Source organism: Rhipicephalus microplus, chromosome 2, assembly GCF_043290135.1.
Source record: "Rhipicephalus microplus isolate Deutch F79 chromosome 2, USDA_Rmic, whole genome shotgun sequence".
NCBI lineage: Eukaryota > Metazoa > Arthropoda > Arachnida > Ixodida > Ixodidae > Rhipicephalus > Rhipicephalus microplus.
Genome location: NC_134701.1, coordinates 237,164,499 through 237,236,587, shown reverse-complemented (window position 1 = coordinate 237,236,587; position 72,089 = coordinate 237,164,499). Strand labels below are relative to the sequence as shown.

Genomic DNA, 72,089 nt, shown 5'->3' with positions numbered 1-72,089 from the left:
TGAAGTTCCCGGCAAGAGTTGCCTACAGTTCTTAGATTTGAGCATATCTTTTGGTGGAAGTCACGTATGTTGGATGTACGCCCTCCGTTGTGTCAGACCTATCATCGACTTGCGTTCGGGTATTTCTAAAATATTAAAGAACGGTGTTGTGATGGCCTGTCTGGGAGCGTCACTCAAGAAGTTGTGCCCACACCGCCTGCAAGAGAGTTTTTCACGGCAGGTTGAGATGATTCGGCAGTCTAAGTTCCCAGAACGCCAATTAGCGTTCCTAAGCAAAGGTTCTTGCAAAGGTTGAAGTTGGAAACGTGGGGTATAAGCCGAATAAAACGGACTGAAGGGGCTCCGTCTGTAAGCATTCCGTAAGTTCACGGGGTTTCCCATAAGCTGAAGAAAATTGGGGACAGGTTCGGATGTAGTGTGGTTTTTTTTCTGCCGCAGACAAGCTTGGCCGGATTTGTGCAGCTGTAGGTAAGAAGTTATCTAGACAGGGCGAGCGGGTGTACGGTGCGACATCAAGCACCTTGAAAAATTGGTCGAGTGTGCCAAAAAGGTAGTTTATGATACACCACCATCTTGGAGAAAATGCTATGTCAGGCAGACGGGACAGTGTGTAAGCAATAGATTGTTAGACGATAAGGTGTCCTTGAGGGAGCACCTTGTTCAAATCTTTCGTTACACTTCAGGGAGGTGCGGCTGCGTACCCTTGCTATCAGATACCAGGGTGCTCGCAAGAATGAAAGGAAAAATTGCACGAGAAATAGAGCAAGCATATTTTATTATAGATTAGGTGACACATGCGTGGCAAAGCGCTCAATCACGGTACATACCACTTAAATAGAATGCTTGAGTGCTTGCCACTAAAAGGATTTATTTTCTGTAAATATGACTTGTGACATTGCTGACCAGTATATATATATATATATATATATATATATATATATATATATATATATATATATATATATATATATATATATATATATATATATATATATATATATATATATATATATATATATATATATATATATATATATATAAGCTTGAAGTTTACGCTTGTCCTTCTCTCGTGTTTATTTTTCGCGCCATAAGCTACGTTAGGAACGAACCAACTTGCCCAGCAAGTCACTCTGCTATCAGCCATATTGCAGGGTGCAAGGGCCTTCCGTTCAACTGGCCTCTGTATACACCTGTCGCAGATAACTTGAAACGTGGGAGGGGAAGGGGGGGGGAGCTTCTTTTTCGTTTAGCTGTTACGAACGTCGCTGAACGTCGCAACTGCCAGCCGCCATTCACGGTTGCATGCTTACAACCGCCATCTTTAGACTGGTTCAACGTACGAGCTTTCCGACCTGACGGTTCTATTGCTTATGCAGCAACTATAGCACTAAAGAAGTTCATGTTAAGGCCACTCATCCTTATCATGTTGGTATGGAGCTGTGTTCGTCGACTCGGATCACACAGTGCTGTTCAGCTGGATCACACTGCTGTACGTAAGCACACTCTTCAATGTTTTCAATTGCTTTCGCTATCATTTGTTAAAATAATTACGTTCTCACGCTGCGTTATGTGAGTGCTGATGGAAGACTCACGAGTCAGGTCAGATGCAGTTTTTTGTTCGGGGCGAAACTCCTTATGGCGTGGTTTGTGTGTTCCCGTTGTGGGTAACGCCCCTCGTTAATTCTTGAACCGGCCATAGAGAGTGGTACATGTTCTATATGCTAAAAATGCAAATTGCACGACACTAGAAGGCGTTACTTGTAGAAAAGAAGGATTGACGTCACACGTACGAAAGCAGAGAAAGACGATCACGCGACTACACTCACGTGTTCTTCGGTGGTGCCGTACGCCAGGCGGCGCTCTATAGTACAATAAAAGCGCTGTTTTGGCGTGCGACGGAGCATGGAGAAGGCTGCTGAGCGGCGTGCGCGCAGGGCGGCGGCGGCTCGCGTTCGAAGGAGGGACCCCGACGTGCGGGCGCGCGAGGCAGAAGCGCGCCGCGAGGACACTGCTGTACAGCAACGGGAGGCCGAAGCGGCGTGCGGACCTAGCTTCGCCCCACTCTTCATCATACACTCCGTGAATATGCTGTCATTTTTTTGCGTATGCCGGAAAGATAGCTGAATTCTGCGTCGCTCAGCGCAATTGACGGCATGCTGACACACTTTTCGTTTTCCCTTCGGATGTGAACGGCTTCAATCACTTCTCTTGCTAACTGATTTTTTATGATGCGACAGTATCATTGTGTCGTTGAAGAAGGGTACCTTTTGAGGTGCATCGGCTCCTCAGGACAATTAGTGAATAAAGTTCGTTGACTGACTGACTGACTAACGCAGCCGCATTCGTGACAATGAGCGGCGAGGGAGTACGATTCTGACTCTGATAATGAGCGTTCGTGTTCTCGAAGGCGAACGTTGATGCATCTTCCGCTTTGGCCACAATAAGGTAAGCCGCTGAAGGTAATCCGTGCGCCGTAATAAAAAAAAGTAAAGTGCTCAAGGTTTAATGCAGTGCGAGAAAAACAACAATTCATTGCTGATATGGAACCAGCGGCAAGATTGCGACCCTCTACCCCTTCAAGGTGATCACGAGAGAGCCGGTAATCGGCTTTAAAGGGGAAGGGTTGCAATCTTGTCGTTATATATCAGCAACGAATGGTTGTTTCGCTCACCGCGAGATGACGCGAAAAGAGACTATGGTTGCTCCCGCTCCCGCTTGAACGCGCTTCCACAAGCCGCCGGAGCACGCAGGCCACGCGTCGCTGTGTTCCCTTTCATGAAAATTGACACTGTACATCAGCGAGACGGCCTCCCTTGTGGCCATGTGTAAGGCCATGTCTCGGAAGCTGGACAGGTTGATCGTACTCCGCATGGTTGTGAAGCAGCATCAAGACCATGCGTGGTACATGCTTGTCACGATCACTGGGGTCGACGTACAATGTTCCTTCGAATGCGTGTGCTTTACAGAAACTTAGCTGAGCATTTATTACACTACACTTTTAATGACTAATGATTGCACAGGAAACGATGCCATGTACTCGTTCAGCGATTGTTCATTCTGCTGCGATGCTCCGCAGCGCTTGCTCGCATTCCCAATACCATTCCGCCAATCAACCTCATTATTACACTAAGGAATCATTTATGCCTAAGAAAATTACTAGTATTTTTGGTGGGTGGCCGTATTCAGTTCATACCATTAATTTGTCTTCAAGCATGCAGTTTCCATAAAATCGAACACGGAAGGGTACTACAAGCTCCCACGGTTGTCGGACAAGGACGTCAAAAACGTCTTACAGGTAAGTGGCAGTGTAACTTCAATTCTGAAAGATTATTCCCCTAAATAACCTTCGTGTAACTTAAGTGCGAAGTTACCCAGAAAGCTTATTTTCACTTGCGATCAAAATAGCAATTGATTAACAATGTCTTGTATTTACTGCAGCTACTCTGGGGCTGTCTTTATCGGATTTTGTTTGGTGCCACGTCCCACACTCTTTTGTGCTCCCGCACATATAAGATTTTGCTGCAAGAACCGCAGAAGTGTTTATCAGATCATAACTACGCAGCGGAACAGTCACTCATTGCGAATGCTTATCGTGAAAAATCGAAGTTCATAAGCTATAGCTAGTGTGTCGTGAGGGTTTCCTACGAAGACTTTAACCGAACTTTTTCCAATGAGGCATTGATGTCCATGTAATATATAGAATGACAGTCACATTTGAAAAGCTCTTACATAAGATGTTTGTGATGAAATTTCTTTCTTTTTTTTGCAGGGTGCTGATGGTTTTCTGTTCGTTGTGAGCTCTGACTGCGGTCGCATCCTGTTTATGTCGGAGTCGGTGCAACAGACGCTCAACTTCACTAAGGTGAGGGAGAAAGTACCGCAACATTTTATCACATGCATCTCGGTCTCGGCATAAAATACGTGGCTGATCCCTCTATTTAGGAATCATTATAACACAAACATATCTAAACATATCTGAAGCATATATAAACATTCTGGAAGAAATCTACAGGGGATCAACTGCTACCATAGTGCTTCATAAAGAAAGCAACAGAATACCAATCAAGAAGGGTGTAAGGCAGGGGGACACAATCTCCCCAATGCTATTTACCGCGTGCTTACAGGAGGTTTTCAGAAGCCTAGAATGGGAACAGTTAGGAATAAGAGTCAATGGAGAATACCTTAGTAACCTGCGCTTCGCCGATGACAATGCATTGCTGAGTAACTCGGGGGACGAATTGCAACTCATGATTATGGAGTTAGACAAGGAGAGCAGAAAGGTGGGTCTTAAAATTAATCTGCAGAAAACGAAAGTAATGTACAACAACCTCGGCAAGGAGCAGCGCTTCGAGATAGGTAATAATGCACTTGAAGTTGTAAAAGACTATGTTTACTTAGGGCAGGTAATAACCGCGCAGCCCAACCACGAGATTGAAGTAACTAGAAGAATAAGAATGGGGTGGAGCACATTCGGCAAGCACTCTCAAGTTATGAAAGGTAGATTGCCACTATCCCTCAAGAGGAAGGTATATAACAGCTGTATCTTGCCGGTACTTAGCTACGGAGCAGAAACCTGGAGACTTACAAAGAGGGTTCAGCTTAAATTGAGGACGACGCAGCGAGCAATGGAAAAAAAAATGGTAGGTGTAACCTTAAGAGACAAGAGAGCAAAGTGGATTAGGGAACAAACGGGGGTTAAGGATATCATAGCTGAAATCAAGAAGAAGAAATGGACATGGGCAGGGCATGTAGCGCGTAGACAGGATAACCGCCGGTCATTAAGGGTAACTGACTGGATTCCCAGAGAAGGGAAGCGGGTTAGGGGAAGACAGAAGGTTAGGTGGGCAGATGAGATTAATAAGTTTGCGGGTATAAATTGGCAGCAGCAAGCACAGGACCGGGTTAACTGGCGGAACATGGGAGAGGCCCTTGTCCTGCAGTGGACGTAGTCAGACTAATGATGATGATGATGATGATGATGATAACACAAACGAGAAACGCGTCCTCGCCGAGATAGTTGAGCATTCATTGCGCCTTGTTTCATCACGAGGGCGAGAGAATGAGGGCTGCAGTAACAAATTGAAACATTGCGCGAAGAAAGACAAGCTGCCCAAAATATGCAGCGCGAACCTCAAGCAGAACGCACGCATGAATTGAGAATATGCAGGATGAATTCGGACAAACAACTGTCAAAGTTTTTTCTTGGTGTATGAGCAGCACGCTTCTTTTGTAAACGCGGCCGCGGTAGCGATCGAATTGGCGTTGGTTCTCTCTTCAACTATGCTGTAACTTCAAAGCAAACGTACGGGCCCCGCCGCGGCGGTCTAGTGGCTAAGGTACTCGGCTGCTGTCTCGCAGGCCGCGGGATGGAATCCCGGCGGCGACGGATCCATTTCTGATGGACGCGGAAATGCTGTAGGCTTGTGTGCTCAGATTTCGGTGCGCGTTGAAGAACCCCAGGTGGCCGAAATTTCGGGAGCCCTCTACTACGGCGCCTCTCATAATCATATGGTGATTTTGGGACGTTAAACCCCACATATTTTGGACGTTAAACCCCACGAGTGGGCACGGTGGAGCGGCAACGATGCGGTCGCTCAGAAATCCGATTTTGCTTTTTGTGCAGTTAGTCGCCTGGTTTGGAACATTACCACCGCGTGCGAATCCAGCGCGTGCCAACTACTCTTCACCGGTGTTGCTGGCGGCCCCGATCTGGATGAACACGCCCCTGCGTCATCTGCCACTATCTGACGGTGGCATCCTTTCCATCGTCACCTGGTCCACAACACTGCGGGCGACTGCAGCGACGCAAGAGCATATAAAGACCACGGAATTCTCCTGTTCCTTCAGTGGGCACGGTGGAGCGGCAACGATGCGGTCGCTCAGAAATCCGATTTTGCTTTTTGTGCAGTTAGTCGCCTGGTTTGGAACATTACCACCGCGTGCGAATCCAGCGCGTGCCAACTACTCTTCACCGGTGTTGCTGGCGGCCCCGATCTGGATGAACACGCCCCTGCGTCATCTGCCACTATCTGACGGTGGCATCCTTTCCATCGTCACCTGGTCCACAACACTGCGGGCGACTGCAGCGACGCAAGAGCATATAAAGACCACGGAATTCTCCTGTTCCTTCAGTGGGCACGGTGGAGCGGCAACGATGCGGTCGCTCAGAAATCCGATTTTGCTTTTTGTGCAGGTCAGTAAACCTCCTTCTCTCTACTGTAAGCGAACCAGTAACGTCTGTCTGCTGCTCCTACCGTGCCCAAGTGTCATATTTGAATGTGTGTGCGAATGCGTGCATGTCACAAAGCTTCTACTATGTTGTGGAGACGTTGAACTAAACCCTGGCCCTGCAAATACTAACAAAGAAATACTAGACGCGATCGCTAAGCTATCTGAAAAAGGTGATCACCGTCACGATGAGCTAATGGAAGCTCTTGCCGACCTAAAGACTAAACAGGAGGCATTAGCGCAAACTGTTGCTGATTTAACGGAAAGGTTGTCGGCGGTGGAAGCTTTCGTCGAGTCATGCGACGGTTCTGCAGTAGTCAGTGATGTGCCACGTCTAATCGCTGAAACTGTCAAGGTGCAAGGCCAGACACTCAGTGCCCGACTGGACGATCTTGAAGACAGGTCCAGACGAGAGAACGTATTGTTTTTTGGTATATCGGACAGCCCTAATGAGACGTGGGCTCAGTCTGAAGGCCATGTTCGTGATCTACTCTCCCGACACCTTGACATGCACATTTCTGACTCCGAAGTTTCCCGAGCACATAGGTTAGGAAGTTACGCCGCTAAAAAAGCTCGGCCAATTATCGTCAAATTTTCGTCATTTAAGGTTAGAGATGCTATCCTGATGCAGAGACAAAAATTCAAAGGAACTGGTGTATCAGCTAGCGAAGATTTTTGCAAAAGCACGCGAAACTCAAGGAAGAAATTAATGGAATTTGCTAAGGCAGCCGGGCAACCGTATTTGCTACGCGTTAACAAACTGGTCATGAACAAGAAAACTTACGTTTACTGCGCAGAAAGCGACAGCGTTCGCGAAATCAATTCACCCCAAGCTAAGGACAAAGAACCCTCTCTACCTGCACGTGCTGACACTTCTAGCACCTCATAGCTACGCCCGTCTCGTTGCTGCGCAGGAAACGCTTCTTTTTTCTTTTCTAATGTGCGCAGCGTCCTGAATAAACGCGTCGAACTGTCTTCTGCTATTGATTCCTGTCCGCTGATATTGTTGGTCTGACAGAGACTTGGCTTTCTACAAAAGTAAGAAATGAAGAAATATTGGATTGTGAGAAGCACTACAAATTTTACCGATGCGACCGCGATTACCGGTCTGGTGGGGGTGTTCTGCTGGCGGTTGCCGATAATCTTGCCTCTCATATTATTCCTGTTATGTCTTCACTTGAACTTGTTTGTGTTCGCGTGCTCATTGATTCTCGCGAAATAATATTTTGTATTTGCTATCGATCACCAACTGCATCATCATCCTTTTGCAATGACTTGCATGATGTTGTCAATCAGCTGTTCGTCAGATACCCGAGATCACCTTTGTTCATTCTTGGCGATTTCAACTTTCCCGACATCATGTGGGAAAGAGACCCGGTTACCTTAAAGCACAACTCAGGTGAAAGTAGGGAATTTTTGAATTTTTGTCACGACTTCAACTTTACCCAGCTTGTTGACTTTCCTACTCGCGTTACTCCCACTTCCGCTAGCGTATTAGATCTAGTACTTACCAGTACACCTGACCTAGCTTCACCCTTCACTCATCTACCGGGAATTAGCGACCATTGCATAATCCACTTCACAATAAAAGCACGGGTTTCCATCAAGAAAAGAACAAAAATTATCCAAGACTATAGCAAAGCGGACTTTCATGGAATGAATACAGAGTTACAATCTTTTGTTGACCTATTCTTTGCTGGTTTTGAGCAGCGATCTGTTGAACAGAACTGGCTAGACTATAAGAACAAACTGCTAGCCCTAATTGACCGATTTGTACCTAAGAGAAAAGTTTCATCGAATCCTCGTTCTCCGTGGTTCAATAACACGTTGAAACGCATGCGCAATAAAAAGAAGCGGCTATTCAGACGCGCCAAATCAACAGCCAGAACAGACCATTGGTCTTTTTATCAGACATTTAACAGAGAATTCTGTACTGCGCTTTCGAAAGCCAAAAAAGTATTTTTCGATGAAACTCTTCCTTCGCTGCTGCGCTCTAATCCACGTAAGTTTTGGAGCATCATTAGCGGAACTACAACGCGACATATCCAATTAATACAGTCTGATGTCCCAGTCGCTCTTAGCGAGTGCTGCAACGTTCTGAGTAATGTATTTGCTGCACACTTTCAGAACAGCATCCCAACTATATTTCCACAGTTAACAAGCACCGATTTCTTGCCAATGGACCCTATTATCATTGATGCAGTTGGTGTCGAAAAACTTGTTGGAAACTTGACAGTGTCATCATCAGCTGGTCCAGATTGCATTTCGTCAAAAATGTTGAAGTGTACTCAAGTCTATTCTTCTTTAATATTGTCAAAACTTTTTGAACAGTCATTACAGACGTCCACACTGCCATCTGACTGGAAGACTGGGAAGGTGGTCCCTGTGCATAAATCTGGTGATGTACATTCCCCCAATAACTACCGTCCCATATCGTTAACATCCATTCCAGTGAAAATCTTAGAGCATGTCATTTACTCGCACCTCATTGAATTCCTTGAATCTAATTCCTTCTTTAGCATTTATCAGCATGGCTTCCGTAAGACAGTTTCATGCGAAACACAGTTGCTGTGTTTTACTAACGACTTGTTTATTAACGCAGATCTTGAATTTGATACTGACTGCATATACTTAGATTTCGCTAAAGCATTTGACTCCGTTTCACACGCACTAATCATTTTCAAACTTACTCAGCTTAACATCGACCCCAATGTACTTACATGGATTAAAGAATTCCTCTCTAACCGCAGCCAGTACGTGACAGCTAATAATTTTTGTTCACCTAATTCCGCAGTATCATCTGGTGTACCGCAAGGGTCCGTTTTAGGGCCACTCCTTTTCTTAATTTACATTAATGATCTTCCTTCTTGTGTTTCTTCTTCTACTGTCCGACTCTTTGCAGACGACTGCGTCCTCTACCAGAAAATAACCAGTCATGTCGATCACCTTAACCTTCAACGCGACCTAGATAGCATATTCGCATGGTGTAACACATGGTTCATGACACTTAACATATCTAAATGCAAGAGCATGCAAGTTTCACGTCGCACTACCACCCACTGTCCGCGTACTTATTCCCTCAATAACATTCCATTACCATCTGTTGACAATTACAAATACCTTGGTGTTCACATATCTTCTAATCTTTCCTGGAATAAACACACAGAATATATGATTAACAACGCTAACCGCATGCTTGGTTATCTGCGCCGTAACTTTTCCTCTGCGCCATCGTCACTCAAGTTAACACTGTATAAAACATTGGTCAGACCAAAATTAGAGTACGCATGCGCCATATGGGACCCAACTCATGCCATTCTCATTCAATCTCTCGAAACCACTCAGAATCGCGCAGCACGTTTCATTTTATCGAATTATTCACGTCATTCCAGTGTCACATCCATGAAGAGCACCCTAAACTTGCCTGATCTTTCATTGCGCCGCACATTGTCTCGCCTTAACCTTTTTCACAAAATCTATCATTATAACAGCCATTTGAAGGACGCCCTGTTTCATCCACCTCGCTTCATATCACCAAGGATGGATCATCGCTTTAAGGTGGGCCTACCATCCTGTCGCACCAGACTATATAATGATTCATTCGTGCCAAGGACAAGCGCCGCCTGGAACCACCTTCCCGCCTCCATCGCCTGTATAACGGACCAAAAAGACTTCAAGCTCGCCATACATGATGCCCTGTAGAATTTTTCTTTTTTTCCTGTTTTCTGTTTTTTTTAACTTTTTAACTGCACTTACGATTGTTCAAACCACTCCTTTCTGTAGTGCCTTCGGGCCTTGAAAGTACCTTTAATAAATAAATAAATAAATAAATAAATATCAATCATCAAGCAAACTTAAGGCAAAAACATAAGATGTACAAAGAACCCAAATCTCGAGATAAGCGTGCGCGCGAGTGAGCCATCCCGCTAAAGAACATCTAACGCACTTTGGCCACGCCGACCACGCTATGTGGAGGCGCTGGGGAGCCTTCATGGACGCGCCTTGGAGCCGGCGCGCACATGCACAGCGACGCACGGGTTGGCATGGCTCGACGACCTTTGGAGCGCGCCCGCTCAACGTGTACCCGTCGTGCCGTATCGCTGCTGATTACTAAAACGTGCTGAAGTTTGCAAGCTCTGAGCACTGCCAGTGGTACATGATACATATAAATGGTTCTCTGGTAACATGTTGGAGAAGGGTCGCTCTATGGTTGAATGGTTAGCGTCGCGCACTGTGGAGTGCAAGGTCGCTGGTTCGGCACGCCGTATACTTTTCCATCTCGTTTTTTTAATGCGAAACATTTCTTAGCAAACATCAGCAACTCTGAGCGTATCTATCTATCTATCTATCTATCTATCTATCTATCTATCTATCTATCTATCTATCTATCTATCTATCTATCTATCTATCTATCTATCTATCTATCTATCTATCTATCTATCTATCTATCTATCTATCTATCTATCTATCTATCTATCTATCTATCTATCTATCTATCTATCTATCTATCTATATATCTATCTATCTATCTATCTATCTATGATTGATATGTGGGGTTTAACGTCCCAAAACCACCATATGATTATGAGAGACGCCGTAGTGGAGGGCTCCGGAAATTTCGACCACCTGGGGTTCTTTAACGTGCACCCAAATCTGAGCACACGGGCCTACAACATTTCCGCCTCCATCGGAAATGCAGCCGCCGCAGCCGGGATTCGAACCCGCGACCTGCGGGTCAGCAGCCGAGTACGTTAGCCACTAGACCACCACGGCGGGGCTATCTATCTATCTATCTATCTATCTATCTATCTATCTATCTATCTATCTATCTATCTATCTATCTATCTATCTATCTATCTATCTATCTATCTATCTATCTATCTATCTATCTATCTATCTATCTATCTATCTATCTATCTATCTATCTATCTATCTATCTATCTATCTATCTATCTATCTATCTATCTATCTATCTATCTATCTATCTATCTATCTATCTATCTATCTATCTATCTATCTATCTATCTATCTATCTATCTATCTATCTATCTATCTATCTATCTATGTAGCCGCCTACGTCTTTTAGCTCTCCTGGCCGTTTCGATAATGGTATCAATACCAAACTTGGTATGGCATAGCATGACTGTATGAAGAACATATTTAACTGAACTGAACATATCTTATGTGAATCATGTCGTATCAACTCGCCCAAGCAACCACGTTAGATATTTAACTAGTCATACCATGAGAATCAAGACATGTGTGTCGTGATTTGCATTTCGTGGTCCTGCAGCTCTAGCGGTGGTTTCGTTCGCATGGCATGCAGCAAAACTGGCATGGTATTGCATGATTGCACGGCGAACACAAGTGACAGATCCTAACATAAAAATCATGACATGCGTGTCATCTAACAACATGACTATATGCCACGCTCATGTTGTGCTCGCGGCCGTTTCGCTAGCGTCACATATGCCAAATTTGGTATTACGTGACGCGAACGGATGATGAAGGTATGTGACTGGTGGAAACATGATAAACATGAGATACGTGTCATGTGAGAACATGACTACATGCCACAGTCAAGACGCCAATACATTTCAACGTGACGTGGTGCACGTGCTCGCCGGCGTTCATTTCGTCGCGTAACGCCTGCGTTGCCACGCCAGGCGCCGGTGCTGCCCTATATTCGCAGGCGCGCGCCGCGCTGCCTTGCTTTGACGCATGCGCATTTCAGCGCGTCCGGCGTCCCCCCTTCACGAAAGGAGGGAGACGCAGTGTTGTCTGGGTAATGCATCGGCACGAAATGCAGCATGTTGCGTTTCGCGCCGGTTGCCATCGGGCCGCGCCGACGGACGCTCGTTGCGCCTGGCGTGAGACTATAGAGAGCTCCCGTTTTGCTAACGTAGCGTCGCTGTGCCCAGCCTGCGCGCGCGTCATCGCTACATTAGAGTATACTGGGCCCTTCTTGACGCAGTCGCGGCCGTTTTGCAAGCTCCACATATACCAAATTGGGTGGTACGTGACTTTAATTGATGAAGAAATATACGACTGGTGCAAACTTGATAATCCTGACATGAGTTTCATGTAAGAACATGGCAACATACCACGCTCATAGCGTGGTCGGGGCCGTTCCGCTAGCTCCACATATACAAAATTTGGTATCACGTGACGTGAATAATGACAAAGGTAAACGACAGATTTAAGCATGATACGGAAGTCATGTGTGACATCATTTACCTGCAACTCGTAACGTTGTGCTGATTTTAAAGCGACATATCAACTTTTCTCATGCGTACTTCGCATATCATCGATTCCCACTGTATGGGGGATCTGCCAATTTTTTTTCGTTGCAATGTGCAGGTAAATACTTCACAACGTTATATGCGTAATGGAAATACGTCACGGAGTCGTGGTGGACCTCGGCATAAAGCAATTTCATGTTTAAAAAATGTAAATAGTGCGGCAGTTCACTTATCTCGTTTTCCCTCAAAATGTAGTAGAAAACTACCCACAAGAACTGCATCGACAAGTGTTTTTGAGCGCAAAAGGTTCAAAAAATGATGTTTGATTATACTACTTCTGCTAGAGCAGGTCTTCTCTGGTGTGCTTCAAATCGACTCTATAGCATGAAAGCTATGGGTTCAGCGGCACGCCTTCGGTCATTATATAACATGTTAAGCTCAGGCACTTTGTATGTGTACTCAAAATGCATATGCTACACCAATTTTTTTATTATTGAGTTTGGTGGACCCTATCTATTTTGCAAAGTTATAATTATTTATGCAGACAATTGGGGGACACATCACACTGTCATCGACCTAGTGTTCATCAAATTTGATTTGGGTAACGTGTCTGAACATTTAGAAAACAATAACGCTAGACAAATTTTGCGATATTAAAACGCCACAGTGATAACACGTCATGTTTTGGAGTTTCCATGTCGGCTTAAATGCGTAGGAAAGTAATGGTGCCAAGTGTGATGGGCCATTCTTCTTCAAAGTTCTTCAAGCGAACGAGGTAGTGTGCACGCCGTCACGTCAAGGAAGTTTCTTTCGTCTGCCTCCAAACTCATTGGAAAGCCTTCAAGAACCCACGAACCAAGGAACTCGAGTGGCTCGTTGCCACCAAGACGCTCATTGGGTAAGCACCCATTACATAAAAAAATAACATCTCGCCTACGATTTCAAGTGCGTACGGTGTACTGCTGCAGACACGTTTTGTTAGGGCAAATAGTGGCTTCCGATGCGAATTAGCTCCTCTTCTGCGGCTTAGGCAGTAACTATATTGCCGAGATGATGAGAGATTGATAACATCTTTTGGATCCCTCTTTACCAACCTATTACGCTGATGAAAATAAATGAACTGTGACATTCTCATTGCACGCACCTAGACTGAATACTAAACGCGTGGCTGATACGCCACGCGCTCATAGCAGCACCTTGGCTGGCCAGCACTTTTGAACCATTCGAAGTGCCCTCGTCAGCTACAAGTTCTATTAGTGACACTTTGTAGCAAAGTCAGTTATGGTCTAGTATATTATAGTATAATATAGTGTAGTACAGTTAAACAAGGGTTATGGCAAATGTTGTAGGCCCGTGTGCTCAGATTTGGGTGCACGTTAAAGAACCCCAGGTGGTCTAAATTTCCGGAGCCCTCCACTACGGCGTCTCTCATAATCATATGGTGGTTTTGGGACGTTAACCCAAATCTGAGTACACGGGCCTACAACATTTCCGCCTCCATCGGAAATGCAGCCGCCGCAGCCGGGAATCGAACCCGCGTCCTGCGGGTCAGCAGCCGAGTACCTTAGCCACTAGACCACCGCGGCGGGGCAAGTTATAATAAATTGAAACTTGCTTCATTTTAGGGGCGAAACTCCTTATAGCGGCACCTGTTCGTCCCCCGTAGTACGTAACAAGTATAACATTTTGATCTCCGAGGTGGTGCCGGTGAGAGACTTCTGTGCGTTGTTGAACAATAAAAAATAGTGCTTAATGTACATGTCAATGGCTGCTAACGGGGAATCAGAGACAGGAGCATTCGGCTTTTAGTTAACGCGCAGGCTGCGATCACCATTAGCAGCCATTGGCATGTACATTGAGCACTATCTGACAAGAAAGGGTTGCTACGTTATACTCGCTGGGTGTAACCTCCTTAGTTTTAGAACGGTTTAGCGAGCGTTGAGCCGCAGTGCCATGAAGACAATGAACATGTATATACCATGAATGAACTCGAGGTGGTTAAAAATGGGAAGTAGATACGAAGCGCAAGCCGTAAGAAAGTAAAAGCCGAATTCTCCGCCTCTCATTTCCAATTAGCAGCCATTGGCATGTACATTGAGCACTATCTGACGGGAAAAGGTTGCTACGTTATACTCGCTGGGCGCAACCTCCTTGGTTTTAGAAAGGTTTAGCGAGCGTTCGGCCGCAGTGCCATGAATACAGTGAACTAGTATATATCATGAACTCGAGGTGGTTAAAGGTGGGCAGTGGACCCGAAGCGCAAGCCGTAAGAAAGTGGGCGTGTGCCACCTCTCGTTTAGTCTTTGGAATGTCCGCTGGATGGCGGTGCTTCTATATGGGGAATATATGATGAAAAGATGCGAGATGGTGGTACTTGGAGTGTTGAGTAGATGGACGAACGGACACAAAGACAGATGCATGGATGGACGCATGGATGGACGCCTGAACGGACGCAGGGGCGGCTGCATGGACGAACGCAGGGACGGACGCACGAACAGACGCACGCACGGACGGGCTGATGGACGCATGGACGGTCACACTGACGGACGCATGGACGGACGAATTCTTCGCCCCACTCTCCATCATTCACTCCGTGGATATGCTGCCATTTTTTTGTACGCACACTTTATTGCAAACGGTTTTTGTGACTGGGCGGAAGAAATGAAACCTTAGCAAATTTAATCACCAGGGTATGCATTGCTCTGCCATTGCGTTCCAGATTACCATCAAGATGTAATGAAGCATTCTTCGCAACATTTCAAAACATACATTGTTGGTTTGCCCTTGAAAGTACGCAATATTTATTTATGGAAATTACAACACAGTATCAAGAGAGAGAGAGAGTAAAACTTTATTGAAGGGGAAAGGGAGAGGGGCGTTTTAGAGCCTTTATGGTTGGGGCCCTACGTCCAGGGCTCCACTGGCCTTAGCCGCCCGCCGGACTTGATCCAGTAGTGCGAGCTGCACTCCTGGGTCCGAGCTAGCGAGGTGTGCCTCCCACTGCTCCATACTAGGTGTTAAAGGTTCGCCGAGAAAATTGGTTATGTCACTTGGTTTACGATCGCACCCCCACGATATGTGGTAGAGAGTCGGTCTTCCGCCGCACCACGGACATACAGCCGGGTAAAGAGTTGGATGTATCGCGTGTAACTTCAGTAGGTGCGGAAATACATCCGTTTGAATTTTTCTAAGGTCAGTGGCCTCTTCCCCATTAAGGGATCTGTGAGGTGTTCCACATTTTTGACGCGTGAAGCGCTGGTGAGCTAGAATCTCCCTAGGTAAAATTGGCATGGTCAATGAAAGAGATGGATTCTCCGCTCGGTTACAAAACGCACGAGCTAGAGCGTCCGCCCTTTCATTGCCTTCGAGACCTGCGTGTCCCGGGCACCAGATCAAGCGATGGTGGTGAGTGAGTTTGGATCCTAGCAACCTCAGCCCCATTGCTGGAAGGCGGCCCCTTAAAAAGAGCCGGCAGGCTTCCTGGGAGTCGGATAAAATAACTGATGGCTCCCCTCTACGCTCCTGAAACCTTAAGGCTAAGGCTATGGCCATCGTCTCCGCCTTTGTAGCCGAGGTCGTGCGTACGGAGGCACTCGTTAGCAGCGTCATGTTGTTGTCGACAACAGTAATTATGTGTCTCTGCCAATCGAAACTGGCCGCATCGACGTACGCGACATTTGAAGCTGAGCCGAATTGCTTTCGAAGCCAGTTTACCCTCGCAGTACGTCGCTCAGCGTGAAAGTCGTGATGCATATTTTTGGGCACCGGTGCGATTGAGATTCGCCTGCGGACCTCTTGGGCTACGTCGACCAGCTCCTCATCAATGTGCTGTGGGTGGGGCGAAATTCCTATTCTAGTGAGTATCGCCCTGCCTGCTGAAGTTTCACTTAGACGATTCCTCTGAGACATGAGGACTGCGGCACTGAGCTCAGCATAAGTGTTATGTATACCGAGAGCTAGGAGCCGCTCGGTCGGTGTGCTGGTGGGTAGACCAAGTGCTGCCTTAAAAGCGCTTCTAATGAGCACATCCACCTGGCTCTCCTCACTTCTGTCGAGTGAGTGGTACGGTAGGCCATACGTCACTCTGCTCAAAACTAAGGCCTGGACAAGCCGGAGAGTATCCTTTTCTTTCATGCCTTTTTTATGATAAGTGATGCGACGGATCATTCTAGCTATCTGTTTAACCGTAGTCTTTAAGGTGGTTATCGTGTGACTGGCTTTGCCATTGCTTTGGACCCAGAAGCCAAGTATACGGGCCTGAGTAACCTCGGCTATGGCATGGCCGTCTACCTGTAAGTTTATGGCACCGTTACTTTTGTAATACTTACTGTGTATTCTTATGAGTTCAGATTTTTCAGGCGCACAGCTCAGCCCACTATTTCTTGCGAACTCTGCCACAGCTGTCGCAGCAGCCTGGAGGGTCTGCTCTTTCAGCGCCAGTGAACCCTTCGTAGCCCAGAGTGTGATGTCGTCCGCATACAATGTATATCCAAGGTGCGGGATTGCTTCGAGCTCGTGAGCAAGTCTGCGCATAGCTATGTTAAAGAGCAAGGGGGAGATGACTGCCCCTTGCGGTGTGCCTTTATTTGGCATCGAGAACGGCACCGACCTCGTGTCGCCTATCCCAATAGTTGCCGTCCGCCCAGAGAGGAAGGATTTAATGTAGTTAAATGTACGCTTTCCGCAGCCGATTGTGTTGAGTTCAGAGAGAATGGCCTCGTGCGAAACATTATCAAAGGCCCCTTTGAGGTCGAGGGCCAAGACCAAATGTTCGCCTCCCCTGGGTACGCAACTCATGACCTCTTCTTTTAAAAGGAGGAAGGCATCCTGGGTTGAGAGTCCGGAGCGAAAACCAATCATGGTAGCGGGAAACAGATTTTCTTTTTCAATGTAATTTTGAAGCCGTGTCTGTACTACTCGCTCGTAGAGCTTGCCCATGCACGAAGTAAGCGAAATGGGCCGCAGGGCTCCGAGCGATGGTGCTTTACCGGGCTTTGGTATAGTTATTATTTTGGCTTCCTTCCACTCCGGAGGAACGTGACCTTGGGACCAGCAGTGGTCGTTAAGAAATTGCGTTATCTGCTCAAGAACCTCAGTGCTGAGGTTTCTTATCATAGCGTTTGTTATACCATCCGACCCCGGCGCAGAGTTCCGATTGGCTGCCTGGGCTGCCGCGAAAACCTCTTCTTTCGTGATTGCGGCGTCTAATGTGGCATTCTCGCTGCCGATGTACTCTAATGTACATGGCGGAACCACATCAGTACCGATATAACGGTCTTTAAGCGCCTGGATCAACTCTCCGTCGGTGCCGGGGTAGCTGTGTACTATTCTTTGAAGAATGCGGTTCATGGAGGACTTAGATTTGTCCGGCTCCAGCATGGACCTCAGTATCGCCCACGTCTGGCTAGTCCCTAGTGTACCGCGGAGAGAACCGCAAAACTGCACCCAACCATCGGTGGCAAGTTTCGTTGCGTATTCATTCGCTTCCTCCGACAGAGCAGCGATTCGCCTGTAGAGGCAGCGGTTGAGGCGTTGTTTTTTCCATCTCTTGATCAGGCGTCGCCTACTATCCCACATGTGCAATAGGTGCCGGTCTATCGCAGGCGCCTCAACTGTGCGCGCTATTTTCTTAGAGGTGGCATCATGCGTTTCTCGAATGAAAGCAACCCACCCACTGACATCACAGGGCGTTTGCTCCGGCAGAGGGCGCTTTCGAAAGGTCACCCAGTCTGTCATCACAACGTCACCAGCGACACGACGAACTTTTGGTGATGCTATAGAGGTGCTAAGAATATAATGGTCACTACCAAGGTTTTCATCGAGGTTTGACCACGTGGCATTTTTAATGTTGAAGGTGAAGGTCAAATCAGGGTACGTGTCCCTGCTAATGCTATTACCAAGCCTGGTGGGTGCTGTTGGCAGAGTGATAAGGGTAAAACCTAATTTAGACGTGGTGTTCTCTAATAACACTCCCTTGGGTGAATCCCGGACGTAGCCCCAAGCGGTGCTCGGAGCATTAAAGTCGCCCACCACCACTAATTGATCTCTGGTGCCAACGGCTCGAACTGCCTCGTTTAGGAGTGGGCCGAAGTCGTCATTCCGGTTTTTGGGAGGACTGTATATGTTTAAAATTTTCGTTCGTACTTTTCCTCGTTTTTGTGGGAAGACATCGATAATTTGGTGATTAATGTCAGTCTGATCGTAATGGTCTAGCGCAACTGTCATGAAGTTACTCACCAGCGCTGCAACGCGGGAGTATTTTGGATCGTATAATGTGTAATATCCCTGCAATTTGACGGGACGGTTCCCAACTTCTTGCAGGCATATTACATCAGGTGGGATTAGTGCCGAATGGATGTAATTCTGCAATGCCGCCGCTCGTTTGTGGAACGTGCGACAATTCCACTGCCAGATTTCTAGGTGGTCGGAGTTTTGCGTGGAATTAGTTCGCGCCATGGTGACTACTGCCTTTATTGGGGGGTGTCTGCTTTCTCCGTGATTCGGCGGTCCTTCGGTAGTGGACTGCTCGCGGAGGTAACACTGACCCGCTTGTTGATGGCACGCTGAATGCCTACAACTGAGTCATTAACGTATCGTCTTTGTTGTTCCGTTTCTGCTGCAAACTCTTTCCTGTACTCCGAAAACATTTGATGCATTTGCTGCATCATCTGCTCTCGGAGTTCAGACGCTGCTCGTTGCTGTTGTGATTGGAGTTCTCGCATTAAGTTTCGCAAGCTCTGCAACTGTTCCCCCATCTGTAACTGGCTAACGTGGGCCTCCTCGCTAAACCTCTGAGGTATGTCTACTTTCGCCGTTCCTCCCTCCAAAGAGTGGGCTACGGTTGCCCTGGAGATAGCATGAGTGGCGTTGTTGTTCGCCTCTAAGGCGTTAAGCCTGGCTTCAAGTTTGGTTTCTAAAGATGATATGATTTTGTGGAACTCCCGGCGTTCCTCCTTAATCTGGCATCGAAGTTTCTCGTTTTCTAAAGCAAGCTGCTTATTCTCGGCAACCATTTTCTGATATTCGGGATTCTCAATTAAGGGAGCAGATGGAGACACAATCCTCGTCCAGCTCACCGTGTTTGCTGGCTGGCAGGCGGCTGCCTCCGTCCCCTCTTTGGGCGGCGTCAAGATTTGTACCAGCGCTTTCTTCTTCTGCTGCTGATGCTGCTGCTGTTGCTGCTGCTGCTGTTGCTGTTGCTGTTGCTGCTGTTGCTGCTGCTGCTGCTGTTGTTGTTGCTGCTGCTGTTGCTGCTGTTGGTGCTGCTGCTGATGCGGCTGTTTGTTGAGTCGTTTTCTGGACGCAGACTGGGCTCGACCCTTTGAGGAAGCCCGTGACTTGGATCTTGAACGTGAGCGTGATTCCACTGACGAGTCCCGCTCGGAGCTGAACCAGCGTGGATGGTGCCTCCGTTTTGGCTGATCCACTCGGGACCTCCTAGGCGGAACGTGTTTAAGCTTCTTCTTGCACATTTTGTCACCTGTCATATGGTCCTCACCACATATCACGCACTTAGGGGTACACGCGTGTCCTTGTGCGGGTTCACGTGTTCCACACGTGGAGCATACATTGGCGTCGGGCGTTGGGCACACGTCAGTTCGATGCCCTGTGGAGTGGCATACCTTGCAAGCCTGCCTCGTAGGCTTGTGGGGATAACAGATGGCTTCCGCTCCCATGAAATAGACGCACCTAGGCAGTGTGCTGCCCGTGAAGGTAATGATGGCGGTCTTCGTAGATCCGAGCATGCGTGCCCGCTCAATCTTGACCCCCTGTGTTCTCACACGGAGATTCGCCATGAGTTCTGCTTGAGAAGTCCCCGACGGAATACCATGGACTATGCCTCGTAGGACGTCCTCAGGATCCGCCACATACGAGTTGAATGAGTGCACTCGTCCCCTGATATTCAGATGCGTGATCTCTCGCAGCTCTTTGGCTACATGCTCGTGGGGCGTCGATACGATGATAATATTCGAGCCCGGGTGGACGCGCAGCATGAAGCTACCACCGTCGAAGTGTCGGTGGCAAGCGTCTATCACAGCGGTGGAAAGTTCATAGCCGAGTATGTCTTTTACGGCGAGGCCTTTGTGAGGCCTAAGGATGATCTTTATGTCGTCCTTTGGCAGGGGCGGGAGCGGACGGCGACTTCTCGTACGACGTCGGCGCTTCACCTGACTTCCCTGCTTCGGTGGGCTGCTTGACGAGGCGTTGCACTCCACAGCTTCTGACGCGTTTTTCTGGTTTTTCTTCTGGTTCTTCTTTTGCCGGCGTGTCAAAACCGTGTGCCAGCCATCCTCCGTCCATGCGGCACCATCGTGGCGTTCCCCTGCAGACACATTGTCGACTTCTTCGGACGAACCCTGCGGTAACCAGGTCTGAACGTCCATTTGAGTGGTTTCTGTAGCAGACTCCTCATCTGTGTGAACCAGTGGCTGCTCCTGAGGAGACCTCGGTGTTTCCTGAAGAGCGTCCATCCGCCGACGCTTGAGACGCGACCACGACGCAGACGCCGCTGTGCGGCGGTGCGTCTGGCCGGGCGCGACGGTCGCTGCCTCGAAGTTTTCAGCTTGCAGAAAACCGAAAAACAGCCACTCACCGCTGAAATTCGACGTTCACTGTTCGCTGTACTTTCACGAATCCGATGCACTTCAAACAACCAGAAATCGCCGAAAAACCATAGAAAATCTGCGGAGCCGATGCGACGCGCGTCCGCACACCGTCAGTATCAAGAGAGAAACACTTAACTTTCTTTCTGCTGTGATGCCAAGTGCGTCTGTTCAAGTTGTCTGCCACCAACGCACCTCTCGTTTTGTTGTAAGTCGAGTCAGGAGAGCGTGGCGGTGCGTCTATTTCGCGTCGCCGTCGTTTTGCAGTTGGTTTCAACGAGAGAGAAAAATAACTTTATTGGGTTGAAAAAAAGAAAGGGTTTAGGAGCTAGATGGGTGGGGGCCCCATGTCCAAGGCTCCACTGGCTTGCGTCGCCTGCCGGACGTGGTTTAAGAGTGCTAGTGTCACCTCCGAGTCCGAGATAGCGAGGAGTGCTTTGCACTGCTCCAAAGAGTTTTCAATTCTATACATACGCTTTAAGTGATCGAGTTGATTTTACCGTTTAGCACAACTCCATGAGATATGGTAAAGGTCGGTGGCGAGTCGCGACACCACGGGCAGTCGCGCCCATACAAGGCTGGATGAATTTTGTGCAGTCGTAATAAATTTGGATAAACTTGAGTTTTGAGCCTTAGCGGACAAAATTCTTCTTGAAGAATGTTTTAATTGCTTCAAACGCCTTCGAATGCTGAGTGTGGTCACACTTCATTGTCACAACTTTCAAAAACAATCCAGGACATAGCTTGTAAAATAGTTGGGGCAAAGTAACTTGCAATTGTATAAAAAAATTGTCCTGGAGCTTGAACAGACCACGAAAGTTTACTGCTTAGAATGATACGTTATGAAGCAGGCGGAGAGTACAACCACATTTAGATCTTTTGCTGAGCACACCTCTATTTCAAGATATGCACTGGCGAATCGCAGTCGAAAATAAGTAACGGCTGCTTAGAAGTGCACAATGACGTTTTATTCTGCTGAAGTATAAAACCAATGTATCAAGCTATTAAATCACCTGCAGTACTTGATCAAGCGCAATCTTTTTGTCTCAGGTATGGAAGAAAATGAGAACGCACATTATTGAGTGAATATTAATTTGAAGTGTTCTCAACCTTCAGTCCGGGCTACCCAAATTAAGCTTTTAATTTTGGAGGTCAGTAGGTTAAGGAGGACAAGTTCTTATAAATTCTCGGACAGCTCATTTTAAGACAGCACCATACGTGTGACGTTCGCATAATGCTGGTTTTCGCACAATGCCGTATAACGAAGCCAGTTTGTGGTGTGGTGTTGTGATCAGTTATTAATATTGGAAAGGGCCTGAAGTTAGTACGCGCAGTCTGATGACTAGAGTTTCGTCATCGGTGAGTGCACCATGACACCAGAAAGAGAACTTGTGGCGACTTTCACAATTAAACCATCAAGCAGTTCACACTTCAGTGTCTATCATTTACAAACATGGTCACATTCCGAGAATAATTAAGCCTTGAGTAGAAGTACGGTAATGGCTAAACGAACCCGCCGCAGTGGTCTAATGGCTAAGGCACTCGGCTGCTGACCCGAAGGTCGTGGGATCGAATCCCGGTTGCGGCAGCCGCATTTTCGATGGAGGCAAAAATGCCTGAGGCCCGTGTGCTTAGATATAGGTTCGCGTTAAAGAACCCCAGGTGGTGAATATTTCTGAACCCCATCACTACGATGTCTCTCATAATAATATGGTGGTTTTGGGGCGTTAAACCTCAGGAAGTAATATTAGAAATGGTTAAAAAGAACACGCCCAACAAAGACTCTTTACACGACGTGTAATACCATCATTGTCTACAGCTGTCATGGTGACTACATGTTTCGGTTCTAAGACAGAGGTGACAGTTTCCTTCTGAGTTTTATTGTTTTGAACGACGCGTCACTACATGCTGGAACCCAACAGGTTTGTTAAATGGTCACGAACGATTCTAACAGCACAAGAGGTATGCAAATTCAAATACGTGAAACAAGTGTATCAAGAATTTCTTGCTCAAATAAGACGGTGATCCACTCGTGAATACTTGCCCCAGTAAGAGATCTTGCCTGTAGTTTTACGTTCTGCTTCTTCATCTTAGATCGGGACCTGCTGAACAGCTTCGTGAGTCGGGACATCCTGACTGTCACAAGTCAGGGAAACAGTGGAGGAAACGACAAGGCAGCCATGGCGGTCATCATGAGCTTGCTGGAAAGCGGACGCTGGACTTGGTGGATCGGTGGACTTCAGTGGCATGCCGTGGCCCTTGCCTTGGAACACCCGTTTGCACTCCTGTTTACACGGACATCGCGCGAATCGTTTCTCGCGTCGAACAGAGACGAATACAGTATCTAGAAACACTCATGCGAGGACATTCCATCTAGTCTGTATTCACTCCGAAGTGTGTGTACGTTACCGAACATGACTCCAAGTCACGCTTTGGTAAAGAGCGAGCCCAGTAGGAAACGTTTCAAGGAACTGACGTCCATCTCTACGAGCGCGGTTCGCGTTAAACCACGTGGCGTGCTTGTCGTAGAGTGCTGGTATTATTATTTAGGCGTATTGTGTTTTAACAGCGAGTTCTGCTTCTATACAGCGATGTCAGTTGTGCTCCACTGTTTTCCTGCCTACAGATTGACGTGGGACCACATCATACAGCCGCTTCGAAAGCATCGTTAAGATAAACTCTATCCTCTTGCTGCGCAATTCCTTAAAGTGTAAATGCACACATTTGGAATCGCAGGCTTCAGAAAAAGAATAACTAAAGAGCACTGTGATGAAGCACTGCGCTGACAGTGGTAGAGATCACTTGCAATCAGACTGGAGCACGTTAGAAGCTGCTTGTACAGTATTCGTAAAACAAGCCAAACAAGTGTGTGATTTAGCTCCTTTCTGCGTCGTCTCCTTTGCAAAGCGCCAACCGATGCCCATACTCTGAGCCCTCGAAGGCACGTCATCTGATGCGGGCTACGGCTGACACGCAGTTGGAAGTGATAGAGGTACGATTATGTAGACGCATCATGTCATATTCGATAAGTCTATTCGTCGCAGTTGTGTTGGCGACATAATGTGAACTGTGATACCACAAAATATACTGAAACACCACTCTACTTGAGGCAAAGGTAAATAAAGTTAAAACCGAGTAATAGTCCGAGTCACGTTGTGCAAGTTTGAACGGTGTGCTTGAATCATGTTGTGTTTTAATCACGATAATCTTAACGATAATCGTGAATGCTTTGTTCGTGTTATAAACTCCACAAGCGAATTATGATTTGCATCCAACTAAATTGAGTGATGGTTCTGTGTTCGCCATAATATGTCCGTTGCGACGGTTTTATAATAAAGAAATAGTGCAATGATATTCCATGGTGTATATGAGAAAAACCCACGGCAAGTGTGCTCGTAAAATGAAGAACCAAATCTACGAATATTTGGGTCAAGATCAAGGTCATGACATGAGGACGCGATGTTAATATTTTATGGCATATTGCATCAAAGTTATTCGCTTTCTCCTGCTCAATATACACATGTTTGAATGATTACGACATGTTTGTTGCTGTCGTCGTTATTCTTGCACCCTTGTTCCATTGAAGGGTCGTTTGCTTGCGTGAGCTCCACTACGAGCAATTGTGTGACAGAAAAGGAAGATGTTTCTGATGTGCCTAACTCCGGGTACTCATCACACAGGTAACACACGATCCCGATTTGAGGCATTCTAGTTAGCGACGGCTTGGGCATTTGAAACTTCGTTGCAAAATGTTCACGTGGAACAGTGCGTTACGGAGCTACCCAAAAGTACTACTTTCTTAATCGGTGCGGTTATTAGTGAGCCTTGTTACAGCGAGTGAGTTCTGCGGAATCTCGCAAGGTAGCGAACGCCTATGAACGCGAGAAATGACAGCCACACATTCGTAGCATGAACTCACGAGGAAACCCGCAAGGATTTCTCGGAACAAAGATTTTCTAATTGAAGGAAAATCCGTCTTAGTTCCCGGACCAGGACAAATTTTTCTTCAACTAGAACAGTTTTGCCTACGTACTCTTATTCTTTTGTTAATGTGTGAGAAAGAGAGAAAAACAAAGGAGAGAGGCAGGGAGGTTAATCAAGCTAAGACTTTGCTCATTGGGCTACCTTACTGAACCAGAAATTCATGGCAGAAAAATGGCTCACACGGTAAAATATCTTCACTAAAAGAAGGTCGGCCAAACTTCTGCAAGTGTGCTTCTTTAGCCCAGTGGCTGTGACACTCGACATAGGAGTGTGACATCATGGGTTCGAAACTCAGCGAAGCCTAGATGTTTTCTTTTATATTATACTTGTATTTACCTTTAGCGCGTTAATAAGGCTGAGAGATACACACGTCCTGCAAGCATGGGTCTATAGCCCAGTGGGTAAGGCACTCACCTTTAGAGCGTGAATCAGTAATTTCGAAACTCGACGCAGCGTACAAGTTTATATTGTTTTCTATTTATGTTTCTTCAGCGCGATTTGAGTTACGCGGCAGAGAAATGGATGAATGGAGAGACACTTATACTCATCGAGTCGGCTTCTATGCCATCGAAGTATATAGAAGCTCCGCTCACCATCTCCTTTTCGAGCAGTGTAATTAAATCAAACTATTAATCAATCTTGATTAGTCGAGTAAAAAAATGATAATACAGTGCAGGTAAGTATACATATAGAGCAGATGTCCCAAGGTTATAAACTGCAGGCTAGATGCGATTGTTAAGCGTGAAATTTATTGTAAGAAACTATGTGATAGCGGCTCAACATTAGTGCGACTTCACACCGTGCAAAAACGGACCTCCTGTGCGCGTAGGAGCCTCCCAAGCTGAAGCTTCCCCTGGTGCATTGGATTTACCGCAATGCATGTGAAAAAAAGCAGCCGAAAAAGTTTAGGCTCTTATCACCCCAGATAAGGCTCATCTTTTGTCTGACGTCACAACTTGCAACGAAGGATATACTGCGCGTTTATATTAGAGCCTCCAGAGCTGGAGCTTCCCCTGATGCGTTTGCTTTCCCTAACGGATGTCGAAAAGTGGTCCAAATTGTTGAATCCCTTATCACCCCTGATAAGGCTCAACTTTTATTTATTTATTTATTTATTAGAATACCCTCAGGGCCCGTAGGGCATTACAGAGGGGGTGGGTACAACATATATAACACACAAGAAAAAAAGACAAAATAAAGAAACAAGTATCAGATGCGCAAATCAGGAAGGCAACATAAGTCAACTAAAAATGTATAAGAATTCAAGCACATACAAGACAAAGATAGATAGTGGAAACTGCGTATAGTTACAAGCATTGCTGAGAAATTGCAGTCTTGAATAACAAAGGGTCTGTTATTGATACCACGGAAGAGGGAAGGTGGTTCCAATCGGCGGCTGTTTTCGGTAAGAAGGCTGCTGAAAAGAATTTGGTGCGGCAAAACGGAATGGCAACCTTATGCTGATGATCAATGCGCGATGAGTGGTATGACGGTTGTGAAATGAGGTCTCGCTTCATTGATGGATTGTGAAAAAATATCTTATGAAAAAAATGCAGTCGCGCCAGTTTTCTCCGGACAGTTAAATTGGGTAGGTCAAGGTTAGATTTCATTTCTGATATGCTAGCAGTACGGGAATAATTAGAACAAATGAACCGAACTGAGCGGTTCTGAACAGATTCTAACGCGTTAATTAAATTTTGCTGCACGGGATCCCATATAGCGGACGCGTACTCAAGCTTTGGGCGAATTAGTGATCGGTATAATAGAATTTTGAGGGACAGCGGAGCGCGAGAAAAGTTGCGGCGTAAGTATCCTAGCGTTCGGTTAGCGTTATTACAGATGTAGGTAACATGCGTGTGCCAAGATAGATTGTTGGTAATGTAAACGCCGAGGTACTTATATGAAGAGACATGCTGGAGGGGAACGGCGTTAATTCTGTAGGTACAGGGGGGAGAAATAGATCGCCGGGTTATTGACATGCATTTAGATTTGTTAGAGTTGAGAGTCATAAGCCATTTATTGCACCAGGTTGAGACAGTGTCAAGGTCTGACTGTAGAAATTGGTTATCATATTCATTGTTTATTTCGCGGTAAATTACACAATCATCTGCAAATAACCTTATAGTGGAGTTAATGCTGTCTGGGAGATCATTAATATATATAAGAAAGAGCAAAGGGCCTAATACGGAACCTTGGGGTACGCCGGATGTTACTTTAGAAAGAGGTGAGTTATAGCCATTAGTTGTTACAAACTGAGTGCGATTAGTCAGAAAGCATTCAATCCATTTAAGAATGTTCGGGTCAATGTTTAAGGCACTAATTTTCAGGAGGAGTAATTGGTGAGGTACTTTATCGAAAGCTTTTTGAAAGTCAAGAAAAATGCAATGCACAAGTGAGCCGCGATCTAAAGCCGATCCTATGTCATTAGTAAAATAAAGAAGTTGGGTTTCACATGAGTAACTTTTTCGGAATCCGTGCTGGTAGGGAGTAAAAAAAGAATTTGATTCTAGGAATGAGACAAGGTTGGAGTAAATTATATGTTCTAACATTTTACAAGGAACACTGGTTAGGGAAATTGGTCTGTAATTGAGAGGAGACTGTGTGTTACCAGATTTGTGCAGAGGGACCACCTTCCCCACCTTCCAGTCAAGCGGCAAAGTGGAGGTCTGAATAGATTGCGAAAAGATTAAGGACAAGTAAATTGATGAATACAATGCAGTGTTTTTTAGAAACTTTGAGTTGATTTCATCTACGCCACAAGAAGAGGATAACTTAAGCTTGTGAATTAAATTTTGCACTCCAACGGCATCAACGGTAACAGGATACATGGGTAAAAAATCACGACTAGGCATTTGCGGCAACGCAGAAGCAGAACAACTTGAAAAAGAAGTAACAAAAAAATCATTTAATGCAATGCAACACTCTTCACAGCGAACTGGCTGCCCATCTGAGTTCGTAAGCGAAATGTTTATCTTTTCCCTAGGTTTAACAGTTTTCCAAAACTTAGAAGGGTTGGTTACAAGAATTGAAGGAAGGGTATCATTAAGAAAAACGCGCTTGGCTTCCTTGATAGCTGCTCTGTATTCGGAAAGGACAGATTTGTACACGTGCCAACGGGCTAACGAATTAGTCTGCTTTGCCTGACGGAACAACCGTTTCTTTTTATTCCGCAATTTTTTTAAGTCAGTTGAGAACCAAGGGGGGCGTTGGCGACCCTTGATAACGTATGTGGGAATGTATCGCGTGATTAAAGATTCAACTTTCATTTTGAACAAGTTCCAGTTTTGTTGAACGCTGCGATCAAAGAAGCCATCAGCAAAGCTCTCAAAATTCGATTCGAGTTCACTGTTGATTGAGTCATAATCGCCGCGTGAGTAGTCTCTTATTGTTTTGCAATTGTTTGACCGACGCCTTAAAGAACCTGTTAGATTGAAGTGCACGAAACAATGGTCACTTATGCCTGGGATATATGAAATAGAATGGACAAGGTCAGGTACAGTGGTGAGAATCAGATCAAGAACATTTGATGAATTGGGGCCCATTCTTGTTGGTTGCGTTACGAGTTGGGTAAGGTTAAAGTCTTCGCACAGTTCCACGAAATGTAAACTGTCGGCTGAAAGTGAGCTTAATGAACAGGAAGGAAGTGACCAGTTTATTTTCGGGTAGTTAAAATCGCCTAGAATAAAAACAGGTGTATGCGGGTGCCTTTTGACAATATCATTCAAAGCATCATGAAGTTGCTCGCAAAACTCTGGCGTCGCACTCGGAGGGCGGTAACAGCCACAAAATATGACATTTTGATAGTTGACATGGAGGGAAACACAGACAAATTCTAAAGGTGATGCTATTACTATATGGCTAGAAACTATATAATCAGCTACGGCTATAAGTACACCACCTCCTGGCGATTCTTCTCTATCACATCTGTAAATGGTATAATTATTTTCACAATCGAACAGCTCTACACTTGCAATATTAGGGGTAAGCCAGGTTTCCGTTAACACTACAACATCGGCGGCGCAGTCATCAAAAATTGAAGATAATGCATCCCGTTTGTTAAGAACACTTCGTACGTTAGAATATAAAACTGAGTAGTTACGATAAGTAGCCGAGGGGTGAACTTTGTTAGGATAAGAGCGTATCTGACGTCACAACTTGCAACGACATTTAGAGCGCGAGAACACAACGGCGACACAGAGACAAGAAGTACACGAAGGACACGAAGGACATTTGCTTTCTTCTTGGCTCTGTGTCGTCATTTTGTTCTCGCGCTATAACTATCGTCATGCCATACCAACTAGCCCAAGCTGCCACACTTCTAAGTTGCAACGACGGATATACTGCACGTTTATATTAGAGCCTCCAAAGCTGAATCTTCCCTGACGCGTTTGCCTTACGACAGTGCATGTCGAAAAGGCAGTCAAAAAATTTGAGGCCTTTATTACTCCTGATAAAGCTCAACCTTTGTACGATGTCACAATTCGCAACGAAGGTTATAATCTGCGTTTGTATTAAAGCCTTCCAGCTGAAGCTTCCCCTGACGCATTTGCTTTTCCGCAATGCATGCCGGAAAGCGGTAGAAAAAAAATTGCCCGCAGCTTCCCTCGGGGGAACACTGAGGAGGATGCGGACCATATAATTGGTTAACGGGGTGTTAAAGTGCGACTTACTTGGGTCGATGGCTAAATTGGTTAACGTGGTTGTGAAATGGGGTGTTAAATTGCGACTTACTTGGGTGGATGGCTAAATTGGTTAACGTGGTTGTAGGAGGGGGTGTTAAATGAGTGAATACGTACACACGTATGCGAAAGGGCAGCGCTGGTCGAAGGGACGTCGATCATTGTGTTTGTGGATTAGTTGGAATTCATTTCACCGCGACCTTGGACGTCGACGCGCCGTACAAACCAACCGACGAGCGGCAACTGAGCGAGCGAGCGAGCGCCGACCTTGAGTATATATACAGCACGACGGCGCATGCACTGTCAGCTGTTGAATGTTCTCGAAGCGCGACGCCACATGCGCGTCCACTGGAGAATCAGGAGAATTGTAGATGTCGAACGCGGTGTGTAGAGGAGGAAGGGTGCACAGATGGTGGAGGAGTGAAGCGCGCGCGGTGTGTAGAGGAGGAAGGGATGCACAGATGGTGGAAGAGTGGGCGACGGCGCAACGGCGCATGCGCGCGCGTCAGCTGTCGAATGTTCGAGAAGCGGTGCGGACGGCGCACTACAAGGCGCGAGTATAAGATGCTCCGCATCTAAAAGTCGAGGCCTTTATCACTCCCAATAAGGCTCAACTTTTGTCTGACGTCATCAGACTCTTTTTAGCCGTTTCCGACATCTGCGAAACAAAAAAAAAATGCAATAGTAGGTCCACCGCTTCAAGGTATGACGTCATACAAAAGTTAAATCTTATCAGATGTGATAAGAGCCTCAACTTTTTCGACCAAGTTTTGACATGCATTGCGAAAAAGCCAACGTATCAGGGGAAGCTTCGACTGGGGAGGCTTTAATACAAACACACAGTATAACCTTCGCTGCAAGTTACGACTCAGACAAAAGTTGAACCTTATCAGGAGTGATAAGAACATCGATTTTTTCGACTGCTTTTCGACATGCATTGTGGAAAACAAAACGCCTCAGGGGAAGCTTTAGGTGGCAATGTATATTAAATTGAACAATATGGGGTTTAAAATGTAATAAAGCTCAAGTAAGAAAATAGTAAAGGAAAGAAACGTTATTGAGGTTGGGTTTCGCATCTGGGGCGTAACGGTTCAAAGGTGACTGTCTTGACTACTCAGCTAAGCGTCAACGTTGGCCGGTTGCCAATTTATTTTAAGCATATGAATATTCTGTACCAGAGATAAAAACAACAAAGAGGAACGCTTTGTGTCAAGACATTGGTGAAGTTTTTCGTAATGTGGGGATAAAAGCCCCTTCTAGGACCATTAGCATTCGAAGACACCAGAGAAATTCCGGCTTTGCGATAATTTATTTTATTGCAATATCAATTATACGGACTCTCTCGGCTGGATTTTGCCACTGGCGTCGGCGTCGCCGTCATTCCCCGTGTATATATATATATATATATATATATATATATATATATATATATATATATATATATATATATATATATATATATATATATGAAAACTCAAGAAAGAAAAATAATCCAGAAATAGACTCCGGCGCACGGAATCGAACGTCTGACCTCTCAATTGAGAGTGCTAGGCGTTAAGAAGCACCTCCTTCAGCGTCGAAACGGCAAGCTATTAATATCTACCACTTACCGCTGCCGATGGCCACCTAGGAGGAACTAGCGTGTTTTCAGCATTAAATACAAGATGGCGCAATGAGCACGCATCGCATAAGTAGAGCCATTCGTGCCAATGTGCAGGCTCCTCTCCCCTCACGGTCATAGCTTTTGTGAAGGTATCGCAAACGCCGTATTGTTTGTCCACTTTCGTGAGCGCGCGCTCCATGAACAGACGCCGCCGGCGTACCCTTTCAACACACCCGAGGCACGGTCGCTCAATGAACACACGGCGCAGCAGTGCCCCAGCTGCCCCAGCGTCAGGCACATCCAGGGCGTCCACGTGCTTTCGCAATCGTAGTTTCCTGGTGCACACTCTAGAGGCACTGCTGTGGTTGCTGGGGGAGAAGGTAGACGTGAAGGGGTGCAATTGGTGCTACTTTAGTTTTTTCTTTAGCGACGATAGTCTTTATTTGCTTCGACGCAAAAATTTTGGTCTGTCTGTCTGTACATTTTTCTGTTTGTCCACCCTAAACGGCATCGGGTACTCTAAACGGCATCAGCCCTAGCTGCCTCCGACCATCTATCTCAATGTATCATATCAGATTCGCGTGGGGCATGTCGAAATATGAAGTTGGTTGGATCACAACACTAGCGGAAAGAACTTTGCAGATTTATAGCGACCGGAGAAGCGACCCTGACCCTCGTTAGCTAGTCTTACTCCAGGCCACTAGGGCCTAATGGGGAATGAAGCCACGAACACGGCGGTCCGAGCACTCGTTCACTGGGTATCCCACTTAGATCCTGAGTGCCTGCAACCCGAAGGCGGATATCTGCTGACATTCAAAGATATTACGACCTATTACAGGGATCAGCATCGTCAATACCCACCTCCTGCAAAGGGGCTAGGGAAGGCTAATGAACGCATGTTGCCGAGACTTTTCACCAATACTTTATTGTGCCCGGCACTTATGCAACATTTCGATTCCCCATTCACTGGCAAGTGACAATATTGTGAGCAGGTGGCTGGCGCCTACCACATCGTTTGGGCTTGCCAGCTCAACTTGGCTCTTCCCCCCAACCCTAACCCAACCAGAGAGGAGTGGGAGGTGACTCTGCTGGGTTGCTCGGATCTTCAAGCCCAAAGGGCTCTGGTCCAGAGGGCTACGTAAGCAAGTGTCACCAATGGGGTCCCGGAATAAGGACTCCACCCACTATGAAGCCTCTAAAGGGCGGCACCTCTCCTATTTTTTTTTTCTTAAATAAATGTTTTCACTCGTAAACGGCCGACCCCATCCGCAGCGCCCACCTGTGTTGCTGAACCTTCAGCGTTCATACTTGGGTGATTGTCAATTAAAAAGGATTTCTTGCGCATATCTGAGGCACCATACCAACATGTATATATTCTGTATGTGTGTCTTTTACTAGAAAAAGCATACATAAGCAATTCTGAAGACCATAGCGTTTATCAAGCTGCGCTGACCGTGCAATGCTTGCACGGAAAGGCGAGTGTTTCCAACGCTTTGCTAAGACAAGATGGTGGTGGCACCTACCCGTCGCCTTGCGTTCTACACCTTATCACCACTAAGGTGGGCGCGCACACCCGTATCAGAGCCACGTGCTTTGTTTTCTAAGAAAACTGCTAGATGTGCTCATGTTTCACGTGTGACGTCACTTGATGCACTCGTTCACCTTCGCTTCACGCTCGAGACATTCTAACGCAGTGCCTCCAGAATACCATTCACCGATTTTCTTGCGCAGAACATCAAATAAATGTCTTCTTCACTCTCTCCATACGCAAGACTATCGCCTTTCGACAACATTTGCGGTGTAACATGCAGATTTGGAACCAATTTTAATTTTTTATACTTCTTTATCCTCATAGACAAAGCTCAGTTTGACAACCGAACGTAGGGCTAGTTGAACTAGTTGAACTGGGAGACTGATTGTGCTTGTGACGCTAGAGATGAGGAGGAGGGATAAACAACAAGAGGGAAGGCAGGGAGGTTAACCAGGCACACGCCCGGTTTGCTACCCTACGCTGGGGAAAAGGGAAGGGGGGCATAAAGATGAGAGAGAGAGGAAAGAGAAGAGAAAGAGAAAAAAAAAGAGGATTGTCAGTCAATCGGCTAGCGCGTATGCAGCGGTGGCTGCATACGCGCCACCGCTGCATACTTCCCACCACTTGGCAATCCTTCCCACCACTTGGCAATCCTCGCTACTGAGAGGCCCCGCACGAATTTTAGTTCAATTGTCTGTGCACATCGTGCGTCGTTTATGTCAGGTTTTACACCTGCTGAGAAACTAGTGTATCATTCGTGGTGCCTGACACTTCCGCAAGTACGTCTTTCAATTCCAGGAATACAGAAAAAAAAATCAAAATTGCCTTCATCAGCCCTAAAACAATTGAGCTTGCACCTTCTGCACGAAATGTACAACAACCACGTGCACATATACACCGATGGTTCAACCACGGCATATGGTTCTGGCGGTGCGGTGGTGATTCCAGAGAGAGGAATCACTCTGCGAATCAAACTGTCACACGTCACTACGTCTACGGCGGCAGAACTTGCGGCTTTACGTGGCACCCTAGAGTACATCCAATCCTAGAGACCGAGTAAGTGGGCTGTGTTTTCCGACTCGAAACCGGCCCTACAGAGCATGCAGTCAGTCCTTCGATGAGGTTGCCATGAACAGTTAACTTACGAGGTTGTCAAGCTCCTTCACCACGTCACAGAAACTGGACACGAGGCCAAGTTTCAGTGGCTACCTGGCCATCATGGGATCAGTCGCAATGATTCCGCAGACAACGCGGCTCGCACATCGCACCAAGAAGAGCACACCCTTCCGATTCCTTCGTCAAGAATTGACGCTGCAAAGCAACTTCGCCACCTGGCACGTATACTCTGTCTGCTGGAATTGAACGCCCCAAGCATAAGACATACGAGGCTCTACTAAATAAACCCTCGGCTGGAACTTCGACATCTATCTGGATTCCATCGACGTGAAGCTTCGCTTCTTTGTCGCCTTTGGTTGGGGGTTGCCTTCACAAAATCATATACAACCCTCATCGGATTCACCAACAATGCGGAATGCGACATCTCCGGCACCAAAGAAGACATCGACCGTCTGATATGCCATTGCCCTCAATTCGCCTCTGAAAGACAGAAGCTTTCGGACGCATTGCGACCATTGGACGATCGGCCACTCTCTATGCAGATGCTACTGGAACACCGTCCTCGCCTTTCGTCGGCTCAAAAAGCAGTTTAAGCTGTCTTGTGCTTTTTGAGGACTACAGGCCTACGTGACCACCTTTAAATTTTGTATAGTGCCACCGCTGCATACGCGTCAGGTTATTGACTGACAATCCTTTTTCTCTTTCTCTTCTCTTTCCTCTATATCTCATTTTTATGCCCCCCTTCCCATTTCCCAAGCGCAGGGCAGCAAACCAGGCATATGCCTAGTTAACCTCTCTGCCTTCTCTCTTGATTATATCCCCTCTCTACGTTGACTAACCAACGTCGCGCTGCGGTCGAGAAGATAAAGGCCAGCCAGAACCACAGTTTTTGTGACAATCGAGTACTATTGCGCCACACACTGCGACATTAGTCCATAGTTGCTGCATTCAGCAGTTTATAAGCTACGTTTCGGTGCATTATAAAATATGGGGAGAACGTTTTATCATAAAGTGTGCTGTTCGTAATATCTAGGTTATTACGGGCAAAACCACGGCATCGTCATGATGTGCATCGTATTGTGGTGGAAAGTCAATTTTTCACGCCAAAGTACAGCGATTGTCAATCACATTGCACAGCACACAGGCCTCAAGCATGATATTCTGCCAGGCCCATAAATCTTGTACCCAGCGTCTGCCAGGATTGACCAGTACCGAACCCGTGATTTCCGTTTCAACAGCTGAACACTAACCATTGTACCATCCAGACGTGTAATAAATACCCTCTTGGCTGTTCTCCACATGGGACTGTAAAAGAAGAGCGAATATTTTACATGTGCACAAGGAACTTGGTATAGTTCTTGATACCAAGTGAAGTAACATAGCATTTTGGGCTAGTTGGCATAACGTCATCTTAAAGTGGCGCACAGACGCATAGGATAAAGAAAGATCTACTGACATGACCCCTGAATCATCGAGAATTGATCAAATGTATGTAGATTACACTGTCTTTTTATGTTGAACGCTCGTAATCTAATGTGCCAAAACAAAATGCAATAACTTAAGTATTTGGGCCACAGGTTGCGTCCTCAACTAATTTAATTATATGGCTTAAGTATTCATTCGGTCTGGTCTCTTGTACCATGGCCATGCTTTCGAAGCCCATAAAAACATTTGGAGAGATTAATTTCAGCATCGCGAATGATCACACAACTAAGCAAGAAGCGTGACAAGTGAGCTAGACTGAGTAAAACGTGTTGCGATTCAGCTACGCCTCTACATTGTGCACATGTTCACTGAAAGTTTATTTTCGCACAAAATCCTTGCTCTAAAAACTAAAATGATAAAGTTAAAAAACCTCTCATGCCCAATAAATATTAAAGGGTGCATGATGGAGGCCAGGACAAAAAGTGACGTCAATCAAGACATAATGACAAAAAAAAGAAGAATGGAGCCCGTGATGAGCGCCACCTTAAAAGGAAGGTTCTACGCAGGATACTAGACAAAAGTGAGTGATATTAACGCGCACACAAAGGGGTGATCATCTAAAATGTAGAAAAATGCTTTATCACAACGTGTAGTCACAGAATGTGACAGTAAATATGTACATTACATTAAGTGTGGCTGATAATTCACACACGAGACAGTCCGAACAAAAAAATATTGGAATATTTCGAAGTTCATGGGCATTTGAAAACAAAAAGATGAAGTCATATTCAGCGAGAGGATCACAGATTGCGAGTATCACAGCTTTGCGGCACAGAGTCGTTGCGTTGCTCCGCAATTCGGCTTCGGTAATCTATTCCCGGCGCGGAATATCCTCACTCAGTCTGGTGCATGGGGGACTACTAGCGTTCGTGCAGAGTACATTGACCGTGGATTGTTGCTGTGATAAGCAGTTGAAGACAAATGACAGTACAAGAACCTAATGACTCACCTACGAGCCAAAGCTCTGTAAAGTGGCACACAAAGACGAAGATCCCAACCGATTAGATGGGAAAAAAGGTCCTTACTATGGCGGCTTCTAGTAAACAGACGTATCCATTCGATGTCTAGCTTTCTACCACAAACGCGATCGTAAATGCCATGGTGAAGCTACTCGAAGAGAATTACGTAAAACTATCAAAGATTGAAGAATGCTGAGATCAGGGAGAAATAAATCATGCGGGCAGGTTAACTTGTTGATGCAGTCACCTACGTTGACTAGTAGAATGACTCGAGGTCTGCTTGGACATGTGGACCGAAAATCTCAGGTCCCACAGGGCACAACCACGCCGATTTGTCGTTATTGAAGAGGCCCCGAAGCAGAAACTGCGTGCTCTCCGGCATGTTTGAGCCTTCTATGGCAACAACAGGACGTAAAACAGGACGCGATGTTTCCACGCTGTGGTGACAGAAGTGTTCGCCCCGAATGTGACGGCGCTGGAGCGTTCACTCTGCTTCGTACGCCGATTTCCATACGTCGGCGAGGCACACGGATGAATGGAACCGGTAGAAGAGCATGAGAGGCACTGTGGTGTGTTCAACGAAGACCCAGGACTGCAGGCCGAAGTAACCAGTGCCCGTGAACAGCTTGCCGACAGCCTTGCTTTCGAAGGTATACACGATCCACATCGTGATGTTGACCACGATCAAGAAGGACACAATCTCCCGACCGGGCTTCTTGTATCGCAGAGTGGGGCTGTTGCTGCACCGCCTTAAGGCGTCGATGATGAGTGGCGTCTGCGTCACCACTTGAATCACCGAGAATAACTGCACAAAACGGTAGAAGCACTTTTCACGGTGATGTAAACATAAAGGCGAAGAGTGTAGGTACGCATCTATGAATTATTTGCAATGGTTTTACATTCCAAAACTGCGATTTGATTACGAGGCTTGCCGCAGTGAGGCACTGCATTCGTTTCGACGACCCACAGTTCTTTAATATGCGTATACATTTTGGTACACGCGTGTTACTTCATTAGGATTTCATTGAAATGCAGCCGCTATGGCTGTAAATTGAACCCGCGTCCTTAATCTTAATTTCAAGGCAATTTAGCAACTAAACGACCATGCCACATGGGGTCCATGAGCCTTGGACGTGTGTGGCTTTTAGAGCTGGGAGGGCTAATTATCTGCGACGAACATTAAGTCTTCCGCTTAAAAAATTATATATCGATGAATTTGGCTAAAATAGCGCACGTTTTCAATAGTCAAGCTGTTATTAGTCAAGATTTTGATGTCCAGGGGCCGTCGTGGCTAGGGAAGGTGTAGGGGGTCCCTACTCAAAGCTGCCACCACTCACACCTACGCCCACTACTACTCCCACCACTGCTCCAGCTTCATTCACACGCTGTCGTCAAGCGCTTTCACCTCCTTCAAAAATGCAGCCGCCGCGGCCAGGATTTGATTCCGCGACTTTTGGGTTAGCAGTTAGAACATCGTAACCACTGGAGTGTCATGATGGATGAAGGTAAACATATCGCGTTGAATTTGCTTCAGTCTATTAAATTATCATCAGTCAGACTACAGATGAACGTCAGAGACACAGGTAACACTTGTAGCGGGGAACGTAAGAAAGGTGAAGGCGGGTGACTAGGCCTCTCGCCACTTCATTTCGAAGTGCCGAAGCGGAGCGCAATCGTACACCTACGAGAGTCTCGAACTCTCACTCACCTGCAGTGCCAGGCGCACATAGCTGCCACCTACTTCAAGCTCGGCGATGGCCACCAGAGTCGCGTGGGCAAAGTAGAACGGAATGGGGATGCACAGCAGGAAGTCGTCAAGCATCGTTATAGGGTGGCCGTTCACATCCAGGGTGGCTATGCGTCCGTAGGCGAGCAGGCAGGCAGCGAACGCCAGCGCCAAGAGCACGGCCTCCTGACCAAGGTAGACGGCCACTCCAGTTTCATTGTATCTACGAACGGATTGATTGATTTGTAGGGTTTAACGTCCCAAAACCCCCATATGATTATGAGAGACGCCGTAGTGGAGGGCTCCGGAAATTTCGACCACCTGGGGTTCTTTAACGTGCACCCAAATCTGAGCACACGGGCCTACAACATTTCCGCCTCCATCGGAAATGCAGTATCTACGAACGGAGCAAAGGGGCATCTACGGACGGAGCAAAGGGGCATCTACGGACGGAGAAAAGGGGCATCTACGGATGGAGAAAAGGGGCATGCTATTTTGAAAGAAGCTATGGCCACGACAATGCGCGCAGCAACTGTTCGTCACCACCAGCCACTAAGGGCAATGCGAGCGTGCCATTAGTGACGTCGTTTACAGCGACACTGTGGACAAGGCCTGCGATAGGTTACGTGTTTGGTAAACTTTGGATATTGCGCTCGGCGTGTTTGTAAAGTGAAACAAGAGGGCTACCACAAGAAGCTACAATTGGTGATTACGAAGAGTTCAGCATATTCTTGCGGAAGTAAAAACTGCTTTGTTATATTTTACGACTTGAAGCAAGTGCACATGTTTCAAGGGATGCGGTTCTGAAGAGGTTTACCTTGTTATTTGTAACATAAACGAGAAAAAATCACAACCTAGGAAGGGAAACTGCAAGCACACTTGGTGTAATTTGGTACAAGTACAATTCCAGATGCTGGCAACCCATATCTAATGTATTGAAGGACGTAGACAAGGACGACATGACTAGAAAACACTAATATAAAGGATATGACGAGAACAGGATGAACGAACGAGGCCATTCGGAGAAACTAAGATTGCCATGTAACTATGGCAATTCCATTGACCCGACGTAGCTGCATACAGGACCGCTATAAACTTCAAACAACACAGCGTAACTCACCTGTCTTCGAGAAGTGCAACATAGAAGATGATCATGACCACGACCGAGCCCAGGAGTACGACGAAGCCGGCAAACAGACCACGGTTGGCCGAGTGGCAGTCGGCTCTGATGATGAGGTTGTTCTGGGCAGCCTCCTGGGTGACCGCCCTGCAGGTCTCGGCGGTGGAGTCGTGGTGGCAGAACCGGTGCGCTGACGTGCCCACGTTCTGCAGGACGATGAACCACACTCCGGCCAGCACCAGGTTGAACTCGATGGCAAACGGGTACAGGTACGGCATTGGACGGATGTACGCCGGCGAGAACAGGTCGGCCACGGCGCAGCTCCAGTTGCTCTCGAATTCGGGCGTCCTCTCGGAGTAGTGCAACTTGTATCCTGCGACTGCGTGGTTCAGGAAAGCCGGCGGGAATGTTAGTTACTGCGTGCTCTATTCTTTTTTGCAAATAAGTTCCACCCGCGAGGGGGCGGAAGAGTTGTGATGGGTACAATTGACAGCCACCTGTTTGAAGCACAAAACTACAAGGAAATTCATGTTGACTTCTCATAAACGAAAGTCTCTACATGATGAAAAATTTGTCTAGCTCACGGGTTCGAGCTTCGGACGGAGGAGGAGGAAAGAATAAGCGGAAGGACAAAGGTGGTTGTAAATTGGCGCTTTGTTGTCCTACTTTTTGAGCGTTATGAATTGCAGTAATTACATATTGATTGATTTGTGGGGTTTAACGTCCCAAAACCACCATTTGATTATGAGAGACGCCGTAGTGGAGGACTCCGGAAATTTTGACCACCTGGGGTTCTTTAACGTGCACCCAAATCTGAGTACACGGGCCTACAACATTTCCGCCTCCATCGGAAATGCAGCCGCCGCAGCCGGGAATCGAACCCGCGACCTGCGGGTCAGCAGCCGAGTACCTTAGCCACTAGACCACCGCGGCGGGGGCAGTAATTAAATAATAATAATAATAATAATAATAATAATAATAATAATAATAATAATAATAATAATAATAATAATAATAATAATAATAATAATAATAATAATAATAATAATAATAATAATAATAATAATAATAATAATAATAATAATAATAATAATAATAATAATAATAATAATAATAATAATAATAATAATAATAATAATACGTTTATTTCATCATCATTGTGTACATGATGACAGGGGCCCGCAGTAAAAGCTGCAAAATCCAAGGATCGTTCTAATGAAAACTCCCCCCCCCCCCAAAAAAAAACAGCTTGACTGAGCTGCTGACCCCTAACTTGGCCAACAGCAAGGATTCAAGAAAAAAAAACACAAGCAAATGTGTATAACATAAAAGAAAAATGAAAGACACAATACAAGGAAGTACACTTTTAAGGCACAGAAATCGCGAGCAAACAGATAACAGGAATTATGAAAGAAAAATTATAACAACAGATGATGATAACAACATAAAAGATGAAACATTTAACAGCTTTCAGAGTTTCCTTGAGAACCTAACTCGTTGCACGCATATAAAGCCCTAAGTTATTACCAACAGGCTCTGTGTTTGATTTTTAGGTTAAGTTCATAATAACGAATAACGATGAAAACGCGTGTTTGAACAGAGCACATGCACTGGGCGTACTACCTGCCATAACCAAACAGTTGAGTAATGCCAGCACAGAATGACTTGATAGATGGGAAACGAGAAGTCAATATGCAAGTGGTGCTTTTTTTGTTAGGCAAAAAAGCCATAGTTTCGCCACAAAGGCTAAGCAATGAATGTGATACCAACAAATCGGAATGCCACTCGACGAATGGCAACCATATTGAAACGAGTTCAAGTAGAAAGACCACTAAAAAAGAACACACCCAGAACGAGCGCGAGCTAACAACGTTCACAGCTCAACACTCAACACGCAGCTCAAACACAAAGGACGCATAAAACGTATACGCACATGTATACACAGGATGAGTGCGAAGTAGCTGGTGTCACAGTTACTTCACTGTGGTTGGAAAGCGTGCTGTGTTCGTGAACCCAGAGACTGCAGCGAGTGAAGTGACCACCGTGCGCCCTGTATTTTCAATTCAGGTGAAAGCTCAAGAGGTACGCACGATTCTGCCCCACGGCGAGATAAGCATGCGTGCGAACACGGGCGACCACGGACTGTATGGGGCAAAGTACAGAAGCGTGCAACCCAGCACGCCCTTTGCGCCGCCTCGCTGGAAATGCTGAGAGCACGCTTCCATCCCCCCTCCCCTCCGACATCAGCGTACCGACTGCGGTAAATGGTGTATATAAACAGCTTGCCGTTGGAATGATGGAGGACGTGCGCTTTCGCGGCTTAATGACAAACGCCGCGCCCTGCGGAGCGAGAGGTCGCCCGTTCGATGCTGCGCGAGGGAATATAGTTTTCTGAATTCTGTATATATATATCGAACGGGCGACCTCTCATTCTGCAAGACGCGGCGTTTGTCATTAAGTCGCGAAAGCGCATCACGTCCTCCTCATACTAACGGCAAGCTTTCCCTTTATATATATATATATATATATATATATATATATATATATATATATATATATATATATATATATATATATATATATATATATATATATATATATATATATATATATATATATATATATATATATACGAGGCAAATGTAGCATATAAGGGGCAAAATTAAGCTGCCAGCTCGTAATAGGATCACGTGCTACGTGACGCCAACAAGTATAAATGACTACTACTCACTTACCCTCATGGCTACCAGGGGCGCTGACTGGCACTCGCACGTTGAAATGCAAATTTACACCCTATAAATTGGATGAGGGGGGGGGGCGACCGCCGTTTTAATTCAGTTGGCAGAGCGTCGGACACGTTATACAAGCTTCGCAGGTTCCGTCTCTGCAACCGCAAGTTATCTTTGCGTCCAGTTTTATTTCTTCACATTTGGAATGCATCAATAACAATCGCTATACTTTCCTTGACATAGCTGCGTTAGTTTTCATTGATAAAAGGAACAAATACAAATAACGAAGCGGCAAAAAAAAAATGTTGTCAGTGCCACGAAAACTCGGATGAAGTGGACTATTCAGGGGAGAGCAAAGAGAGTATGACGTGTGCATTTGACGACGTCGAAAAAGGCTCACGGAAGGTAGGCCTCATCTGCCATTACTTTTCTACAACATGAATATAGGCAAATGCACCTGCGAAGCTGCCATTCATTTTCAGGGCCATAAGGTTGGAACTTTTGCCCTTGAAAGCCTTGACAACGTCTCCGTAGGCATCGTTGACGACGGTGCGGAACCAGAAGGTCAGTGTGGTGGCAAAACAGTGCATGATTCCGAACTTGGCTAGCGTGACCCGTCGGTTGATCACGATCTGAAATGGAAAAGTGAACAAGATAAAATGAAGGCTGACGATAGTTACAACGAAACTTCACTTGAATGAACTTCAAGGAATTCCAAGGAAAAGTTTGTTATAATAAAAGTTTACTGAACTGAAAGAGCTATGTTGCAGCTTGTTATGAGGAGCTAAAGCAAATCAGTTGATAAGAAATTTGCATCAATTTATTGGCAATGCTGCTTACTTTTAGGTGACCCTCGGCTTTTAGAACGTTTTGAATATGCAGTAATTTTTTGCTGTGCTTGTGCACTTAAAACTTAAAGGGTAGTGAATATTTAGTTACTGTGTCCAACTTTTATGAACTCTTTCAGGCACAACACTCTGCTGAGCAGCGATGCGCTTCATTTTTGCCAGTGCATCATTGCTTCTACAGCTGAAATTCTTGGCGATTCCGCTACAAGGGTTACTTCCTCCTCCTGTTTTAGCTAAAGTATGATTTGATTGATATGTGGGGTTTAACGTCCCAAAACCACCATATGATGAGAGACGCCGTACTAATTTTAGCTAAAGTATAGAACGCTTGCCGCAATCTCTTCTGTGGACTGAGTGGCACACGTCTCAACGTAAGCGAATAGGTAGCCATAATTAATTTCGAAGTCGATGGGTTTCCTCACCGGTGTGAATCACCGTAATTAGCGTGAAATAATTCCCTTTGCGATGAGCTTCCTTGTGGTGCCACTGGCGGAACTTCCCGCAAAGGGCACGGTAACGAATTGATACAGAAAATGGGGTTGTACAAGTGATTAGTATGACGTGTATATAATTGAACGGTTTGACAAAATATCTGTGTAGAACTGGAATGCGCTCTGCACTATTTATTTCGTCTAAGTGGCATGCGTTTGCGTAGGGTTCAACGGCGTTACAGCGGGAGAGGTAAAATAAATCCTAACAACTGAATATTTTGTTTGATTAACGTTCGCTTAAGTACTGTTTCAATGTGTGAAGGAGGACACGTCTCATTTATACAACAGTGGGAACATAAAAAATTTAAAAAACACACACGCGAAATGCGCCATAACAGCTGCGTTAGAAAATTCACAGTTAATTCTATTGTGAAATGGAGGAGGGTCAGTAAAAATGTCTGAAATGTAAAAAAAATACATTTTCCATGATCTCAATTCAAATGTTGGCGCTGGATTGTAGAGACAAAGCAAACCAAATCAATGATGCGCACAAATACAAAAATAATTGGAAAATTAGCAAACTTGCGCGCGCGCTATGCTCAGGCTAGTACACCTTGAAAATAAAAAAAAAATACATCACAAGGTCATTCACCCCTGGACATATTAGCGCCTAATATTGACAAGAGCTAATGAGATTTCTTAGATTATGCAAAAGCGCAGAGAACACGCCGGTGTGTGCACGGGCGGGCTTTGCACAGAGATGCACGCACGGTATCAGTCTTCTCTGTGCTAACATGTATGCAGATTGCCGATGCGATTTTGATCATCGTATCCCTGATTGCCTCTCGCCGTTATTAGAACCTACCGTATGTCGGGCAAGACGCTCGCATGGTATTAAATATTGGAATAGTTTATGTCATTAGTCGTGCTATTTTGTACCAAGGCCGACAAGACTTGTTTTTGATTTGCATTTGCAATGGCCTTCACAGAAGACGATGATAGGTAAAAGTACCATGGTGGTCTTCTCTTGCTTGGTCAGAATAAAACACGTGTTCTGTGAAAATTGAATTAGTTTCGCTTGATTTCTTTTGAGTTTCATCGAGCCCGAAAACAGGCTTTGTCATGAGTTCTTTCCGTCCAAATACCTTGCGCACGAAAGCGAGATAATTTTTTAGGGTTTTACATCCCAAAACGATGGCATACATGGTTATCAAACATGTCGTAGGGAAGGGGCTCGACAACTTCACGCAGCCGAGGTTCTTTAACATGCGCCTAATCTATGCAGCACACGGGCACTGGGCATTTTCGCTCCATCGAAATGCAGCCGCCGCGGCCAGGATTCGATCCCGTGACCTTCGGGTCAACAGTCAAATAACCACTGGACCACCACGACGGGTTTGCACACAGCAGTATTGTCGCTAAGATACAAAATTTCACCTGGGTGCTGTGTTTTTCGGTGTGCTAGCAATACTACGAAACCATTGTAATTTTGGGTTGGAGAAGACGCGAGTTTTGAGGCCTTACTAACATTCGAATACTTGAAGAGGAAGTATAGCTGGTAGAAGGAAAAGAGCGGCCTCAATGAGTGCACCAGAAGCAGGGCGACGTCGGTGCACACTTCGCCGGCGTGCATCCAAGCAATGATCTCCTGGCCCAGAAGAAGGCCTTCGTGTATCAGGTGGCCGCAACAGAACACTGCGGCGAGAAACAGAGCAAACGATACGATATCTAATTTGAAGTTTGTTCGAGCACATTTTCAGCCTCCTAAATAAAGAAGCAAGGAAAGATTACACGGACCTAAACATACAATACCAGGGCGAGGGAACATAGGGACAAATTGTGGACAAAAAAAAACAAAAAACAAAAAGAGCTATCATTTGTTCCCTGCAAGCCTGCATATGTAGTGAAGCAGTCCCGCGTATTCTGCATACTAAACATAAGTATTTAAGGCTTTCATTCTGTTTTCGCCGCTTCAGTTACATCAGTTCTCATTATCTAAATAAATATATGCAAGGCATTGAAGTAGACATTGCAATGTACATACCATTTCAAAAACAGGAACTAAAACACCAAGAACTCTGTTATGCACTGAGACAACAGGGCGTATACACTCTACGAAATAAAGTATGTTGCTTTTGTCGGTAAGCCCTGACCTTAAAGGGCCATGTGAACTGTCTTTGGAGACCATTATACTCTTTGGAGGGTCACGTGACCCAAAGAAAAGTTGACACGCCTCTTTAAAGGAAGTAGTTAGTTAAAAGTTAGTAGAGTTACTTTAAAGGAAGCTAAAGTTAAGTTATATGTGGATGATTGCATCCTGTACTCGGAAATAGAAAACCATACTGATCAAATTCATTTAAACGATGCATTTCAAAAGGTCATTCGTTGGTGCGATAAATGGCAGATGTCAGTTAATTTTAAAAAGACCGTTTTCCTAAAAATTTCTCACAAACGTAACACTCTTCATTTTGCATATTCAGCCAATAATGTTTTTTTTTTTTTGCAGGAGACAAGTACCTTGGTCTTTGGATTTCGAATGACCTAAACTGGACGAAACATTAACACTGTAATAAGCTCGTGCAATTACAAATTATTCTAACTTAGACGAGCACTCCACTCCCACCGTTCGCCTTGTTGCATTTAATGCAATTGTTCAACCTACTTTAGATTATGCATCCATAATTTGGTACCCTTACACCAGAAAAAAATATCAACGAAATGAAAAAAATTCAAAAGAAAGCTGTTAGGGTTATTTATAACAGTTTTGGTCGTACTTCAATAACATGTTTATTAGCAAAAGCTAACCTCCCAACACCTACACAAAGAAATAAAGTATTGAGATTGAAATTTTTCTTTCAGTTAGTTAAAGGTTATTTTAAGCTAGACTTATCACATATACTTCATTTGTCCACAGGATATACCACAAGGCAGAGGCATGCCTTTACAATAACCCCATTTTCCAACCGTAATAACACATTCAAGTATTCGTTCTTCCCTAGGACAGTTACCGAATGGAATAACCTAAGTAACGAAGTTGTTTCCCAGGCATCCTTGAACCTGTTTGCTGCGCAGCTCTAGCAGCGATTGTCTGATTTCTATGACATGTGCTCCTGTTTATTTCAATCACTGTAACCATTCTCCACTTGTGATCATCTTGAATGTAGCGCTCATTTCTCTATATGTTCTTATGCCGGTTTATTACAAACCACTGTTCTTTTTTCGTTCTGAAAGTGTGTAAATGCCTTACCTGTTTTATATTTGTTTGCCGATTTGTAAATTTATCAAATGTATATTCACCCTGCCGAAACCCTATGTTAGGGTTGCAGTATTCATAAATAAATAATAAATAAATGAATAAATAAATAAATAAATAAATAAAGAGAGTCGTATAATGTACTTGGCAAGTAAGGACTCACGCACAGTGTAACACATTTTTTTCTTAGTGCGTGTAAAAAAGATAGAGGCAAGAAAAGTTACTGGAGCTTGTTAGAAAAAGTAAGCAGACTTGCCCGTCATGCCGGCCTTGAGAAAGAAGCTTCCGCTGTGCCTTCCCGTAAGGTACGTGTATCCGCGCGGCTGGCCCATGTGGCAGCCTTTCCAGTCGATCGCGTCGGCGGTGGCCACGGACTCTGCATCGGTGCTGCCGCTGCCGCTACACACGCTGCCTCGACCGCATGGCATGGTAGAGCGGCGAAAGCGGCGTGCATCGTGCCACGCAAGGTCCGCGTGCAGAAACACCAGCCAAGACAGGCCGAGCACACACACCACGCACGCGAATGCCTGCGCAGGGTACTCAATTTCATTTGACCTAACACGAGCGCCTTGAACAACAGGTACTACATCTTTGCACATGCTTAAAAAAACATTACACTTCAAACTGTTCGTAATAGTCCCCATATTACTGCACACCCTGTCTGTGCGAAGACCATAACATGTCAATGAAAAAAAATGATTATTACAAAAATTGATTATTACAAAAATTGATTATTGCCATTGCAGATTTGGTTGCCCAAGAGGGCTGCTACAACCTCTGCTATTGGGTCGATGTGCCGCCATTTATGTATTCCATAATGTACCGGGATTTTACTATGTCCTCAATAACAACCTGGTCCATGGTATGCCAGCTGCGGGACACTTCTCACACTCACCCTTTCGTGATTATTTCACTATGCGTAAGCATCGACCCAACAGGGCGTTTTGCCGACGCTGCCTTTCCCACCCGGGTTATCTTATAAATGGTGCGAATTGACGTCGACAAGAAGTCGGGAACGCAAGGCGGCGACGATATGAGCAAAAATACGCACAGCTTTGACCTCGCAGATTTCAGACTCACCGGCAAGCAAGGACCAATTCATCCCATGGAACAGACATAATGAAACGAAAACAACCCACCAGAGCATTTGCGACCCGAAATTTCACGTCGAGTGAAAGAAGTGTAACGTTCGCCACCACGAAAGATAAAACATCTTACGGCAAACAACGCTGCCGTGAACCCAGAGGTATACCTGGGTTTACAGAGAAGGATTACGAAACGATTGCATTGCCGTAGCCTATCGAGTGTATACAGACGTGACCTTAACTGTTTTATCCCTGTGGGCCTGATGTGGCAGCGAAAAATGTTATTAACAGAAAACTGATCCCCAGTTAGCGAAACCTCTAGAGTAATTCTGCTATCAGTAATTGTGATGCTGGGTAATCCAACCCTAAGGCAACAAAAAAAATGAGAACTACAGCAAAAAGAGTACCAACACACAAACACAAACACCAACATACCAACATGCACACACTAACCAACAGGCTCATGGAGAGAGAGAGAGAGAGAGACAGAAAGGAAGAGAATGTAACAACTTTCAGTCCAGAACAGACGAGAGTAAACTCAACGTCACGGAGAGATTTAAAATAACTTAATTTTGGTTTAACGTTCCGAAACTAAGATATCATTATGAGAGATGCCGTAGTGGAGGGGCCCGGTACTTTAAACCACCTGGGGTTTTTGAACCTAGAAATAAGTAAGCAGGCCCAAAACATTTTCACTTCAATAAAAAATGACAACAGCTCTGGCCGTGATTTTAATGGAGGCAAACAGACACTGTTTTAAAGCAGGACAAAATGGTGAAAACTGGTGTTATGAAATAAGACCGAGTCTTACACATGAGTGTGTGGTTGTAGCGTCCATGCTTTGGCGCCTGTGCCTGGACAGCATGTGCACTCCAATCGCTTCGTGCAAATAGTGACACGTTAATGCGTTTCCGGCGGTTGTAGTTTTTTTCCTTTCTATCATGATTGTTTCCGCCCCCACGTTTTCGCGCTACATACGCCGAGCAACAGGGCTTCTTCGGCAGTGTTCTTAAAGCCGACAAGAGTGGCGATGTGGGCTTGTTGGTGATGCATTTGAAAGAAATTTATGCAGTGCGACGCGAAAAAACGGACACAGGAAGGAATAGACTGAAAGGACAGAGTGCTCTGTCCTCTCAGTCTATTCCTTCCTGTGTCCGTTTTTTCGCCTCACGCTACATATATTTCTTAAAGCCAATGTTAATTTATGCGGAAATGCTTGAGGCCCCTCTGGTCTAGCTAGCCTTCCAAATAGCAGGAAGGGAGGTCGGCGTTGTCATCGGTCTATGTGCACGTTGTCTGCTCATAGCTATAGAAACACTTGTGCCTATCTCAACAGTTAGAGGGCCTTCATTCGAGCTCATGACATCTGCCATGCCTTTGGTAGCCTGCAGTAAACTTGCCTCACTGTAGTAACCACAGTCATCAGGAAGTAAACTTTTCAAATTTCTTTCTCGCGAAGAAATGTTCCAAGAGAGATGTGATCTGCTCACTGACGAGCAACAGCTGAAACCTAATGTCCAGATTAGCTTTTACATGCTGAGAGGGATCGGTTGCGACCGGAGTATTAGTCGGTGGTGGTTCGCACTTGACATCACTAGTGTAAACTTACCTCCGTATTCTAGAACGTCCCTTCACTCAACGCTTCACCTTCACTTGAGAAAGCCGATGGGAGCGCCGTCTCTAGGCATGGCAAGTCTGTGATAGTCTGCATTTCAGTGATAATCTGCTGCGATTCTTGAGTGGCGCAGCGTCATTTTCAGCCGAGCGGTGGCGCAGTGCTAAACTCTGTCAAGAAGTCGAGTCGAGGAGTGTTTGTGAATACGGGGGTTAGACACGTAGATTGATTATCAAGATTACTGCGTATCACCTTATTGCGTCAATCTGGATCTTTGACAAGCAGGTCTTGGGGAAAGTTGATGAGCTCCAACTCCTATCCGCGTATTGCTGCATCACAAGCTTCGCGTTCAAGCTCGACTACCTCTTCGTGTTCAGCAGTAAGAGCGTTACGTTCGAACTACAGTGCCTTGCATTCCAACTCGTGTGCCTGCGCTCTCTCCTCGCGCACCTTCCTCGCTTGTGTTTTTGCCTATGCATTAAGCTGAGCTCTTTCCAAGGCAAGCTTTACGCCTGCTTTGATCAGCGGTAACATGTCCATTTCCTATGCAGTCCTTAGCTATTATCTTTGACCTCACTGCTCCGACCTTGTGGTGTTTAGTAAACTAAAGAGAAATTTTTTGTCGCGGACGCCAAGGTGGATTCACACGAAGGAACGAAGGAGGAATTTTCGCAGCGGACGGCCCGTCACGTGGCGTGCGCGTTGGCGAAACAAGCCGTCCTCGCTTCATGCGCTCTCCTCCGCTTGCGGCACGGATGGAAATGTGTCACCACTATTTCGAACCCTCCGTTTGATGGTCGTCTGCTCTCGATCGAGAGGATTCAACGTCAGATCTGTCAACATTAGTCGGATTGGCATGGCTAGGAAGAAGGCAGCCGGCTTAAAAGCCACGTGTTTTACACTCAGCGACAACTTTTCTTGGCACTGAAGGGAAAGCTACGGAGGCGGGGCTTCTGCACATGTAGCACTACGTGAAGTAGTCCGTTTTGGCACGCGTCTCGTAACGCTGCGGAAAGTGACGGGGGCGCACCATCAGAGTTTCATGTAGACGCAGACGCCGCTTAGCGTTTGAGGTGCACGTGAAAAGGTGGGACTTTTTCACACGTCCAAAAATGCCAAGTCACAACAGATAAATTAAAAGAAATACGAATATCTTACTGGTGCCAACTGCGTACTTTCCCAAATAGCTCCACGTAGAAAATAAAGGCTGAACAAGCGCGCTCCATAAGCAGAGGAGTCGAGAGTATGCACGAGGATGTCGCGAGCGTAGCTCCGACTGTGTGCATGCGACGTCTCCACTGCTGCGCCGGATTAAACTCATAATGCGACTATTCGGTCCGCGGAGCAGCGGGATTTTGCCCTCGCGTGTGAATCGAGCTTTATAAAACAGGGTTCGGGGAGCATGTTTAGTCCTGTATGTCAGGGACGCTGGCTAGGACTGGAAGCAATAGGAGGCAAGTGGCATGGAATACAAACATATTGTTACGAGTAACTTGTTCAATGAGCTATTTACAGCGCAGAGAACCCGACGAGCAAGATGGCGTCAGACCAGCATCCCACGGAAAAAACCCACTTCGTCTTCCTCTTTCTTGCAGCCGTCTTTAGCCGCTGTTTTGTATCATAACCCCCGGCGGTAGAAGCACCATCCCGGTGCTAAATTTACGCAGATGATGTCGAAGGGGGGTAATAGGGCTTTAGCCGAGCCACGTGAACGGTGTCGCTCGGAGCTGACGATGACTTTGTTGGATCGGTTGGAACAATCTCGTACGTGACGTCTGTCACTTGGCGAACGATACGGAATGGTCCAGTGTAGGGCGACAACAGTTTTTCCGACAGTCCCACACGCCGAGTAGGTGACCAGAGGAGCACGAGAGAACCCGGAGAAAAGTGCACGTCCCTATGGTGAGAATTGTAGAGCTGTTGTTGGCGCGCCTGTGAAGCCTGTAGACGGTTACGGGCGACTTGGCGCGCGTGGTCGGCGCGGGCAATAGCTTCACCAGCATATTCAGTGGCCGCAGGTAGTAACGTGTCTAAAGGTAGAGTTGGGTCCCGGCCATATAGTAGATAGAAGGGCGAATATCCGGCAGTGTTGTGACGAGATGAGTTGTAGGCGAACGTCACATACGGCAAATGAATGTCCCAATCTTGGTGGTCTGGCGCAACGTATTTGGCAAGCATATCGGTTAGGGTCCTGTTAAGGCGCTCCGCGAGGTCATTTGACTGTGGATGGTACGAAGTAGTAAATTTGTGCTTGGTATGGCATGATTGATTGATTGATATGTGGGGTTTAACGTCCCGAAACCACTATATGATTATGAGAGACGCCGTAGTGGAGGGCTCCGGAAATTTAGACCACCTGGGGTTCTTTAACGTGCACCCAAATCTTAGCACACGGGCCTACAACATTTCCGCCTCCATCGGAAATGCAGCCGCCGCAGCCGGGATCTTGGTATGGCAAGACCTCAGGATTTCATGAACGACAGCTGATAAGAACGTGCGGCCACGGTCGGTGAGAAGTTGACGGGGAGCACCGTGCACTAATATTATGTCGTACAGCAGAAAGTCCGCAACGTCGGTAGCGCAGCTGGTCGGGAGTGCTCGTGTGATTGCGTACCGCGTCGAGTAGTCCGTGGCAACAGCAATCCACTTATTTCCGGCTGTGGAGAGTGGGAAAAGGCCCAACAGGTCGAGACCAACTCGAAAGAAAGGCTCGTTGGGAACGTCGATCGGCTGAAGGTAGCCGGCTGGGAGGGCAGACGGCGTTTTGCGACGCTGACAGGGCTCACAAGCGGCGACATAGCGTCGAACCGAGCGGGCAAGTCCAGGCCAAAAAAACCGACGTCGTACTCGATCGTATGTGCGAGAAACGCCCAAATGGCCCGTCATGGGAGCGTCATGAAGTTGATGCAGGACAGTGGAACGCAGGTGCGCTGGGATGACAGGAAGTAAGTCTGATCCGAAGGAATCAAGGTTGCGGCGATATAGGATCCCGTCTTTCACCAAAAACATTCGTAGGGACGGGTCGCGAGGCGTTGACTCCAGTTTGCCAATGATGGCTCGTAAAGAAGCATCCCGACGTTGCTCTTCGCCAATGTTTAACAGCTGCGACACGGAAAAAACGTCCGTGATAGCGTCGGTATTGGTTGCTTCGTCAACAGGGTAGCGGGATAAACAATCCGTATCCTGATGTAATCGCCCTGTTTTATACATTACAGAGAACGTGTACTCTTGAAGGCGTAAAGCCCAACGGGCGAGACGTCCCGTGGGGTCCTTCAGGGAGGCTAGCCAGCAGAGCGCGTGATGATCCGTGACAACACGGAATGAGCGCCCGTACAGGTATGGGCGAAACTTGGCGACTGCCCATACAAGGGCGAGGCACTCGCGCTCCGTGATGGTATAGTTGCGCTTGGCTGGAGATAGCAGTCGACTTGCGTAGGCTATAACACGGTCGTGTCCGCGTTGTTGCTGCAATAGCACAGCTCCTATGCCATGTCTACTGGCGTCCGTGTGAACCTCGGTTGGAGCTAATGGATCAAAGTGAGCCAAGATTGGTGGCGTTGTAAGCAATGTCATAAGTTGCGAAAACGATGACGCTTGGTCATGGCCCCATGTAAACGAGGCGTCTTTCTTCAAGAGGTCTGTGAGTGGGCGTGCAATGGTTGCAAAGTCCTTAACAAAGCGTCTGAAATATGAGCACAACCCCACAAAACTGCGGACATCCTTTGTGGTCTTCGGAACGGGAAAGTTCTTGACTGCGCGAATTTTCTCTGGGTCTGGACGCACGCCTTGAGCATCGACAAGGTGACCGAGCACGGAAATTTGACGACGAGCGAAGCGGCACTTGGAGGCGTTAAGCTGGAGTCCAGCTCGACGAAAAACGTCCAGAATAGCTGACAAACGATCAAGATGCAAGTCGAATGTGGGCGAAAAGACGATAACATCGTCAAGGTAACACAAGCAGGTGGACCATTTCAGCCCTTGGAGCAATGAGTCCATCATTCTTTCAAATGTGGCTGGTGCATTGCAGAGTCCAAAGGGCATCACCTTAAACTGATAAAGACCATCAGGAGTGATGAATGCGGTCTTCTCACGGTCCATCTCGTCGACGGCTATCTGCCAGTACCCTGATCGAAGGTCAATAGCTGAAAAATAAGTGGCACCGTACAGGCAGTCGAGGGCGTCGTCGATGCGAGGTAAAGGATAAACGTCTTTTTTGGTAATTTTGTTAAGGTGACGGTAATCGACACAAAAGCGCCATGTTCCATCTTTCTTTTTAACAAGGACGACTGGAGAAGCCCAGGGGCTGCATGAAGGCTCGATAATGTTTTTCGCAGGCATTTTGTCGACTTCATGTTGTAATATTGCACGCTCCGACGCCGACACACGGTAGGGGCGTCGGCGAATGGGGTTGCATGGCCAGTATTTATGCGATGGGTGACAATGGTCGTTTGGCCCAAAGAGTTGCTGGCAAAGTCGAAAATGCTACGATAGCCCTCAAGAACGTGGCAAAGCGCTGCAGCTTGCTCAGACGTAAGGTCCAATGACACCATTCGCTCGATGTCGGCGCCCCAAGAACGTGATGGAGTGGAACCACTGACTGAGCTGCAGCAATCGTCAACTCTGAAGGGCTCGACATGGTCATCTTGGAGAGCAGTAATTTTTGCCAGGGAGATACCCTGTGGCAGAACTTGGGTGGTGAGTGAAAAGTTGACCAGTGGAAGGAAGGTGCGGTTTCTCTTAATCGTCAGAATCATATGCGGCCCAGCAACCCCATGCGTAAGCATCACTGCAGGAATCGGGGCCACCATGTAATCACCATCAGGTACTGGCGGCGTGGAGGATAAGTCGACATGTGTGACAGAGTTAGGAGGGAGGCGTGTGAAATCAATGCAGCAGAAGCTGGTTTGCGGAGGGCTGGTCGGGTCGGAAAAGAGGGGTAAATCGAGATGGAGAGAACCAGCTGAACAGTCTATGAGGACAGAGTGCGTGGCTAGAAAATCCATACCGAGTATGAGTTCACGAGGGCAATGTTCGATGACGGCGAAAAGAACGACAGTGCTTCTCTACCCAATAGACACTCGCGCAGAGCACATGCCAAGAATTGCAGCAGTTCCTCCATCGGCGACTCGTACAGCTCGGTTGAGGGCGGGCGTGACAACTTTTCTAAGTCGGCGGCGAAGGTTAGCACTCATAATGGACACATGCGCGCCAGTATCTATCAATGCACTGACACGAACATTGTCGACAGTAACGTCCAAAAGGTTTCGGTTCGTTGTTAATTTTAATCGAGGATTTCTTACGAAGGTCGTCAACGCAGCTCCACCTCCAGAAGCTGCACGGCCTAGCTTTCCTGTCGGAGATGCTGCGAATAGGTCGGGGAGGCAGCACGGCGTTGTGGGGGCGACCGGGACTGACGACGAGCAGGGGACGGTGACCGGTCGTAGCGAGGTCTGCTCAGAGGTGCTGTAGGAGCGGAAAATGTGGTCGGCGTTGATGGAGAAAGCGGTGGGGACGCCTGGCGAGCAGAAGTGGTGTGATACTGAGGTGCATAATGGGACGGTGGAGCCCAGCGGCTGCGGCAGTGACGAGCGGTATGGCCAACGCGTCGACAGTTAAAACATATTGGCCTGTCATCAACAGTACGCCATTCGGACGGATTGCGTTGTATGCGAGGTGCAGAAGGGGTACGATAAGAAGGCTCAGCAGAGTATACGGTAGGAACAGGATGTAGGCCGACATTCGATAGCTCTTGACGAACGACCGCTTGTATTAAAGAGATCGTGGTCGGGGAAGGCGCAGGCGTCGGTAATGTCGTGGCTATCGGTTGTGCTGCCTCGACCTCTCGACGGATGATGCGTGTAAGGTTGTCACATCGAGGGGCCTGGTGGAAGGCGTCGTCACACGAAGAAGTGGCCGCTGTGTTCGGAAGGCGCACGATGCTTTGGGCTACGCGGCGGGCTTTAGCTTGTTCGAGACGTCGGCATTCTTTAAGGATTGTGTCGATGCTCGAGACGTTATTAAAAACCAGCAGGTTGAAAGCACCGTCACCAATGCCTTTCGAGACGTGGTTAACCTTTTCGTCTTCCGACATGGACTGGTCGGCCTTGGAACAAAGGGCCAAGACGTCAAGAATGTAAGAGACGTACGATTCGGTAGAAGACTGGGCCCGTGTGGCGAGAGTCTTCTTCGCAGCGAGCTGATGACCAGATGAATCGCCAAACAGGTCACGTATCTTTTCTTTGAAGAGATCCCAGCTCGTTATGTCTGCTTCGTGGCTTTCAAACCATGTTCGGGGAGTGCCGTCCAGGTAGAAAAGCACGTTGGCGAGCATGAGCGTAGGATCCCATCGGTGAGTAGCACTGACGCGCTCGTATCGCTTCAGCCAAGTGTCGAGATCGATCGTACCATCACCGGAGAAAGTGCCGGGATCCCGGAGGTGCGGTATTGTGACGTAGGTGGTGGCTTGGACTGATGAGGGCGGCGTAGAGGAAGTACCAGCAGTCGAAGCAGTCGAAACGTCGCCGATGGTGCGACCGCTGCGCGTCTCCATCGAGGTACGGGGGTCGTCCACTTCCACCAATAATGTTACGAGTAACTTGTTTAATGAGCTATTTACAGCACAGAGAACCCGGCGAGCAAGATTGCGTCAGACCAGCATCCCACGGAAAAAACCCACTTCGTCCTCCTCTTTCTTGCAGCCGTCTTTAGCCGCAGTTTTGTATCAATATATTAAAGAAGAAACGAGCACTAGCAACACAAATAAAAAAAAACAGCAAGCCAAATAACAAAGCGTCTTTAAGAAGTCATTTCCAACAAACGACACGATCACTCGTTTCAAGATCGATGAAGCAACCCCGGCGGCGTTAATGCTGTCGGGCGAGAAGGGTCAAGCGGGTTGTCGCAGCGTCCGCTGCGCCGGAGCAGAAGGCGTGCCGTTTACAAAGTCCTTCCGGCCTTTCCGTCCGCCGAGGTGTCTTCAAAGTGGGTGAACCGCTCTTCCGCGTAGTTGTGCGCTTTCGCCAACACTTCATCCCTGAGAAGCGTCAGGGGACCTCATCACAGCTGGGTTAATTTTTACGGCCTGGCATGTTAACCTAAGCACAATGTAATGTTGCCTTTCATCCTTATTTAAGTGTCACCACCCTAGCCGGAAATCCAACCCGCGTCCCAGTGCTCATCTGCGGGAAGTTTATACCTGATAAGCGAGCACGTATGGTAAGTGAGACTTGAGAGTTTGACCAAGGTTCAGGAACACTATCAAAGACAGGCATAAATAAAAAAGAATTCATACGCCTCTCGTCTTACTCCTGTGTTCGACGTGTGATGCTTACCGATTTATTAGTGGGGAAGCACGACGTTTTGAATAAGGAAATAGAAAGGCGCTTCAATGAAGCTGTCTGCCTTACTGAGTCGGAAAAGGCCAACTCAAGGGACAAATTGAAAATAATGCTAAAACACGTTGGTGGTTTCGCACCCATGAAAAGTGAGTAAACCCCGGCAGACAAGGACGTAAAAGAAAACAGACACGCACTATGTACTTGTCGGTTTTATTCCAATTCCTTGTCTGTCACGCTTATCGACTATTCATGGCTTATAATGAGCGACTTCTGCTAATACATAACATAAAACATGTTTTGACTGTTGATCTATTCGTCGCAAATTACTTTTCTGTGTTCACCATTGGCGACTTCGTAGATTACGCAGAAAAGCGGTCACTATAGCGGACGGAGTGACATAGCCGACCAGAGCTATGATGACTGGCGTTTCACCATCTCTCTCATTAGTGAACACGAAAAGACGTTAGTATTATCAACGAGGAAAAACTTGTGTGCATGACCTAAATGGAATGTTGCGTGCGCTTGGGGGTTGTGAGCCTTCACAAGATATGACGAAGCCTCAATGTTACTGAAAATGTATTTTTAGACATTATTCCACTGGGAGCGCTGCCCTGATAACGGCCGGTCTTTTCAAATCTCTGCGCATCACGTATACTTTTCGTTCATACGAGTTCATTAGTCTTTATTGTTCGAAAATCGGACATGTCACCACGCAATCGATAAATTGTGACTTTTGACATTTCATAATTTGTTACGTAATGCGGATGTCATAATTCTGGTTACAAAATTTGCTATTAAGTTTTAGAACCCTAAAAAACTTGGTTCAGCTTCGACCGACTAGGGTGGGTTAGGCTCTTGTTACGCTACTTAAGGGGGGGGGGGGGATGATCTGGTAAATAGGTTGCCCTGGTATAAGCTTTGCATCTTTGGAAGCGTGCCATATTTTATTGTGAAATGTTGCGTGCTCAAGGAGAGTGCTTACGGTTTTCAATCTGTAGAAGTTTCACTGCGCAGCTTTTCTTACTTGCTTCTAGTTGAATAGAAAATTTCTGACTGGTGCACACCGGTACCTTTTCTCAGAAACTAAACACATTATTGACCAGGAAATTTGGCATGATTATACTACACAATATTGGTGATAATTCAAACCTATAAAATCTGGATTAATCTTTATGTGGGCTTTAACGTCCCAACACCACCATATGATTATGAGAGACGCCGTAGTGGAAGGCTCTGGAAATTTTGACCACCTGGGGTCCTTTAACGTACGCCCAAATCTGAGCTAGCACGTGGGCCTACAGCGTTTTCGCCTCCATCTAAAATGCAGCCACCGCAGTCGGGATTTGATCCCGCGACCTGCGGGTCAGCAGCTATAAAAGCTGGCGCCTACAGTTATTTCACAAGAAAAAAAATTCTCTTCACTTGTCACGTGTCGTGAGGGAGACTTACCCATTAATATTTTTTGTTAGTTATGACAAACAGTTTTTCAATAATTTAGATTAAGACTATTTGATTGATTGATCGATATGTGGAGTTTAACGTCCCCAAACCACCATATGATTATAAGACGCCGTAGTGTAGGACTCCGGAAATTTCGACCACCTCGGATTCTTTAACGTGCACCCAAATCTGAGCATACGGGCCTACAACATTTCCGCCTCCATCGGAAATGCAGCCGCCGCAGTCGGGATTCTAACCCGCGACCTGCGGGTCAGCAGCCGAGTACCTTAGCCACTATACCACCACGGCGGGCCATTAAAATTGTTTGTAAGTCATTTATATGTAATCTGCGAAAACGTGAGAGTGATTGGTTGAATAGTTGTCCAGAAAAAGTACTGCAAGTTTGAAAAAAAAAAACTGATCGTAGGAAAAAAAATGATTTCATGTTTAAAAATACGTTGCACAAGAGTTCTCTAACGTGCTCGCAACGAATAGTCACGCAAAAAAATTGGTAGAAATTAGCTATGACAAAGAGTGAAAAGGGTACGAAGTGAATATGTTCAACTGATTTAGCCATATTCAGTACAAAATGTGCGTACAAGCAGAAAAAAATGACTGATATTAGCCCAGGTATCCGTTAGAGTAGGCTATCTTTGGCGCGATTTTTAAAGTGCTTGGAGTGCTCCTACATACTTGCCAATGGAAGTTTTTCCTCCACCAAGTGTGTATTAATTTTTAGTTCTGTAATTGTTCTACGCTATCATACCCCCTTATAGAAAAACCTCCGCAGTAGCACTAGAATGACAAGTGACGCTAAAACTTGGAGCCAGCCCAACGCCGAGGTGTTGTTAAACGAACTGTTTTAAGCATTCATAACTATGCTACAAGCAAGAGGAGAAGGGAAACAGCTATAAACGCACAAACAACGTTTTACGACGAGCTCGAGCCGAAAACGGGGCCACGTCGTTTGTGCGAGAGACATCGGTAGAGCGCTCTGTTTCATTCAACGAAAAAGTTTACGACGAAGATCGTGCCAAATAATCCCAATATCCGGTTGTCAAACGTATATAGCTAATGCTAATCTAATGCATTCTGCTTACAACTGAATGATATCCACCAAAAATAGAAGTTCCGCTGTTAGCCTAGCGGTGTACTCCTCCGTTTAGGCTCGTGTTTTGAACACCTATGTTTCAATCTGTCTCGTGAATGTCGGTAGGTACAAATATTACGAAAAAATAAAAGATCGCCAACTTCGTTCTACGTTGCGATGGTGTATTTGCGAACGGAAACGGGTTACTGAATACCACGAAAGGCAAACGTTTAGGTGAACTTGGAAACCCGAAGAGACAAACAATGCTCAAACTGATGGTGTCGCTGGATCCAACGACTTGAATTGCCGGCTAGAAAAAAATAGCGCTGGCCGCTAAAGCACTATTTTGTAATTTGTAACAATTTTGTATTTTGTATTGTAAAAATTTTGTAATTTTGTATTGTAACAATTTTGTAATTTTGTATTTGTATTTTGTAACATGCCCAGTCCTCTGCTATGAAACGTGACACGAAATGCCATTGAAAACAAGACGCTGAGAATCTGGGATCATATTTTGATTTCCCGACGAAAGCTGTTTTGAATAAAAGGCTCGCAAGAAATATAAGCCCCAGTTATGAGGTGGAACACCTCGGGTAACCAAGGAGTTATGGCTTAACGTACACTAGAGGTAGTGAAACGCGTAACCATAAAAGCACGCAGGCTTGCCTTGCTTCTCATTGCACACGTACAGCTAATCACTTCTGTTGGCTCAAGTAATGCAATAGCCTGCAATCCTTGAACATAGGTTGCACTTGGTTGGGTTCTGGACGCTGCTGTGTTTTTCTCTTTCGACGCACGACACTTGGGTAAACAAACTGCCAAGATACAGTGACCTTCCTAAGGAAAAACGGACGCTAGTCAATTTACCTTGCGCATCAGATATGACACTTCACCACGCTGCCCCTCAAAAAAACCCCGGATAGTGGCCCATTGTCAACTAGACGGGAGGAAAAAAAAAAGAGACGAAACTTCGACACTTACATCATCGAGCTCAATCGTGTGTCGACCAATGGTGACCGACGGCTGGACGACAGTCATCACGCCTCCGAGGACCACGATCAGGGTGGCGTAGATGTAACTCAACAGGGAAGCCAAGTTGCTCCTGCGAACCACATAAACAGCGTTGCGAGGGCTACGCATCCCGTTGGAAGAAACACCCATCACACTTCGAGTCGCCTTGGCACAGTGCTGCGCGCAAGAGTGGGAGCAACGCGACGTTCGTCCGGCTCGGTATTGCAAAGACCGATTCAATTGCGGCTGATAGCACACGGAAACAAAAGCCCGGCTCCGATAACGGCAGCAACTCAGAGGTTTCCCCGTATTTATTCACCTTTGTTCTCGTAGTTGCAGAGTGTGCATTTATATACAGAACCACGATATCACAAGCGCGTAATTATGCTTCGACATTCTGCGCAATCGTACCTTGGCGCCAACGTGCACACCCAGCTTGTTTTTCTTGAATAATCGGAATGTAGAAGTACGTCAGCCCCCTGATATGGACTCACTTTAGTACTGTAACTCAAGGTGCGTTGCTGTCAAGCTGTGCGTTTCAGTTAAGCTGGATAATTGGCCTCATTATTAGGCTGAAACAGTGTTTTGCTTTGGGGAAAATAAATTTTGATTGATTTCTCCAGTACAAGGGGCAACACCTACCATAAGCATGAAGCCTCATGTTTATTAAAGGTATACTTTTCTATCGCAACTTAAACATATTTGGAAGAAGCGCAGAAAATAACCACTGTATCGTAACAATAACATCTGTATACAGATCATGATAACGAAATGTAGATGCGGGAACAAGGTGCCCGCTGTCGATAACGCTTTCTTGGCGACAGCTGTATTAATTGATGCAGTATTATAGTAGCATTTGTCCTGGTTCAAAATGCTCATGAATTGTTTCGAAGACAGTTGCGTTTTACAGCCGTGAAAATGGAACAGGCCAAGCTGCGCTCAATTAAGGCAGGTCCGGTTCGTGAGATTATTAAAGCACTGGACAATACGGAAGTCATCATCGTCAAAAACATCATCAACAGTCTGACTACGCTTACTGCAGGACAAAGGCTTCTCCCATGTTTCGCCACTCAACTCGGTCCTGTGCTTACTGTTGCCACTCTATATACCCACAAACTTTCTAATCTCATTGTCTACCTAACTTTTTGTCTCCTCCTAACTCGCTTGCCTTCTCTGGAAATCCAGTCAGTTACCATTAATGACAGTGGTTAATCTGCCTATACGTGCCCGGCCCATGTCCATTTCTTCTTCTTGATTTCAATTATGATATCAATAACCCTGGTTTGTTTCGTGATCCACTCAGCTCTCTTTTTGTCTCTTAAGGGTACACCTGTTTTAAGTAGACGTACTCTTTTAAACTTCAAGTGCACTACTGCCTATCTCAAAGCGCTGTTCTTTTTCGAGGTTGTGGTTACAACAACCTCGGAAAAGAACAGCGCTTCGAGATAGGTAGTAGTGCACTTGAACATTACTCTAGTTTTCTGCACATTAACTTTAAGACCTGTCTTTCTGCTCTTTTTGTGTAATTCAGTAATCATGAGTTGCGATTCGTCCCCTGGATTACTCGGCAATGCAATGTAATCGGCGAAGTGCTGGTTACTAAAGAATTTTCCATTAACTCTTATGCCTAACTGTTCCCATTATAGGCCTTTAAAAACCTCCCGTAAGCGTGCGGTAAATAGCATTGGGGAGATTGTATCCCCCTGCCTTACACTCATCTTGATTTGTATTCTGTTGCTTTCTTTATGAAGCACTATGGTAACAGTTGATCCCCTGTAGATTTCTTCCAATATGTTTATGTATGCTTCATCGACGCCCTGATTCCGCAGTGTATGCATGACGGCTGATATTTCTACTGAATCAAACGCCTTCTCGTAATCTATGAAGGCTATGTATAGTGGTTGGTTATATTCTGAGCTTTTCTCTATTACCTGATTGATAGTATGAATGTGGTCGATTGTTAAGTAGCTTGTTCGAAATCCTGCTTGTTCCTTTGGTTGATTGAATTGTAACGTCTTAATTTTGTTAGCAATCACCTTTATAAAAAGCTTGTATACTACGGAAGGCAAGCTGATCGGCCTTTAATTCTTCAAGTCCTTATCGTCCCTTTTTTTATGTGTTAAGATGCAATACAATTATGCTGCAATATTGCGCTACAGTGACAAAATAGTCTTGCTGTCTAGTGTGAACTCCCGCGGCTAGGTACACGTACTTCTGGTCAGGAGAGCACTCCGGGAGGTTCATGGTAAACTGGACTGCGGAATCTGCCAACGTTCAGGCACGTTTCGAAGGGCCCTGTGGCCACTCCTCATGTTAATAAAGTTTCTCCCTTCCACTCTCTCCCACCTCACTTTCGGAAGCTAATTTAAGTGCACTTATGTGCATACTTACAGATAATTACGTGTTTTAATTTGCGCTTAGTTAAAAGATACCCAACATTAGTGTCGACTAGTGTGTATCGGCTGCTGTAAACGCTACACTCTAATCTCAAGTGAATGGTGGTCGGTGAAGAAATACAATTCCCGTCGTCACTCGAATACTCTTGCGTTATAGCTGCACAAAATAAACGAAGAACCATACGTATGCACAGGTATATATAGGACATGTCTGATTCTAAGCACCTACGATTCCAGCATTGCTTTCGCACGCTGTCATTAAACCAGAGTTTTCCATTGCACGACTCACTCGTTCTTGCACATACCTATCACCATTAGCCTGAATATTCTCCTTCAAGATGAAGGCTGCTCCCAAGTTTCGCCGATTAGCCTGGTTCTCTGCTTAATCTCATCCGACCTTCGGTTTGTCCCGTCGCGTTTTTACCTTCTCTTGTCTGTCACTGTTGATGACCAACGGTTATCCTATGTTCGCGCTACACGCCCTGATCACAGCATCTTGTTGTTGACTAATATATCCTTACCCATACTTTACTATGGGCAGCGCGACCTGGACTGAGGACTAAAACGAACGTACAGACCGAGTGGTGCTGTCCACAGTAAAATATGTTTAACTTTCAACCCACCCAGCTTGCCATCCCGATTCACTTTCTATCCTTAACACCAGTCTGTTTCCTGACCCACTTCGCTTTGTTATTGTCTCTTAAGGTCACACCTATAATTTTTCTTTCCATGGCTGGCTCCGTCGACCTCGGTTTAATCTGACACTTTTCGGAAGAGTCCAGGTTCCTGCCCCGGTGGTAAGTACTAGTAATATTAAGTTAGGTACAACTACTCGAGTAAGCACTGCGTGAATTTCAGTTTCACTAGGTGACCTCTTGTACTGACCACAACATTTCCTCGTTCTGTCTTCGGCTCAGGTCCATGGAGAATGAGCGGCTCTGTACTCTCCTTCGCTGACGCTGCTGTCGAGCGTTGGGTATCGACGAACAGGGTTCCGACGAACAGCGCTCGAGACACGTGATCACCGTCGCTGCCTTTTCTGCTCCGCCATTGGCCCGCAGGCTGCAGGAACGCGCTCTTTGCAGCTGTTTTCGGTAAGCCTGCCATAGTCCAGAAAAAACAGAGGCGGTGAGCGAAGGCGAACGCAAGGAACATCAGAACATCCGCATCGAAGATCACTGAACTGGGGTTGAGTTTTGAAAACAAGCAAGAAAAGTGCCACCACATCCACGAAGTGAATGATGATGAGTGGGCGAAGCTCCGGAGGTAAACCTGGTAAACCATGAATCCTCCGTAGCGCACGTCGCCGCGCTAAATCTAACGATTGCCGTCCACCTATGACACGCGCCACATGTGACATCATTCCTATTTTATAACATCTCGCATCTTTCATCATCAACTACAAGTACCGCCGTCTAGTTTATAACATCTTGCATCTATTCATCTTAAGCTACAAGTACCGCCATCTAGTGAACACTGCAAGAACTAAACGAGAGGTGGCTACATACAGGGGACGCACAGCCCACGCCTTAAGGAGCTTCGCCCCTAAAAGGTGTCGGTGCTATAAGTGTGACGTGTGTTCCGTTTTCCAGCAACTGATGCTCTCTTGATTGGGATCTCTTGTTGGGGGCGATCCGTTCCAAACACAGTAATCTGATATTTTGTCAAGGCGGCTTGCGATTTCGCGTCGTCACGTTTTATTGCTGCCTAGATATGAGCGCATGCCCGTCAGTGTTGCCTGTAACTACGTAAGTGTTGCGTTGTTAAGCACTACCTGGCATGGGAAAAGGAAACATTTAGGAGGGTGCGTAGAGCTATGAAATAAATAAATATAAAGAAAGCAAGAAAGAAAGAGAAAGAAAGAAACGTCAGGCGCAAGTACTCATAGCTTCGCTTGCGCGCATTTTCTCTACAGGGCAAATGTTCCTTAATTTTTTTGAAACTGTGCCTAGAAAAACCCGGAAGACTTGCAACATATATGTGAAAGAATCATACATGAAACTGCGAGCCTGTAACGAGGCACACCTTATAAATTTTTTTTTTGCGAAATTGATTTCGCGAACTGATTGTCTCATGTCTCATCACAAAAGGAAATTGGTTGTTTGCAACAAATAGTTAGTTTTGCCCATAAATTTTGGGAGCCCCACATTGGCAAAATTTTGATCGGAAACCCGATTGAACAACACACAAACTTGACTGCGACTATACCTCAATGAAAAGTGATAGCGGAGAAAAAAGTAACTTGCTTATGTCTAATGCTGCGCACTGTTGTCTTGGCAGCCTTTGTTTTTTACTTGTAAGTGTGATATACTACGTAAAAGGTGCACGCACAAGCTTCGAATGTTGGTTGAGACCCAAGTCATGGCCGTTTTGCTATTTAGAGTTCGACATATAGGCCTCTATACGTTGGTGCCAAATAACTAGCATATGTTTTATAGTTCATACCTATACAGTCTTAATCTTGTTCCACATAAGTTTAATATAAAATAGAATATAAATTTAATATTAACGCAACATGCTGGAATTTTATGTGGACCCGAGTTGATTCGCAAGCCTTACCCGTTACAGCAGCAGATTCTTTTAGCTTTTTCTTAGTTAACTGTAACTGGACATACGTAACAGAAACCGGTGATTTATTCTTGTTACCATATGGAGTCTTTTGCGGATTGTTCCACCTACGACTGATTGATATGTGGGGTTTAACGTCCCAAAACCACCATATAATTATGAGAGACGCCTTAGTGGAGGGCTCCGGAAATATCGACCACCGGGGGTTCTTTAACGTGCACCCAAATGTGGGCACACGGGCTACAACATTTCCGCCTCCATCGGAAATGCAGCCGCCATTCGATCCCGCGACCTGCGGGTCAGCAGTCGAGTATCTTAGCCACTAGACCACCGCGGCGGGGCGATTGTTCCACCTACGACTGCGAAGCGACGCCATATGTGTGTGCCATGTTTCGGCTATACAACTTACGCGTGCCGGACCAGCCTTTAATCGAGGAGGTCCTTCGCATGAATCTTTTCGAATACGAAACTATACAGATGCAACAAAACACGGCACGTTAAACCGTTGCTCGCGAAATGACGACTAAAGAGCTACAGTGTCTCTCTGCAGCGTAACTTTCTACGCAAAAAAAAAGGACGTTTGTGCGCTCTCACCCACAAATCATTACTGGCGGACTGTTACGGTGTTTACGGAGTATCATTAACTAGTGCACTTAATTAGGTTGAATGTCTACCGACAGCGTACGCCATTTTATTTGCCGAAAAACTTGAGTGGTTTTTCGCAGCTTTGTTTGTACTTGTAGATTATTCCACAGACTCTGGGAACTCCATTAACGAGCTTTCCGTTGAGGCCTCGGACTTTTGAGCTTGCGGTCAGTGCGGTCACTTCTAATAGGTACATGACGAGTGTTTACACTAGTTACGAATTGTATAGTGGTTACATTGTGAACTCTTGCATGTTTTGCGATATTCTTCTCGCTGGCTGTCAGCTCTGTCATTGTTGCGTAGCTTGAAGATGCAGCCACGACGAAATGACGAGAATGTGGGTACGCATTAGTAGGCTGCATGAATACGTAAGCGTATATCATCAGCATAACGTTTGCGCCACGTAGGCCGGTTATTTAGATTGCGCCGAGAGATCTTGGCCTTGACCAAACGCTCGCACCTGAAATTACACTATAGCAGCTAGATATGCGTAGTTGCAGGCTTGGTTCCCGAACATATATACTGTGTGAAACACTGCTTTTTTACAACAATTCAAATGAATAACATCAATCCCATTCACGGACGGTTCACGTGAGAGAGTTAGTACAATAACGGTCACTGCCATGGTACAATTCAGGATGACCTTTCAAATGCGTTTTTTGCATGGCAGGCTCACCACGGAAGTCTTTCCAGAGTACGTATGAACTATACTCGGTGACAACTTTTCTTAGTAGTATATTGTTGAAGCTACAGAACCGCAACGCGTGGCTGCTACCACGCCAAAAAAAAAAATACTAATTAGGTTTACTGAGCATTTTCGTATTCGTCTTGCTGAAAGAAGTAAAATACTTGCACAGGCGTGTTTTCGTTGATTGCAAATACGTATGTACCTGCTCAACATTGAAGTAAAAGAACTGTTTTTAATTGTATCATTTCATACCAAAAAATAACCGCCGAGTTGTCTACTCTAGGTATGGAGCAATTATGTAAGAAACTTAAATGCTAACCTGTCTGATGTAAGTGTCATATCGGCTTAGTTATGTCAGACACATGGCTGAAGCTATCCATGGTCTGCATAAATTGATGCCTTGAGATGACTAGGAAGTAAGTCATCCATACATTCATTGCGCCTAGGAATGGCAGTGTAAAATTTTTGCTGAATCCGGAAATAGCCGTGATGTATAAGAGATGGCTGAGTAGCACGAATGAAATCATTTGGGAAAGTCATGAAAACGACTGCAGTAAAGACCGTAACGTTTACATTGCGCTTTCATGTTTAGCATTTGGTTGACGTGCATGCCTACGTGGTCCAGTATGTGGGTAAATTTACAGTAAATATATTCGAAACACCATTGAAAATTGTGTACGGAACAGGGCTACGTATATAACTAAATGAATTTACTGGAAACGTGACCTAGGTACTAAATAATTGGAATGCCGCCGCGTATCAATAGCTGAGTGAAAAATACCTGAAGCACTGTCCCCTAGATTTAAAAATTTTATCTGTTACATCTAAAGAAGTGAAACCTTTTTTGCAAAGAAGTTTTGTTCACTAGATGAGACATGTGGTACTAACTACATACGACGCGCATAGAGAGGTCCTAAGGGCATCGAACCTAGGTAAATAGAATAACAAAAAGACATGAATTGACAAAAATCAGTGATACAATCTGGCGTTAAGAATAGTTAATTGGCTCAATGAAAAGCGAAATTAATAGTTAAATTGCGTTAGTGCGCATAGATGCCAAGAAACAATGTGTAATGAAAAAAAAAGTCACCCAGTGTGGCTTGCGAAAACAGCACACCCCAACAGCTGTAACTGTTCCCACCACGCACATCTAATAACGCCTACCCCATTGTCTTCAACTTTTCGTGCCGGAAACGAAACCGAATGTTACCCAGCTAACGTCATCGCGAATGTTTTTGCGCCACGAGTTGCTTATGCATAGGATTATTCAAATGAACGAGAAGTGACGTTGTCAAAATCCACTCGTACTAAAAATATCTCAAGTATGACAAGCTATCAACGTTCATAAATGAACTCGCTCTGCAGTTATAAAAAACAAAACCACCCAAACAACGTTTTCGGCACAATTTAGCATTCTGAAAGCTCCTTTTTTTTGAGAAACAAGCTAAAAACATGCTTAGGACAATACGGAATACTGCAAGCACTTTTGTGTCTCTCGTAGGCCAGCACTCTTTTGTCCATCGGCATTTCAATTGATTATAGTTGGCGTCTGTTTTTGTGTTGTTGATTGATGATTGATAGGGGGGGGAATTTGATGTCCCAAAACCACCACATGATCATGAGAGACGCCATAGTGGAGCGCTCCGGAAATTTCGACCACCTGGGGTTTTTTTAACACACACCCAAATCTGAGCACACGGGCCTACAACATTACCGCCTCCATCGGAAATGCAACCTTTCGTGTTGTCGTTCATGCCCCAAAATTGGTGTTATGCTCACTAAAGCAATTACATCTAGATTGAATTGCGAGGCACGTTCCTGTTTTTTTTTCAGTCGCTACTAAAGATACGTTCCTGAAATTTTCAGTCGCTGCTGGTTCACCGCGGTAATTTATCACAGTTGCACGGCAAAGCTTGAATTGGTATGGCGATAAGTTTACACAAGCGTGTCTTCTGTAGAAAACAAAGTTTAGACGAGCGTGTCTTTCGTATAAAAAGCACATTGAACACCACTGTTAAGGCGGACCGCAACAGCGACTAGTCACTTACGAACGGCACAGCATTCCATCTCGAGGAATCCTCGTCACGGAGCCATATTGAACAAAACGGGACATCGAAAAGGCGTACAGACCATAATTTCCGGGCTTCCGACGAAGGTGTCAAGCTGAAAGGTTTCCGAAGGCTTGTCCAGGTCGTACTTGCGGCGTGTCATAGTTTGACCGATGACACCGAGCTCTTGCGCAGCGCTTGCGGTGCATGGCCCGGAGTTCGACATGGTCCGCAGTCACCCACGAAAAAACGTGACTAGACGGCTCGCCACTTGCTGTCGCCAACACGGCGGCGGGGTCCACGGGCGCGGTGGTTTGCTGCCGGCGGCGTTGGGCCCGCGTGTGCGAACACGTATGAATAGCGTGTGCGCCGAAGTCATCACGACGGACAAAAGAGAGCGTTCGTGATTTGGTCGCGACACAAAGAAGAGATAGGGAAAGGGTGCATGATTCGAATGGGAGAGCGATAAGCCGATATCGTCGTAATCTATTACCGGGTTTGGGGGGGGGGGGAGGGGTGATGCTTCGTTACGCTACGCTGGTTGTCAGAGCCCCACGCGCGTGCTTGCGCCTACGTGACGTCACGCGCATTATTTCGTAAAAATGGTATACCACAGTAATATATATACCCAAGCTATTTACAAACGGAGCTGAATATTGCGCGCAATGAAAGAAGAGGCACAAAAGCGTAATTGCACTTCTTGATCTCGACTTGAACAAGCGGCTGTAACAGCAATGTCACACACCACGAAAGACAAGACAAGATTGGACTATGACTGAATGTGCTCGCGTGTGCTGCCGAATGTGCTGTGTTTATCTCTCTTCCTTCTGTGCTCTCTATATTTCATCTCCCCCATCCCTCTCCCGTGTGCAGGGTAGCAAACCGGCTGCCTATAGGCTGGTTAACCTCCCTGTCGTTCTTTTCCTCCTACCTTTCCCTCCTTCTTTGATCTCGCTAGTTGACCAATTACAACGCGACTATAGGTGCGCGGAACTTTTTGTTTTCATCGAAACCACGCTGTTTCAATTATATGCACAATAGTAGTTGAGTACGTACGTGTCAAAACCGCTGTATTATTATGAGGGACCTCGCAGTGGAGGCCCCGGAAAACTGACTATTTGGAGTTATTTAGCATGTACCCAAATTCAAATACACAATCCTCCAGCATTTCGCCTTCATCGGAATGCTGCCGTTGTGACCGGGACTCGACACTGCGATTTTTCGGTAAGCATTCTGTAGTACCGTAACCACCACTAGACGGCCGTGGCGTGAACACGCTGTTTTGAGATACTCGTGAATACCGCGGCAATAATTTTAGTGAACGTTTTCCAAGTAAAGTCTCCTTTTACATCCTCTAACAATTTTTTTAGTAATCGTCTGGTACACATAAAACACATTTGACATGCAAAAAAAAGACGACAAAGAGGAACAGGCATGAATAAACTGGTGATTTATGATAGCGAGAAAAAAATTCTAAGAGTTTTTACCAGCTATTCATACAGGTTCGTCGGTGCCTGTAATTTTATTTTTGGAACCTCCAATTCTGGGTTTTTCAATGCGAAGGTTTGCTTGGCTGTGTGCTATTATTTAAGTGAAACGAATTGGTTACTCAGCCAAACAGGCTACTCTCAATTTTGTGTGTATATACGCTTATCTGAATTAAAGTGTTACTACTTTTTATTCGTATTAAAATTTTTGTTATCAACAGCATTTTTAATTCTTATCGAGCAGAATTTTTCATCTGGAATTATTCATTCGTATATTCAAAAAATCACCCTATTTTAAGGCTCAAATAAAGATATAAAATCACCAAATTCCTGGCCAATCCTCTAAAATGAGCACGAGCCGCAGTGTTTCAATCATGCCTCCAAACAATCACACGCTCACATCGCATCTCTCGAGAAAACGAAACGTGTTGCATAGAACATACAAATACTTATATGCGCAATGCTCAAACAACAGCTGAACAATGGAGCCCTTTGTAACTGAAGTTGCGGGTGTGTGCCAATAACTTACAGAGAAAGGGGCATTCACGTGAATTCTTGTTTTTGGCGCGACATTTATATCGCCAAGTGGGCACAGATCATGAAAAATGATGAGCAAGAAACAATGGTGATGCCGCGCACGCGCTGAATATTCTGTTTATTGGCGCAATTCACTGTCGCCATCTTCAGTTTTCTCTTTCCATGATAAGCATCAGCATGCTAGTAATGCGTTTACGTTGTAAATCAAATCCTTACCTTAACCAAGAAGTTCCTTTAAAAAGAGGATTTCTGTGGCACTGCTCGATAAGATATCTTTATATTTCTTCAAAGACGAACTTCATTTATTGAAAAAAAATTTCATACAAAAGGAAGGCTACAAAGAAGGAACTCGTAGGAAATTACACTGAGGAGTGCCTCCTTCACGGAGTGCTGTTATCGGGAGTGCTGGCACTACCTCCAAACGCATCGCGACAATCTGTCGAGCTCAGTGCGGCGATTGTTTTCTGCAGAAACGGAACTCACGATCAATTGTTTGATTGAACTGCAGCTGCTAGCGGCTCATTCGATCTCCCATTTCAACATGCACCTGACCAAATTTTTAATGCATTGCGGGTTTGTCGTGAAGCCCTTATATTATTGTACGAACAATTTCGAAGAGAGTCTAAGCATATATTGCATGTACTACACATACGATAACGTTAATGAAATACCTAGCCCACATGAGAACCCTTGTGCTTATACTACGGCTGGTCCTGGTTAAGTGGAGGGAAAATAAATGAGTGATAAAACCTCCATATACCAATTTATATGTTCTATAACGTTGATTGATTGATTTGTGGGGTTTAACGTCCCAAAACCACCTATTGATTATGAGAGACGCCGTAGTGGAGGGCTCCGGAAATTTTGACCACCTGGGGTTCTTTAACGTGCACCCAAATCTGAGTACACGGGCCTACAACATTTACGCCTCCATCGGAAATGCAGCCGCCGCAGCCGGGAATCGAACCCGCGACCTGCGGGTCAGCAGCCAAGTACCTTAGCCACTAGACCACCGCGGTGGGGCTATGTTCTATAACGTTCAATAGACAATAACTTTATAAAAATCAATGATAAATAGTCATTGATAAGAGTGAATAATTATGAAAATGATGTCCAGATGGCTTAACAAGCTTTCCCTTGCACTCATTTGATGATTTGTTGCAACATTGTTCTACCGACCTGCCGCGGTGGTCTAGTGGCTAAGGTACTCGGCCGCTCACCCGCAGGTCGCGGGATCGAATCCCGGCTGCGGTGGCTGCATTTGCGATGGAGGCGGAAATGATGTAGGCCTGCGTGCTCAGATTTGGGTGCACGTTAAAGAAGCACAAGAGGCCGAAATTTCTGGAGCCCTCCACAACATCGTCTCTGATAATCATATGGTGGTTTCGGAACGTTAACCGCCACAAATCAATCATCAATCAACATTGTTTTTCCGTGTGATCTCTTTTGTTGCTAAGCAGCGCTGAATATTGTCTTCCTCACAGGTGACCACGCTCTTTTGAAACGTGAATCGTTTGCTACGAGCGCAGCCACAATGGGAAGTCTCTGCAGTTGTTTTTAAAATTGCAACCGCCGCAATGGCTTATGGCTTATATGCGTGGTGCT

At 45.9% G+C, this 72,089-nt stretch overlaps 2 protein-coding genes across 2 annotated transcripts; one reads left to right on the top strand and one right to left on the bottom strand.

The window, feature by feature from the left end:
- Positions 1-5,569: 5,569 nt before the first annotated feature.
- On the top strand, positions 5,570-9,915 carry LOC142775789 (uncharacterized). The gene is made up of 3 exons (XM_075877843.1): positions 5,570-6,193; positions 8,560-8,626; positions 9,720-9,915. Exons 1-3 carry the CDS (start codon positions 5,585-5,587, stop codon positions 9,725-9,727), a joined length of 684 nt encoding a protein of 227 aa, XP_075733958.1. The 5' UTR covers positions 5,570-5,584; the 3' UTR covers positions 9,728-9,915.
- A 25,849-nt stretch (positions 9,916-35,764) lies between these two features.
- Positions 35,765-68,838, bottom strand: LOC119169505 (proton channel OtopLc). The gene is made up of 9 exons (XM_075877842.1): positions 68,543-68,838; positions 63,397-63,611; positions 60,086-60,206; positions 46,794-47,064; positions 44,813-44,979; positions 42,463-42,637; positions 39,277-39,655; positions 38,139-38,379; positions 35,765-37,235 (listed from the first exon to the last, which is right to left on the bottom strand). The coding sequence occupies exons 1-9, from the start codon at positions 68,684-68,686 to the stop codon at positions 36,915-36,917; spliced, it is 2,034 nt and encodes a 677-aa protein (XP_075733957.1). The 5' UTR covers positions 68,687-68,838; the 3' UTR covers positions 35,765-36,914.
- Between the last annotated feature and the right edge of the window lie 3,251 nt (positions 68,839-72,089).

Excerpts from the sequence above, each read along its gene's own strand:
- LOC142775789 (XM_075877843.1), top strand. The coding sequence starts at position 5,585 with ATGCGGTCGCTCAGAAATCCGATTTTGCTTTTTGTGCAGTTAGTCGCC. Across the intron at positions 6,194-8,559 it reads CGATTTTGCTTTTTGTGCAG|TCATTACAGACGTCCACACT; the intron begins GTCAGTAAACCT and ends CTTTTTGAACAG.
- LOC119169505 (XM_075877842.1), bottom strand. The coding sequence starts at position 68,686 with ATGTCGAACTCCGGGCCATGCACCGCAAGCGCTGCGCAAGAGCTCGGT. Across the intron at positions 44,980-46,793 it reads TCTCAAGGCCGGCATGACGG|TGTTCTGTTGCGGCCACCTG; the intron begins GCAAGTCTGCTT and ends TTCTCGCCGCAG. Across the intron at positions 37,236-38,138 it reads ATGTGCGCCTGGCACTGCAG|TTATTCTCGGTGATTCAAGT; the intron begins GTGAGTGAGAGT and ends CGTTTTGTGCAG.